We start from the raw sequence: 72,089 nt of genomic DNA on the forward strand, positions 1-72,089 counted from the left end.
ATAAGTTTTTGAAAGCACTTAGCTTTGTCAGAAGTACCCAGACCTCAATATGTGCATTTTCATGGCAAATTTAGAATACAGTATTGGAAAGCAGAATTTGAACGGGATAATGTGCGGCAAACAAGTCCAACGTTACATATTAAGAGCCAAGCATAAAAGCCGCTTGACTTTATGAAGAGTAACCTTGCATTTGCCATTGACTCTTTCTCTCCAAAACCCATACAAACTGGATATTTATTGAGAAAGTGTGGTTCGCACTCCCCCCCCCCCCCCCAAACAGTAGTAGTCGAGGTCTTGATCAACACCCTGAAATTAAAAAAAAGAAAAATGGGAGGAAAAGGGAGAAGAGAAGGGATCAAACCTCCAACTGAAAACTCTGGCTAAGGGCCTGCACCTGTAGTTAGTATATCATGTATGTAGACATCCATTTTTGGATAATATTGTTATTGTCTGTGTGTTTGTGTGTACATGGAGTATATAACCAAACGTCCAAAGTCATTTCAAGGACAAAAGCCATTTCCCCCTTATTTTACATACATGCAATGACAATAGCAAATTAGCAAATTATATAAAGTTAACAGTAAACCAAATGCTTATTTGCTTGTGTTATATACAACTATCCTATTAATTTTATCAGCAATGTTTATGTCCCCTGACATATTATACATTACCTGTGTGTGATTCCCAACTGGTTCGCCCACACTATCGCCTGCTTCCAGATCGCGCGGTGACAGATGACCGGCAGCAGTAGATCTCGCCATCGTTAGGGACTCAATTTTCCCTCAGATATGCACGAAATGCTACCACATTGCTCCACGTAATACTCTAAAGATCCTCATTTCTCTCAAATTTCTACCAAAACGTCCCGATTATATGTGTCCCACGGCCGAAACTTGTCCAAAGAAAGTGACGCCTATATCTTCCAATAGCGTATCATCGCTGTGTTATTATGTACCTACATTGACGGCGGTCTCTCACAGTGCACTTCCATGTACCGCTATTATGCATTGCATTCTCGCGTACACTTCACTTGCAGCAAAACAGTATGGCTGCTGGAGTACGATACCACTTTCTAACGGGGGTGTCGCAAGTGGCGTCTTTCTCCCTTATTGCATTGGTAGCTATGCTTTTTTTTTTGGAATGCGCCTATACACAACGTGCATTCCCGATCCCCGTGGCGTCAACGTTCAAAAGTAAATCGCTTCGAAGTGATTGGGATATTACGCGTAATTCATCTGATGGACGGAATTACAGCACTCTGAATTAAACAACAAATTTATGTAGTAGTATTTTGAACTCGGATTTAAACTTGTAATTTGTAAAGGCTTTAATGATTGTCAAAATATATTTTCCGAAACATGACGGTCACAATAAGAAGATCCTTAGACGGATTAAGATGTGGGTGGGGCGTGGGGAGAAGCCTTGCGGGGGCGTACGCTTTCCCCGAATTTCTGGAGAATGTGTAGGACAGAAGCTAGATGCTATTTATAGATATGTGTAATTTTTGACAGAATTATTATTAGATATTGCAGATAAAATGATTGTGACCTAACTTGCTTTGCAATCAGCCTGTGCAATGGCCCGCTTGTCGGTCATCAGATCAGCATTGTGCAAATGGCAAGGCTAGACACGCTGGATTTATGCAAATCAGAGGCGGATCCAGCATTTCATTAGTTAAATTAGGGGTACAAAAAGTTGGTCGATTTATTCACAAGGAAAAGGTGTTCTCACCGTCTCACGCCATAAAAGGGCATAACTGCCCACACCCCACCAGAAAAATACATAAATAACGAGGTAGATTGATGGGTAGATAGATAAATAGAAAGATAGATAGATAGATAGATAGAATAAAAAACAAGTAAATAGAATAAAAAATAAGTAAATAAATCAACATGTTAATAAATATGTAAATCAGTCAATAAATAAATAAATAAGTAAAGTGATAGTCGGACACCCGAAAGAAAATACTTTTGTTTAATTTTTTTCTGTGTCTCAGTCAAGTCATGCTTAGTTATACCACTAACTTGTCAACTCTCTCAGTATAATAAGTGGGGTAATCATTGCAATGGTGCAGAAAAGGCCAAATATTATAAAGTCACTTTGAAAAGAATTAACACTTATTTGCTTTTACTGTGATATAGCCTCTCAGACTGCAAGCTGATCTTCCCCCTTTTTAAGCATAACATAATCTGCGTTAATCTATACTCTGCTTGCTTGACAAGCATGCAGAATGTCCTATCAACCAACAAAAGGGACTTTGTTTATTAGGAATCTCATCATAACCAAGCCATCAATGTCACATACCCGGTGAAATTGTGTTTCCATAAAACAAAAATAATGACAAACGACCAAGTGTATTCAACCAGTACCTAATTCAGAAAAATCTTTCAGAAAAAAAATCACAAAAATTGATCCCCATGTATATACTATAGATCTAGGCTTACTTTGGTAACTGGTTGGCATATTTTATCAAAACTATATCATCATAATCACTATAAAGACTAGTAAAAGTTTTTTTTTTAAGAAAACGTATGGTGTCTATCCTCCTGATTGCCTAATTATGATCACCTTCAACAAATTGAACAAATTGTATTGAATTGAATTGAATTATTAGAGATATCCTGCGTTTAAAATCTATCCCCCTTCATCTTGCATAACAATAAAAATAATGTATAGTTATAAATTAAAATGTTTTGTTATCATGGTAGGTTATACAATATGTAATGAAATGACCATGATTCGACTTGTTGAATGTCTGCACGATTGCATTTTCACTTTGCAAAGTGGGAATCCCATGTCTTCGTTGTTGTTGAATTTCTTCGCCTATATTGATCTGTGCACCTAAGCTTAGGTTTGTGCTTAAAGGGAAAGTTCACCCTGATATTACGTTTATTATAGAAATAGGAGAAAAAAATGATAAAAATTATAGATGAAGGTTTGAAGAAAATCCATAAAAGATTTAAACAGTTATTAGAATTTTTGTGACGTCATATGCGAGCAGCTTCCCATGTATCGTGAATGTAAAAAAAAATCAATAAGATATCGTTTTATAAAGAAATTTAAAATGCATATCAACAAATTATCTCACACCCGCTCCTGAAAGAAGACATTTTTAATTCATCACGAACAATTAAGAAATGGAAATTTATGCATTTTACATAACATATTGGGCAGCTGCTCGTTTACATGACGTCACAAATAAAAAAAAATTCTTATAACTTTCTTAATCTTTAATGGATTTTCCTCAAACTTTCTTCAAATTTTCTTTTATGCTATTTTTTACAACAAACTTTTCGTCAGGGTGAAATTCCCCTTTAAAAACATTTCAGATACACCTTTAAAAAATCAATTTGTGTAGTCAACGTCAGTAACAAACAAGCATATACATTACACATGTCACTTATTACCCTTTTCACAAGCCATATTTGGGCTAAGTGGAGGGAAGGGGGGGGCAGGGGCGTACACGATCAGGAAATACATTTGCCGAAATCCATCATTGATTACATATAAGCCAATTTCAAAAGTCAGTTGTAATGGTGGAAGTCCTTAATTAAGAATAAAAATTTGCCAAGATAGAAAATTCTGTCGGGGCTACATCTCCTTATTCCTAAAATTCAAATACACAAAAGGTTTTATATTCCGAATGTTCGTTAATCCAAAGGTTCCTTTATTCGAAAACAAAATCACTTTTTTTATTCCAAAGTTTCGTTAATCCGAAGACAATATAAGATTTGCTTTTCCATACGGCATGTATGGTTGATAGTGAGAAAATTAAGTAAAGTTCGTATAGAAGTAATTCATAAACCATTTTTTTTTGGGGGGGTGGGGTGGGGTAATCAAAACCATTTTCGGCAAATCAAAGGTGATGATGATGATGATTATGATGAACATCATTTGTATAGCGCCATTTATCTGTAAAAAACATCGAAGGCGCCGGTTACCAAATATGTCATATATCATTCACAAAGTAAAGTGGGCATGCTTATATTTTATATCACCATACTACAGTTGTTTAAAACTTTCGAGGTACCATTTTCTGAATATCATTTTATTCTAAGAATAAATATTGATATTTACGAAGGAGACATGTCCTCTAGGTAACAGAACGGGTCAATCGAATCAATGACGTAATGATAAAAAGAAAAAACAGAACATGGGGTATGAAGCAAAATTTCTTAAATGTCCCGAGCTAGCAAAGCGAGCGAACGAAACATCTAATATTTTTTAATTGAAAAATTAATTTTGTGATAGATTTCGACATAAAATTCAGAAAACATATCACATGCCACTCTTTTTCTGTCTTTTCTTCCCTTTTCTATTTTTTTCTAGGTCGTGGTACCTTTTTGATGTCCTTAAGCCCCAATTATAATCAGTAAATAGAATCCGTTCACCCGGTATATCATAGGAAACTTAATGTTGAAGAAAAATATTTTATTTCATTGTATTGTATTAATTACCTCTACGATATACAGCAAAACCCTGAATAATAATCTGATAAAAAAAACCGATGATAAATTAAACTGTTAAATTGGGATGCACGTGGTAGCAACATAATATAATTGAGAATTCGCAGGGGAGTAGATAATAGTTCTACATCTTTGTAAGATAATAATTCCACTATTACGCTCATGCCTGTTAATACTATACCCCTACATTTGAATGGACTCTTCTCGCTTTGAAAACCCTCTCATTTGCGTCATTACACACTAGAGACACATGCAGGCAAGTCATTTGGTATTCGGCTCGGTGTGGTAGGATGTCTGTTTTAGGCGCCTCGTCGGAGTAAGGATTATACCGCTTAAATCTATAAAACGTATTTTTAAACAATATCAGAACTAATAACAACTGTCTTTTTCCAAGAATGAACATTTAACATGATGTGCACCGATTGAACATATTGAAATATTTCAATCGACGTTTGTTGAAACTTAGAGAGTGAATATGCTTAAATTACCGTGCTGTTCTCTAATTGAATATTGCACCTGCTCTCCTTTTATCGAGAAAACCTTATCCAGCACTGAAGAGATTTATTTATGAAGAAAGTTAATTTTAAACTGAATTAGGATGCACTGTGTACCAAATCTTGTGCGTAAGTACAGAGAGAAAACAACAATCAGTTGTGCGTGGATACAAAGGAGGCATAATTCATAGCATATTAATGGAATACATTTTTTACTAGTCTTCAGGTCGACAGAAAGGAAACATACACAAATCACTTGTTCATAAAAATGATTCAATTAAAGTTTTACTTATTTGCTTTCCATACTCGAGAATAAAAGGTGATAATCAAAATACGTGTTTATAGATATTGTGATTTTCCTTGTAAAAGGACAAAGGGATAGATTTTTCTTTTTTTCAAGACAGGTTGTGTGTGTGTGTGTGTGTGTGTGAGGGTGTGTGTGTAATCGAGTTTATTCAGACGTGTATTAATCAGTTATGATTATTTACGTCTGGACCGACCATCCAAGTGACGTGACCAGGGCTCGACTATCTCCCCACATAGCTTGGATTACAGGCTCACTCCATAACGCCCAGTGTGTTATTTTGTGTGATGAAGAACCGAGATGGGGGCAAGCAATCTCGAGCATGGTATATCCAAAAAGTTGATAAGCTGAAAGTGTCCGCCACAATATATAGAGTAGTCTAGTCTACTACCCGCTGAATTATGATTTTTCGCACTGCGACGCAGAACGGACTCAAAAATCTAGAAAACGTGTTGTCAAAATGCCCTTCAAGTTCATGACAAAGAGCAACCAAGAAGTCTTTGTCGCAAACTGGTTAATCAGAAGAGCAGTTCCATCCTGGACTCTGGACAAACGATAAATTTAAATTTTTCGTCAGCTCTGAAAATGAGGACGAAACTGCTTTTCCGGTTCATCAATTTTTGACAAAGATCAGCCAGCTGTACAACAAATGAAGACGGGGCGGATTGAGGTCAGCCTATCTTGATGGCGAAGCACGGGGGGGGGGGGTTAAAATACATGTTTATCATACCGGGTGTTTGTTTGCTGAATCCTTTTATAAACAGGATTAAGGCCCAATTTACCGATATAGAAGAATGTCGCCAATAATCTTTATCTAGGTTAGTCTGGAAAGGAGAGGTTATACATGAAATATATCAAAGGGATTTTTTTTTCATGAGTTGTATTGGCGGATAAACGATTCATCCAGATGACCCTAATAATGCCTAATCTGTTGATAGAACGCTCTTTGTTGCATCTAAATAGTTGGTTATTTTCTCTTCATCTAATCTCTTGCAGTTCATGTATTTATATCATATACATGTTTATACTATTTTTGACATTTTATTTCGTCTTGTTCTTTTATAATTTTCTCTTTATATTCCATGAATGCTTTGAGAAAATGCATGTCCGCATTGCAAAAACACCGGTGTTGATTTAACACCAGCCCGAAATCTATTATGTCCACACCAGAGAAGTGTTAAACAACACCAGCTTAGTTTTGGTCTAACACCAGATAGGTGTTTATACAACACCATTTTTTTATTAAAACAGCATTGGTTTGATTCCAAACTGGTACTGTTTCAATACTTCTCTGGTGTGGACATATATAGATTCCGGGCTGGTGTTAAATTAACACCTGAGTTTTTGCAGTGCGGTTCTCCATTTTATTTTAATACCCTAGTGTATAGTAATTATTTTATGTTTTTTTTTACAATATAGTCCTAACTATATTGTAAAAAAAAAACGAAATGAGAATGCCCCCCCCCCTAAAAAACCCACAAAAAACCAACAATGAGAGTTGCAAATGTCAGAGATCATCATAGATCATCATATATACACTTGTTATAAAATCAGGACATTTGTGGAAAAATCAGTTGGCTGGACAAGAGAAATATGTATGGAAGTAAAAAAAGACGAGAGTGCATCAGAGAGAGAGAGAAAGGGGGGGGGGGAGATAAAGGGTGGGTGAGGAAGAGGTGGATGAGAACGAGAAGGAGGAGAGGATGGGGTAGGCCTCCTAGTTAAAAGATGGCCTGATAGTAGAAAGGGGGAGAGGAAGAGTGAGAGAGGGGGTAGGCCTGCAGCTAGCCGAAAGATGGCCTGATTGGAGAGAGAGAGAAAAATAAGAGGGGGGGGGGGGGAGAAAGGTTGTGCAGAGATTCGTCGCATGAAAGTCTGTTCGGAGGGAGTAATATGGGGAGAGGCAGAGGGTATAAAGAAAATAGAGTAAGGTTAGTGTGTGGGTAAGAAGAGAGACACAGATATTGAGAGGGTGAAATAGAAAGAGAAGAAAGAAAGAAAAAGAGAGAGAGAGAGAGTGAGAAATACATGGACACGTATCAAAAAGCAGATTCTGACGTCACAAATTTGCATAACTGACGCAAGCGGTGAACCCGGTGCGAGCTATCTTTAGAAACAAACGTCTGACAGCCACATAATGAAACATTTCTCTACCAGGTATAGATTTATATGTATACACATACAAAATGCGTGAAAAATCCTTTTGTGTCCTAGGCTTGCTGAATCATTATTACTGTATATAGGCCTACGTGTAGATTCGGGAAGTATAAATTCCTCTATATCCAGGAAGATAATTAAAATGACAAAGTAGAAAATAACCATAAAGTAAACAGCTTGTTGGATCTTTTTTCCCTTCCACAAAAGCAAATACATGTACGTTTGTATACTTGTACAAATTCATAAATGTGCAGGCCCGCCAAAACCCATGAACAGTATTACTAAACACCAGTGTAATGAGTTGACCTAGATGTGTCTTTCCCGGGCATTATGGGTGGAGCGGCGTTAATGCAGTGATGCAGGAAATTCTAAAATTTTGTCATTTTATCATTAATTAATTACTTGTATAGAATTCCCAAATATTAATCACTAATAATAATTTAGCATGTGTTTAGAACAGAATAATCGCTACATTTGTTGTGAACAAATAGAATGTTGAATTCTTTGGTTGTGAATTGGGCCATCTCATGAGATTCAAGGTTCGGTGGAACGTTGGGAGGGGTGGAAGAAGATGTAAGATGGGTAGTAGTCGAGGTACGTAGTTGCAATAACGGTATGTAGTGGCACACGAAAGAGGAGCAGGAGTATAGTCCAGGATAGAAGGGGTCGAACCTTGTTTTTTTATATATACAATGTTTTTTTATGGTTTCTTGTCAATTCGAGGGTGCTGATTCCGAATCTGAATGATGCCACTCGTGTAACCTTGAGCATTTTCTGCAAATTGGCAAAATCCAATATGGCCGCCAAAATATTCAAATTACCCATGAAAATCATAAAATTGTCCACACATTGGCTTTAAAGTACATGCAATTGTGCTGCCGGAGTGAAATAATATCTGAAAAAATGATTTTTGTCAAAATATTTATTTTCTTGATATCAAAATGGCCGCCATCATAGACCCCTGTACAATATGAATGGGGAAAATTAATTTTTACAAAATTGAGCACTGAAATGCAAGTAATTATGATCTATGAGTGAAGCAATGTCTGTAAACATGATTGCTAACGATATATATCATTTGTTATGTCAGTTATGTGATAAATCCTGTATTTTGATATTCAAAATGGCCTTCGAAAGCCCTAACACTATTATGTACAATGTGAATGGTGACACAAAAAAATCACAAGAGTGAGCACTAAAATGCATTTTGTTGAGATAAACGAGTGGAATACTGACTAAAAACATTTTTGTTAACGAAATCTATTATTTAACATGCCATGTATGTGATAAACCCTGTATTTTGATATTTAATATGACCGCCAAAGGCCCTAAAATTATGATCTACGATGTGAGAGAGGACAAAAACAATCACAAGGTGAGCACTAAAACGTATTTTTTGTGGTAAATTAGTGGAATACTGTCTTCAAATATAATTTGCAACGAAATATATTATTCGGGTTTCATATTTGTGTTAAATATTGTATTTTGACTTTCAAAATGGCCGCCAAAAGACATTGACTGTATTATGTACAATCGATCTGGGAAACCAATTTTCACATGAGTCAGCACCATAACATGCATATAATTGTGATTTAAGAGTAAAATATTGTCTGAAAACATAATTCCTAACAAGATATATCATTCATTCTGCCAGGTAGGTGATAAATAATGTATTTTGAAAGTCAAAATGGCCGCTACAGGCCCTAACAGTAGGCCTATTATGTACTTTGTGAATGGGAACATATAATTTTAACAGAATTTGGCTTTGCTTGACTAAATGGTGTTGCATGTATGAGTGAAATATCGTCTGAAAATATGATTTTGTAACCAAATAGATCATTTCTTATGTTATTTAGGTGATAAATGCTATATTTAAATTTCAAAATGGCTGCAATATGTTTCTTTGTGGAAATTATCTTTCCCCATTAAAATTTTGCATATTAAGATAAGGGACTATGGCGGCCATTTTTCATTTTTACTAAAGGCTGCATTCATCACCTTTATGACACAAGCTATGATATATTTCGTTAGAAATCATTGGGTTTAGACAATACTTAACACTTACATCAAAATTAAGCCATTTTCATAGTAAAAATTTTGTCAAAATTATCTGTCCCCAGTTACAATGTACATACTACTTTGGGCTATGGCAGCAATTTTGAATTTCAAAGTAAGGCCTTTATTTCCTTCTCAACCATTATGTGATGTATTTAGTCAGAAATCATGTTCAAGACCAAATTTTACCTATACATCACATAGTTACGTGCGTTTTTGGTTCTCATTCTGGTGATGATTAGTTTCCCTATACGCATGTTACAGAATTTGTAGGGGCTTGTGCGGCCGTTTTGAAAGTCAAAATACAGTATTTATCACCTATGGGAGAGGAAATGTTATATTTCATTAAAAAAATCACGTTTTCAAACAATATTTTCCTTATACAACAGAATTATATGGATTTCATAGTCAGGCAAATCCTAATTCTTTCAAAAGTATTTGTCCCCATTTACATTGTAGATAATACTGTAAGGGCCCATAGGGGCCATTTTGAATTTTACAATACAGCATTTATCTCATGCATGAAAAATGAAATGATATGTTTCGCCAGAAATCATGTGTTTAGACAATATTTCACTCGTATAAATTACAATTACATTCATTTTATTGTTTTTACTCTTGTGAAAATTAGTTTCTTCATTCGCTTTGTTCATAATACAGTTGGGCCTATGGCAGCCATTTTGAATGTCAACATGCAGCATAATTACCGAAATTGCAAGGGAAATGATATGTTTCGTTAGAAATCCTTGTTGTCAGACAGTGTTACACCAATATTTCGCAGTTATTGGCATTTTAAAGTCAAACAAATTCAAAGGTTGTGAAAATTATTTGTCCCCTTTTATATATTGTACACAGTATAAGGGGTCTATGACAGCCATTTTGAATATCATAATACAGCATTTATCACATTAGATAGTATACAAATGATATAGTTTTGTTAATAGTCATGTTTTCAGACAGTAGTCCACTCGCAGGTCACAATCACATGCAATAATAGTGCTCTTGTTTGAAAAAATATTTTCCCCATTCATATTCTACATAATAAAGTATACAGGGGTTATGGCGGCCATTTTGAATATCAATAAAATAAATATTTTGTCAAATATCGCTTTTCCAATTGGTATTTCACTTCTGCACAACAACTACATGCATTTTATAGCTAATGTGTTGGCAAATTTATGATTTTCATGGGTAATTTGCATATTTTGGCGGCCATATTGGATTTTGCCAATTTGCGGAAAATGCTCAAGGTTACAAGAGTGGCATCATTCAGATTCGGAATCAGCACCCTCGAATTGACAAGAAACCATCAAAAAACATTGTATATCTAAAAAAACAAGGTTCGACCTCTTGTCTATGGGGCCTATCCTGGACTAGTAGGCCTAGGTGGAAAAGGAGCACAAGAAGGAGGAGGAGGACGGGAGGGGGAGGAGAAGGACGGGGAAGGGGAGGAGGGGGAAGTGATGGGACAGGATGTTGAGAGGAGAAGGAGGAGGCCGACAAGAAGGAGGAGATAGGGGTGTGAAGGAGAAGGGAAAATGGCAGAGGGAGGGGAAGGGACAACAGGAGGAGGAGGAGGTGTACAGGGGGCATTTGCCCGTCGCCTGACTAAGTTTTCAGATCCAGAGGGGTAATCTAGTGGCAATATGCTTCCTCGAATGGGTGACTAAGCGAAAAGAAAAACGGAGAGAGGTGCAGTTACAAGGGGCGGTAGCATACATCAACGCACAGTGACCGGTGGCTTTACCTACGGACTGGTTGCGGGTTTTTTGTGAGGTGGGGTGGAGGGGGCTGGGCCCCACAAAAAAAAACCTCACACTGTGTCTTTATCAAATTGAATCATCGTATCATGTGCACCTTTCAACGCGTCCCATGATTAAAATAGCATTTCCTTTGATATAATTGTCTGATTACACTATTTTGATATGACTGAATTAAATGATCTATTTAATTTGCTCACAAATCATATGGGGGGGGGGGGGAGGGCGGGTGGGGGTCACTCTCCACCGTCCTGCCACATAAGTCATCTAGATCCGATAACCTCAGAAATGTTCACTGAACGATGTAATCTACATTTTCAACTACTTTCAACGTCTTAATTTCAAACACGTTATTAGACAATATCCACAACCTGAACAGGCCCTACATGGTGTAATGATTGAGAAAATACGACGTTGAAGGTGATTATCGAAAATGGTGCTAAAAAGGCAACCCTTTTTCCCAAAGACGCCGATGTTCATGACGCCTTTGCAGCAGTCATGTGATACTAGTACTTCTATGAATATCAGTTGATGGTTATGCCTCAGTCACATTTCCCAAACGGCGGCCGTACGTCGAGTCGAAAACAGCCGTTTTATCCGATTTTATTCAAACCACCATCAAGTAGCTGCATGCATGGTACAAAAAAATGTTGAAAACGGCTGTTTTCGACTCGCTGTGCGGCGGCTGGAGGGGAAATGTGACTGCAGCATAAGCCTACTTTTTCCGTTTCATCACTGATGTAACTACTACTTTTCTGTCAGTTCCTCCTTTGCGTAACATGTATGAAATGTCTGTCCCTCAAGTTGACTCACCCACGCCCACTGATGCAGATCATTGCCCCCCCCCCCCCGAAAAAAAAATCGATCAAGATTATATCCTCGTAGGTGTAGATGGCGCTAGACATCTCTCAAATTGTCATGCATTGGTTACTCTCACCGTGGACCAAGTGTTCTCACAAACAGCTGCCGAGAATAACCCGTTTGTTACAATAAGCTTCGCAGGAAAATACATATAGACTATAGTACATGGTCCAATTCTCAGTAACTTTTACGTCTAATACCATCACCACTTGCTCTACTATCGAGTTGGTCCAATCGCCAAGTTGGTACTCACTTGAGCTTACTGCAATTTACTCACTTAAAGAATTCTTTACTCGCGTAAAGAATTTTGTCTCATATCCAGATGGTCAAATTTTCACCTTGAGTACTTACATTTTCGCACCTTTTTATGTCAAATGAAAAAAAGTGGTCCATAAACATTTTGATAACACAGACGTATAGATGGGGAGGTGCTTTGGGTATAGACCCCCCAGAAAAAATCCCAACCATATATAAACAAGAGAAAGGAAAAGAAAAGGAAAGGGAAACTTATTCAACATTATACTATCTTATGAATATTATTTCAAAATCTATCATAGATGAAAGCTAACAAATTTTGTTTGCTCGCTTCGCTTCTTATAGCTTTTGATAAATTTCTGCCCCATATGCCACGTTTGATCTCCAATTGAGAGGTTCATTGCGTCACTGTTTAATAGTATAGTGGTCTTGAATATTAATGGGCACATACAATTTTGTACAGAAAATATGCTAAGAGAGTAAGAGGCAATAATAAAAATCAAATGCTTAGTAAATGAACTATTTGTAGAGTGAGGTGAGACCAATGAAAAGTGGGTGTATACAAGTGGCAATTTACACATTTCACATCTCTATTTATCTGTTTCCCCTATCTGCCCTACCATCCCTAATATTTGGGGTAAGGGAAGGTGTGGCATTGGGGTGGACTCCTCGACTCCATTAACTTGGCTGGTGGAGGGGGGAGGGGCGTCTCCGCATGCATGCACCCTTGGAAGACCAGTCAGTCTATACAATTAAGACCCCCCTTTTTGGGGCTGTCAGATTAAAAATGCCCCCCATTCCTACAATATAGCTACCTAGGCATCAATCTATATACTTGATCATTCTTTTTTTATGGGCCTCGATCCTTTGGCCCTGTAGGCCTTTATTAATAAAATCTGGATCTGCCGCTGTTGGGGTGAAGCAATAGGATTGTTATATTCCCGCAGTAAATAACTACCAATTGTTTTTGACACCACCACCAGCACCACCCGTGTACCACCACTGGGGTCATCAATCTCCCAAAGCTCTGATCCACCACCACCACCACCACCACCTGTCCGTGCTTCACCGTGCACCCCCGTTAACCCAATATAAATTTTGTGAGCCCCTCTCGATCGATCGCTCGGCGTAGCTCGTCCCATACTTTCAACATGGCAGCATATCGGTTCGTGTATACATGGCAACGTAATGGTCGTCGTTTCTAGGGAGGTGAGTTTTCTCAGGCTGGCACCTTATTTTACGGTCCATATTCCATTTTCACATTTCCTCATACAAATTTCCTTTTTTTAATTCGAGCAAGAATCTATTTCATTGGTTTATACCCTTGAAAGTTTTCCAGAAATTGATTGAGATGAGTGTAATTTCTGAATTTGCAGTGTCGTGATTCAGTGATTGTGGCTTTGCTTTGTGCACGCCACTACTCATAGATTTCGGCGCAGCGGATTCTCCCCTCTAGTCTATCGACGAGAGTGTGCTGGCGATGGCGCTGGCTTCGGCCTGCGCCTAGCCTCTTGTCGAGGCCCTGTCGGCTGCTTTCCGAGCAAACATGGCTAGGCTAAGGCTAAGCAGAGCGGCGCGAGACAGGGCCTCTTGACATCTGTGCCGAATTTCACCGAATTTCTTTTGTTTTTTATTGTTTTTACCAATATTCCGACCAAGAACTGGTCGGTGAAAATCAACCAATAGACCTTATCGCAAATAGCGTCTGTCGCGTGAGGGCGTCTGTCATCGCAGAGGATGACGGGATGCGAAAGGGGGCAAACGCGGAATCGGCTTTCGGGAAGCCATACAACGCCATATGTTTTGTGTAGTGTCACTCAAAATCCAGGTTTTTTTTAAGTCTGATTTCTTCGTATTTAAATTATTTTGGATACTTGAATGTAGATTTATAGAACAATCTTTGTATCATGATTGCCCAGTGAAAGTATGAACTCAATACTCACCGTATTTTCGAAGTTTTCTGGGGCTAAACTTGGGAAGATTTTGTGGGAAAAGTGAGACGGTGATTGCGGGTCATTGCCGATCGTCTTTAGAAAAGAGCACGTCGATCGGTGATCCAAATTAGATAGCATATTTTTCCATTAAAGAATATTCATGAGAAATATAATGTAGACCATATATCTCCATATAAATTTAGCTAGCCAAGTTTTTTGTTATTTTGGGGGAAATATAGTCCTTTTTTTGCAAGTCGGGCTGTTTAGTTTGATCATACAATTTCTATATAGGGGGTACGTGCATGAGACAAATCTAAAGCCAAAAATAAGCTAGTATATATATATATATATATATATATATATATATATATATATTTATATATATATAATAATAGGCCTATGACATGCAGAATACTATAAATCTGAATTTATTTAAATTTAAAACATTTTAAGTTTTAATAAAATTAAAAACATTTTATGATCCCGTATAGGCCCTATCCCTCAAACCTCTGTAATTTTATTTTGTCTGAAACTGGATATTTAATTCATATAAATGATATATATTCCATTCTTTTGAAATAAATCTTATTTCAACATTTACATATTCAATTAATTTCATCGCATTCAGTCACTTCTCTTTCAGATCACCTTCCTCATTAAATTCTTTTTTCTTTTTTTTTTTGCTTATTTTTCTATCAATATACTTTCATCTATTCTCATTTTTTGTTATATTTCATTCATTATTTTGTCTATGCATGCCACTTATAAAACTTCAGAATGCCCGACCACGATCCTGAATAATTTGCAATAATATTATGTAGCCTATCTGTGGAGAGAAAAAGAAAACACAGCTCGGTTTATAGGCCTACTCTGAATAAAATCATGATTGAGATAATTATTTATGAAACATGTATTCTTGACTATCGATTGATATTACAAAAATATAACACTAGAATAAAGTAATCAAATCTACTGCAGAGTTTGTTTTATTGATCATCATTTTATTATTGCTTGGAATTCTGGGACCAGTTTCCTCCACTGCCTCGCCGACGTACCCCTGGGCCGAGAGTGCATGCCCGCTGTCCGTGCATACAATTCAAAGCACGCAGCAGCTGCACAGCTCAAAATACGCACAGACAGTGCGCGAAAATGAAAGAAAATTGCACTTGTCTTCATAAAATCTGTGGTAATTCTTGCAGCTATAGACGGCACATATATCTCTGCCACCTATGATTAAGAAGAAAAGTAATGTTAGACTCTGGAACAAATATGACGAGGCGTTTACTGGAAGTTAGCAAAATGTTGGCTGCGGGCGTCGATCGTATTTTGATACACTGTGGAAATCGTACACTTTATTGTCGGCTGCTTGCGCTCGCATGGTCGCATCCGGACAACAGCGGCGCTATTGCCCCCTTTGCGATCCCATGATCCTTTGCGTGAATCTATTTGCGATAAGGTCTATGAGAGCGCGCGCGCGGGCCGCTATGACGTCATATTTATTGAATATTCATGAGACATGAGCTCATCTTGAATGGCGACCCGTGGATTCTTGGCGAAGAGTGCCGACAAAATATCAAAGAGCATTGAATATGCCTCTAAAATGCTGATTGATGTTGACCAATTTAAGGATTTGCAAGTCGATGAAATTAAATCTGCAATGAGGAAGATACTTTTTGTAAATCTACCCACATATCCTGTGGCACAGGATATGGAAAAAATGTAATACATGTATTTCATGTGATTCCACTTTGCGTCGATCTCCGCTGTGCAGTGAGGGAATGCTGGAGTGGAGTTGCTTCCCCTTGACTCGAGTCTGACCAGTATCTCCCGGCAAGTTTCGGGGCGGTGATGGGTCTGTTACGGCCAGTACAAGTAGTAGTAGTAGCATTTTGCTGGTACTGCCTACTGGTTATATCCCCTTTAGTGTCCCGCAATTAAATGAATCCCCTGCAGAATAGTGAACTACTATTCCGAACCCGGACGAAACAGCTTTGACATTTCATTGGTTTACTATAGGTGACCGGTAATATCATGACTCATGTACATGTATATTCATTAGGAAGACGTTCCTCATAAATATATAATTCAGCTAAGATGTCAAGAGGCCCTGGCTAGCGCCAGGCGTAATTAGGAAATCCCTCGCTTTGCTCGGGCAGCAGCCGCCAGGGCCTCGACAAGAGGCTAGCCTGCGCCTTGTATTGTCGTGGCTAGCTGGGCCTTGGGCTGGGGCCCGTAACACAAAGCTTAGCAATGATTGTAGAAATTTTTTCTACGATTGATTCCATCTACTACAATGTACAATCAATCGTGAAAATCAATCGCTAACCTTTGTGTTACGGGACCCCAGCCCAGGTCAGGTTAAGCCCTTTGCAGTAAATGTCAATGTATGCAGTGAATGTAAAATGTATTCAATAATTCTAGTCTCTGCATGTATAGCCTGCATGTACATGTACATGTATGATGGGGTGACCATAATTTGCGCACATTTTCATTATCGAGTCACAGACACGGTTCATACTGTTGTGTTGTGGTTGGATCTAATGCTCTTTAACTTTCAACCAGACTTAAATGAGACGAATGGATGCAGGATATACAGTTCATACATTTATTAATTAAAGATGATTACATGATAATGACAAATACATGAGTAAGTCTGATGGTGACTCTACTCTGAAGATGAAGATAATATAAATGCTGCAAACTGATGTAGTATACTTTTCTGTAGCTCTAAACTCCAATCTCTGAAACTATCTGTATGCTGGAACAATCTCTAAAGTAATCTCCTTTGGGTTCAGAAGTGGACCCCTTTTACATTGGTCTGTTCAAGACTCTTTACAACCAAACAGGTGTTGATCAACCTTGGACGCTTGACCAAAACAATCTGTACGCCATAACTTTACTCTGAATTGGGGGAGTTGACCTTTAAGGGAGAACATGAAATGTAGTGAATAAGAAACCCATAAAATGTGTATGGTCAGAAGTTTAGCTGGAAGAATAATGAGTAATACGGTACTTTCTTAAGAAAGTTGGAGTTGGTAAATATAGGATTTCCTATGATACTTCCTGTAGAAGTATTGATTAAGTATTGATTATGTATTGATATATTATTGAATATGTGAGATATGTCTTATAATCACATAACAATACATAAGAGGTTCTAACCTTTAGACCTAACGATAAATTAAGATCATAAATACCAGACAGAAGGCAAGGTGCCAGAGTCAAAATTACAGGATTAGGTCTATAAGGATGGAAGGAAGGATGGTTGAGAGGAAGGATCAAAAGAGAGGAAGAGAAAATGAAAGGAAGAACCCCCCAAAAGAAAAAGGAAGAAAAAGAAAAGAGAGAGGATAGAAAAAGAAAAAAAAATGAAAGGAAGAAATAAAGGAAAATAAGAAAGAATGAAAGAAAAAAAATAAGGAAAGAATGAAAAGGGGGAAAAGAAAGAAAGAAAAACAAAAAAACAAAAGAAAGAAAGAAAAGGGGGAAAAGAAAGAAAGAAAAACAAAAAAACAAAAGAAAGAAAGAAAAAAGGTCTTTAAGGAAAGAAAGAAGGGCCTATGAGAAAAGAATGAAAAAAAGAAAAATCCTACAATTTAGGAAGAAAAAAAAATCAAGCTAAAATTCCACTGATATTTGTTGTCGATTGACTATTCTGAAAATCTATTTTATGATAGAAAACTAAAATATTTTGGAAATAATGTAATAAATTTTTGAAGTGAAACATCAAACTTGGTGAATTGTGTCATAGACACACCTTTCTTCCCAGCAGCATTCACATCAAGACTCAAAACAATGGCTATTACAACTAGTTTTGAAAGCTCAATAACTTGCTCCTCCGATCCCATCACCCAATCGATAATTCAAAAATCCATAAAATGATTACAATTTTGTGATTATTTTGATGGAAGATTTTTCACACAAGATTATTCACTCCCGATTAATTGAGTAGGTGAAGCAGCATTGTGCAATTGAAAACCAATGTGTGTGTGTGTATTTGAGTTTTGTCAGACGTGTATCAATCAAATATGATTATTTACGTCTGGGACCGACCTTTAACGTAGCGTCACCATCCGAAAGACGTGACCAGGGCTCGAACCTCGAACCTCTGCATCAATTTGTTACTTCCCCACAATCGATCAGCTCCAGCTAGCCTGCCACTAGGCAAAAAAAAAAAATCATTTTTGGTGGGTGTTTCCACACCTTACTGCCGAATTCTGCAAGATTTGATAAACTTTAAAATAGCAATGAATTTGGATTTTCTAGGGCTCCTTTCTTTGATTTGAGGGATCTTTTGAGCAATTCGGGGGCAAAATCGCCCCAAGCCCCCATTTGACTCTTTCCCTGCCTGCCATGCCGGCAGGCCCGACCAGCTACATGTATGTATGCTGACTTTGTGTGTGTGTGAGTGTGTATCTCATTAACATAATCATGGTATAATTAAATTTTTTTTTTTTTCATTTCAGATATATAATCATAGACTTCAAAACCACATGTCACAGATTGAAGGAATGGAACAGTATTAAACTCAAGCCATCAAAATGTGACAATTACCTTGGCACGCCAGCTCCTACATGTATTCAACTACATGTAGATCTCATTAAGATTTGGATTGAAATATTTTTCAGGAAATTTGCTGACAAATTAAAAGATGAACAAGGGGATCATGTAACCAGAATCTGCAGAAAATAACCAATGTGGTCAAGTTGTTGGAAAATGGTAATACTGCTGAATGATCAAAATGACACATCAGTTTCATGATTAGCTTTATTTTTAGCTTATCTGTTGATTCCCTGCTGAACGAAAAGACCTTAACAGAGGACAGACATGAACTGTACATTCAACTTCATATCTTGCCATACCATGTTTGAAAACATAGTACTGTAGACTCCTATCATGAGCAACTTCAATACACCAGTGCCCAACGCCTCCCGCTCCGCGATCTCCTTGGGTGGAGAATGGCGCAATCGGGATCAGATGGAGGCCAACAAATACAAGATGAGTGGATTGACGGTCCTGAATAAAAAGAAAGCTGGGAAGGCTGCAGCAAAGGAAAAGTCCAGACCAAGGTATATATCATAATCAAGACTGTCGTTTTAACATAGATCTATACTTGCTTTCCTTAAGCAAGAACTTATCCTGTGCTGCACTCACCGCAGATGAAATTAATTAGAACCTCGCAAGAATATTCATTAAAAACGCAGAGTACTCTGCTTAAGCTAGGGTGATTATGCTGCATTAAAGTAGATTGTTAGGCAGTGTTTACTATTTAAGCAGTATGTAAGCAGTTTAATTAGATCTAGAAATTCAATAATATTCTATAACCAGCAATAGACAAATTTTGAAAATACAGATTGATTCAAACCCGAATAACAACCTACATGTACATGTAGTTCCCATTCCGATAGTGATACCCGATTACTTTCTGCCCAGAGCGGCATAATATCTAGCAAAAAGTCTAATCTTGACTTTTTCAAATTCTGTACATGTACGCCTGCTTTATAATGTCCAAAATTATCTTAACACTGCACATGATCATTCACCAGTGTATTGTGTACATTTACCCATTTGCATGCATACACAAATACAATAAAGCCAAGATCTTCTATTCAAGTGTTGGGCAAGTCTGCTAGTGCCTCTTATGCAGGACTACAATAGGTTGCCAACAAAAGAAAAGGATTCTTCACTGAAGGCCGCTCTTGTTAGTCAACCCTTTTGTTTAATAGGACACTATTGAATTCTGAAGAGCATGTGTTTATTATGTTGTTGAGGATACCCTGTTTAAGCTGGTGTATTAGAATACAAGTTAGTGGGAAAGCTATCAACATGCATTATTGACCCATTGGCTTTCCCCTGAGTGAAGTAAGGGAGAGCTTAATTTTAAATGATACACTCTTATTAAAGTATCTAGAGCTTCTATTGCACAACATTTTCATTAGGGAATTTCATTTGTCATAAGAATGCAAATGTTATAGCATATCATGCCAGTCCCTGTAAATATGGAATGACCGCTTTTTGCTCAAATGGATGAGTTCTACCTGCAAAATATATACCTTACGTGTTCTTCAGCCAATCAATAATTATTGACAAAGTCCTATGTTACATCCACTGTACATGCCTGCAATGCAGTAGGCCAGATAAAGTAGATGTGTGCTGGTTTTCTACAGGCACCTTCTTCCAAGCCTATATTAATTTTGGTAAATTCTCAAAGTGTATGTCACTGTTCCAATTCATTCCTATTATGTGAATAACCTGTATGCCCCATAACAGCTTCATATATGACATGGAATAAAGAATGTGTTTAATCAGATAAATTTGCAGATTGATTCATTTATATGATACTTCTCAAGTACATGATGGGTGGGATGACAAACCTAATCTTTGTCTGTAGCTTTTATATCGAATAAGTAAATGATCATTGTACTATTGTTTAATAAAAATAGAAACATTTAGAGAGAGGGTGCTAGAAGCTAAATTTATAAATTTGAATTCTAACATCTGAATTAAAAAAGGTGTTTGATGACTACTGAACGTTTTGTAATCTCTGGATGATAGATGATACACTGACTTGTAATTCACATTCAATTCAATTCAATCTTTATTTCGCAAATAGGATAAAAATACAAAGAAACATCAAATAATGTGATTAGATTATAATAAAATAAATTGTGTGGCTTTCCATGAAGGTTATAAGATACCTGTAAGGCTTGATCGCCAAATAAGGCTGGATTGCCAATACCTGATCTTTCACCAAAGCTTTAAGATTGCCAGTCGAAGTTTATATACGTGTAATACTTGTACAAACTGCTTTTTACTGTAAACTCTGTTTCCTGAATGCATCACTGCCACTACTTTTAATTTAATTTTCTTTCTTTTTAATAATTATTTTTCTGTTTACATGCAGATCCACCCCCACAGCTGAAATACAGGAATGCGAGGAAGGAGAAGTGCCCAAAAGTGCGCCCCCTGGAGGCAGACAGAGATGCGGGAGAGTCAATGAAGTGGAGTCCCCTGAACCTACAGCACGCAAAACACTAGAAAATCACTTGCCATTGAAGAAGTTTGGGAGCGCTGGGAAACCAGATGAAGTAAGATTGGTCAAACTCAAATTACTTGAGCATCGACTGGACAGACTGTTCATATTTTGTCTATCTTGTTCCTGAAATCCCACTCATTTTATTCTTATTTTTATGAATTTTCACTATGTCTCTGTCGCCTCCCAAAAGAAAACTAAAATCATTTATGTGCGTCCTTGTTTTTTCTTCAACAGGATAAGGGCATTGTTTTGAGACGGCAAAGGCCAAAAGTTGGCTTGGGACTGGGGTACGCAGCTAGAATCTTCGTACACTGTAGAATGAAGAAAAATATAGCATGGAGAACAATTGGAGGAAGAAAGAAGTACTTCTGGAAGTAGTTGAACGTCTTGATCAATGGACCTCTTCTTTCTTTCTTTTTTTTTTTTTTTGGGGGGGGGCTTTGCCTATGACATAAAATTTCAGCTTGGAAGAATAATTTGAATTCTACCATAGTTTTGTATGTGTATATGCATATGGAAACTGAAACATGCTATTTCCTTTATAGAGCGGGAAACAGTTTGACCTTGGGCCTGGAATGACAATGACGAAGTCAAGAAGTAAAGTAGCTGTCACAATCAACACAGGGGGAGGAGATACACCGCCTCCAATCATTAGGAGATATGCAGAACCGTAAGTCACCATCAGTCCATATCCAGCAATCATTAATCTTTGTGCTATAGGGCCCGGGGACAATTTCATAAAGCTTTTTGTTAGATATGAATAACTTAACGTACAATTTTAGTGACCTGTTATTGTATACAGGGTGTATCCCAATTAAGTTGACTTAGCGCCTATAAAGAAAATGTTCTAGCTCCTGTAAAGAACATGTTCTAGCTCCTGTAAAGAACATGTTCTAGTTGTGTGTATTGGATAACTTACAAACATATTTATGAAACAATGACCCTGGAGGCCTTTTCAAAGAACCTGTTGTCAATTTCAATCTTTGATGGAATGGTATCTTATTGTCTGAAAAGTAATTCCTCTTGGTGTAAAGTCAGTAATGAAGTCTTTGTCGCTGATTGCCACTTTCCTTGAATAGGATCTGGGGCCTGTTACACATAGCTTAGCAATACATTTTTTTAAAGATTGATTGCATTGACCATAATGTACAATTAATCTTGAAAATCAAGCATACTGTTTATTTTTTAACCTTTGTGTTATAGGACCCTGATTATGAAACAAATATTTGATAGCTGTTAATATTTTAATTAAAAGTGCAGCCTGTAGTATTGAAATGAATGTATCCTTTGAATGAATGTGAAGAACATTATATCCTCATAGAGTAATTTTAATACTGAAATTCTCATACATGTAGTTTGTTAAATTGACCAAGAAATCAATTTTCACTTCAGATGTATGGAAACTTGATTTTATGATTATTTTATGAATGCAGTCCATGATACATGTCGATATGGCACATCATTCTTTAGGAGTATATTTAGTTACACTTATAATCTATGAATAGTATAGTGTTGCAATTCTAATGGATTTTTTTCCTCTGTTTTCAAAGTTAAAAAATATTTCACTTGATTGTATTATGTAAAGATTGTCATAACTTTTCATTATTTTTCTTGATTTATGTATTTTTTAGAACACAGTCTGTTGGCGACCCGGCAAAGTGAGTATATTTTTCTTGCATGTATTTTTTAAAATGAATGATATGAGTTAGATTGGTTTGGGAAAAATGAATAATTGGAGTATCATAGTATGATTTTTCTTTTCAGGCCTGATATTAAAAAATAAAAAGAATTCTATAGAGTGCTGACTTATAGTGATTTTACTCATATCAAACGCAGGACGAGGAAAGGTTATGCAGGATTCAGAAATGTGCTTTATGTACATTTCCTCTTTTGGATGTACCAGTACTTTGAAAGACATCTAAATCAGGGTTTGATCATATTCCCTACCTTGGGGGTGTTTCACAAAGATTAAAAATATGTTGATGCATAATCTAATTGATGGATATGCGGTAGTGTGCGTCCTGTGCATATGATCTGACCGATATGGTGATGCATTATATACCTCATGCAATGAAGAGTCGAATTGCAATTTTTCAGTCAGACTTGAATCTTTGTGAAACACCCTCAGATTTGCTAAAAGTGTTCAAACTTTTAGTTTGCAACTTTACAGTGTCTTTTCATTTAGCTGCATTGCACTGATTGACAATTCTCATTTATGTTGCATGATATCAAATATTAATTTAGATACAATGTATGCAAAATTATGTCAATTGATTACAAACCCATACAAGCTTGCATAGCGAGAATTAATCTGATGGCTTGATTAATATTTGATGTGCTAAGAAATTTTGGTCTTCAAATCCTTGTAGAACACTCATGAGCATAAATTTTTAAATTTATTCTTTATCAGAAAGCAATAAGAAAAAGAGAGAATTGATTTGTAAATTTACCACTGGAATTCCAGAGGTAAATAGTTTTAAGAATAAACAGTGGAAGTAACCCTTTTTTTTTAAATAATTTTTGTTCTGTGCCAAATGTTTTTAGAAGTAGTATTAACTTGCATGCTGACATTTAACCCTGATATTCTTTTGCATGGATGTTCACACTTCTGTTTTTGTTCTACTTTATTTTGTTTTATCTTCCCCTTTGTTTTTTTCCTGTGTTGATTGTTCACAGCAAACCAAAGACATAACCCCCCAATCACAAACCTAAGAATAGGGAATGGGAACATGTGTGTTGGTTGATATCTAGATAACTGTAGATAGTGTGCTTAGTTGTAAGAGTAGTTAATTATTTAATAGATTGTAATAGTGATATAATGCTAAAACCCTGTGATTATAGTAATTAACTGATAATGTAGAATTTCAAATAGATTATTAATAGACAGTAGGGATAGAAAGTCCAGGGAAAGAATTATCATTAAAAGGCTCTGTGGCTAGTAATTGGTATTTATATATGAATGTACTGTATTCTCACAAACTTTTCAGCTATCCCAGACAGGTGTGAAATTACAGAGTATAAATGTTATCCCTTTTACATCATTTGTGGGTCTTAAACAGTAATGGTATTCAAATTTTAATAGTTACATCTGAATGCTAGTCAGAAATCGAAAAATAAATGGAACTTCTATCCTTATCCAAAGATTTATCCCACATTGATTTCAGTATTTGCATATAATATCATGGCAGAATTGATATTCAAAATACTCAAGAGTACAATATAAGATACATTGTATCATACTAAGAAACAATTTAGTGATTGAATTTGGTCTTGCGTTTTGTAACTCATTATATAGCTTAGATAGAATCATATTTAACCCATTGAAAGAATTTTAGAAAGTGAAGAGGAGAAAGGGAGGCTTTTGTGAAACAAGCTTTAATAGAAGAAAGCTTTGATATTTACAAATATGAATTGTATAAGAAAAAAAAATTATTCAGGAATTTAAAAAAACTGAGAAATTTTTAATCCTAAAAACCTTTCTTCAAATTCCAACCCCACCCAATACCTCCACTTAGATTTCAAAGGGTTTACATTTAATATTCCTTGAGAATGTGTTTTGTAGGTAGGAATGTTATAATAGATGTCTACGCAAAGTTTCACTGGCATCTCAGTTTATATCAAGATTCTGTAAATAGCATAGGTACATTGTATTTGGTGTTGGGATGGTGTATAATTAAAAGGTGATTAATATGTTTTCAAATTAAGTTTATTCCTGATGTTGGTATTTGAGGTTATTGATTTCTTTTAATATAAGAACTACTCTTGAACATTGCTGAAGCATCTCATTTTAAGGGCTGTTTCATTGCTATTTTAGCTTTAATAACATGGTTAAATCGGTGCAACTTTATATAAAATATTTTTTCTTAAACTAAGTTATGTATTACAAAATTTTGCAACATCTCATTTTGTGATTAACTCTTAAAAGTGATTCCCAAACTCAAAGATATTTAATGTAGATATCAGGGGGTAAAATGTAGATTTTGAAGGCTTCCCTGTAGCATTTTTAGCATATAGAAGGAGTGGCGTTTTCATCGCATCGCGTGGAACTGACCCCAAGTTATTATCAAGGTAGTTACCTGTGTGGCATGGCCCGCCTTGTAGAGTCACTAGAACTGGTTTGCTGTCCTGGGCCCTGTTTCACAAATTAGTGATTCATAATTAATTCCCAATTGCATTGTATCTATCACTAAAAATATTCACTTTCTATATTTTGATTGGATAGGCACAATTATTAAGTCACTGCTTCCTGAACAAGTTGCCAGAATAATGTTGATTAATGTTGATTTATCATCAAAATTGTACAAATTTTGCAATTTTTTGTAGCAGTGTTTTATGAAACAGGGCCCCTGCACCTAGATTTCTCAGCATGTATCAAGTGTGTCTCCCTTCCCCATCCTTTCCACAATACCACATACACCTTTTTTCACCCCTCCCCTTGTTCCGTCTAACAGCATCCCTTAAAAAAAATTATAAAAATGAAGAAAAAAATGTAGGGTTGTCAAGTATGCTAACTTTTCTGTCTTCCCCTTTTCACTTTATCCACTTGCACTAATTTTATCATTTGTTTGTTCAACATAACCTAATGAGTTAAGTCCGTTCCACCTCTAGATAACTGATTTCTTGGGTTTGTGATTTGTGGGAATGTCATGGTTATATACTATTAAAGGCATGATTGTCTGCATGCCCCTTGATCCCTCTGCTCTGCATATTAAAAAAAAATCATAATCATTAGTGAAGTAATGAACATGTGTTTGACATTTGGACAATATTTTGATTTGTAACACTTTGATTTTCCCAGGAACATGTACTGATATTCCAAGTTGATAATATCCTCTTAAATGCTGTGAATTTTCATTTTTATGTTCCTCTCTGGACAAGGTTTAATAAATGGATTTGTGTCCTGTGTTGTACCTGTGGGTACATGTAAATACATGAATTGTATCTTGTCTTCTCCTGGGTTAAGGATTTTTTTTTAAATACTGTTAGTCCAAGCTTGAAATTTAAGTGTGATTATTTATCTGTACTGTATTTTACAAAACATGTACATGTATTGCTAATGGTGCTGTCCAAAGATTGCATGTTGGTCTAAGAAAACAAGGTTTATTGATAGCTGTTGCGAATAGAATGAGAGGAAATTAACACCAACAAGATGAAACAAAAACTTTTGCTTAAGTGTATCGGCAACAGAATATGAAACTTAAAAAGCTCAGGTGTGACAGCATTTTCAAAAGCTCCAAAGACTTACATGTATACGTTTGATAAACAGATTCCAATGAGATTATTGGTATTAATGTAACTGAAATCCTAGTTCTAGCACCTGTTTTATTTCAAGTTTGGTGCTGTGGCTGGCGTAAAAAAAATCAGCCCAAGATCAATACCAGTTAACACCAAACTTGAAATCATCTGTTTTAGTTTACTTGATGATAACGCTGAACATTGATTCCAGGATGAGCTTGTCATTAAGAAGGGCACTCAGTGGGTTCCTTGCCAGCTTTCTAACTGTGTCACTTGTTGGCCAGGATGATCTTGCAGATGACCTACTACCTCTATTGTTTGAGGTGGATTAAAGTAGCAGATGACAAGATTATCTGCATGTACATCTATTATTGAATGATGTTTTAAAAAATAGTGCTGAGCATCTGAATAGACCAATGGAAAAAATAACGGATCTTATTTGGACATACACGTACCAGAATAATTAAATTATTGATATAATCCTGTCATCCTGATGTTATGAACAACACTTATCCATAAAGTCTTGATTTCACTGTTAATTTCAGATATCGGTAGGTGTCCCTTATTTCAATTATCATAGTATTGCTAATAAATGTAGTTTATATCTGTGAATTGGTATCTACATGTATGATGAAAGCTTTAAGATTTTTTCTTTAATTATTTCTCTCATTTTCTCTCCTTCCTGTAACCTAACCCTTCATCGTATTTCCGTAATCAAATTAATATCTCTCTACTTTCTATGCTTTATGATTGCATTATAACTTTGTCAATATCCTCTGCAAAATTTGAAGGCCTCAATTATTGGCCAATTTAAGAGGTCCCATAAACAGTGGGCACAGTAAACATTGGTCAGACAGGAGTTCCTCAGGGTTCGGCTCAAACTCCCTTTTGGGTAGCAGTAGTCTGCTCCCTCCCCATACCACTTCCCCACACACTTCCCCTACCCTTGACAGAAAGCTTGAGACTATCCCTGCAGGGGTGACCTTCATGGCAAGGTCCTCCAGCCCCTCCATTGCAATGTCAGCTCAGTAAGTATGATATGTTCTTCGATGTACATGTATGTGGGCATGAGCTGTCATGAATATTCATCAGCATGAATTTTGATCAGGGGACTGTTTCATAAGTATTGTGCGATCATGGTAACTTTGCCATCATGCATGGTCCCGTAACACCAAGGTTAGCAATTAATCGTATGCTTGATTTTTATGATTGATTTGCATTGTAGTCAGTGCAATAAATTGTTTTTTATATTATTAATCGCTTAATACCTGTTTTGTTACGGGACCATGGTATAATAGGCTCAGCACCCAGTCATGATAAAACTTTCTGGGGTACATGTTTTTGTGGTACATGTGTACATGTAGTGATGATGTTACCATGATGGAAGATCTTTATGAAACAGGTCCCAGATTGTTGCATACATGTATAAATGCTTTATTAGTGCAAAACTAGTTTTAATCATGGAGGAAAAACTGCTTTGATATATATTGGCTGCATAAATGTGTACTGATATACTTTGAACTTTGAATAAAAAGTGGATGGGTCTTGACACTTTCTTCATTTCAGAACATGCCATTTTATTTACTTTTGCATGAGCTTAATATTCATGAGAAAGCATGTGTTTCCTATGTATAGAGTAGCTTCATGTTTTTAATTTCATTTTGCATGATCATCTTCATTTTGATTGTCTATCCCTTTTGATACATGTATCCGGCTCTTCATTAAGAAAAAAAGAAAACCCTGTAAAACTTAATTCACTCAAAAAATCATACAGAGCAATGAGAGAAAGGAGATGCTATGACACTAGGGATAAGAAATAAATTTACAAATAAGTTGTGATATTATAATCTGGAAATGATTTTTATTTGACACAGTTCTTCATAATGACTTGATAAAACAGAAAAATTTGTGAAACATACTGTATTTAGTGAATAAAAGGGTTATATTTTTTTCTAAATTCATAAAAGTAATGTTACATGACATTCATGTGTAGAGGAACTTTGCCCACGTCAAGTCACAAAATATATGAAAACTTTCAGAACATTCGTATTTCTTTCATTCTTATTTGCTAACTTTAAAAGTAAAATCATCTTTTTATGATTAATTTCTCCCTCTATTTAAGAACTTATTAAATCATATTACACACTTACTTGTACCACCATATTCTTTTATCAATGATTCAGATTAATATTTAAAAAGTTTATCATTTTTTATTCATGACTTGCCAAAAGTGCTGTTTGACACACTTCCATTTCTTCATATGATAACCAAAATTTCATATTTTGCAAACTTCATAGAACTTCATGTACAGCTACATCTAAATTTAACTTAGCAAATATATACACATGGCATACTGGGTACATATTATTAATTGCATCGCATCTGTTTATTTTCATGTATTTAGCACTGGCCTGAATATTCATTGTGAAACTTTCAGTTTATCACTACATCTTAATTATATAATTTTATGAACATAGATGTTGCTGATTCATTGGTGTACAGTGTATATTTGTATGTTTAGACTTGTATCAATGTGAGTCAGCATGCTAGTATACTGCCCCTGATATGAGTCCTACATGTACCTGAAAAGCTTTATGGAGGGCATATAAAGGCCACCGCACACCGATTTTGGAACAAATCGCATTTTGCTCATTTTCTGAAAATGTGAATGGAACATATCATTTTATTTGAGGTTGAAATTGAAAGAATACTAATATAAACTTTTTGAAAGATTGCAAGCCTTTATTTTGGAGTAAAGGCCAAATTAGTTTCAAATCGTAGCCAATCGTACGACTGCTAATACCTTGGTCACATTTGTTCTACGGCGGCCGTACAGCGAGTCGAAAACAGCCGTTTTATCAATTTTGATTCAAACCACCTATATATGTAGTTGGACAAAAAATGTTAAAACGGCTGTTTTCGACTCGCCGTAGAACAAATGTGACCGTGGCATAAGACATCATTATGACTTTTATTAAATTAGCTTTTATCAGATTTGAACATAGGTATTCGTACGATGATTTAGAACATTACACAGTAAGATATTCCAAGTCTCAATATTAGCATCACATTCTACTACATTTTATTCTGAAATCAGGTCGCAGACCAATCGTAAGGTGTGCAGTCGCCTTAACAATTCATCTGATTTCCATCAATACAAGTGTTTTATTTTGGCATTGGGTAGATTGGGAAAAGGTGCTACATATACTCTCTCTTTCATCTTTTCCTTAATATTCATTTACAATTGAAGTTTTCCTGCAAAAAATCAAAAGAATATTTAGATTTTCGAATGGAAATATATCTTATTTACCTATATGTACACGTATGAGCAATGCAATATTAAAAAAAGAGTTTACACCCTTTATGATGAATCATCACACTACATGGGTCTTCATATTACTGTAATATCGATTTTGGAATATTAATGCATGTTCCATTGCAAATCTTTGGATTTCTTAATTACATGTATACGTTGATTTGTTTATACATCAAAGTCAATAATTGAAAGCTACCAACTACTTCTTTATCCCATCGATGTACAGGTGAATATTGGGATAAGGGTTAGGAGTTAAAACTGTTTTGATGGGTTGGGATTTGCTCTGTTTGTACATGAAGATTCACCAGCTTTGATCAGTGAATTTTATAGTCCTTAAGTTGTACCATGTTAACATTATCATGTGAATTGCCCATATTTCATAATATATTTACAACATGCTTATAATACCCTGTTCATACTGAATATCATGTGTGCCTGGAATATTGAAATAATGTGTAATGTACATGTGTATACTATTTGTGAAGACCATATTCCAAATACCACTCTTCTGTTATGGAGCAGTTATCACCTTTTCACAATGTTTGTTTCAATGTTGTGATTATCTGTGCTTTTGGTGTTTGTTTTAAATCCTTTTTATTTTGAAGACCATTGATTCATTTAATAATAATAAAAAATTAGTCTCTTGCTTAATTGAAAAACAACTGCTTATCAATAATTTCACTATTAAAGAAGTGCAAATTTTTAAAGAAAAAAAATCCTTTTCCAAATATAAACTAACACTACATGTATTTGTTTGCATGTGCAGTAAATGTTACCATATTACTTTTTCCTCATAACGTTTGACCCTTGTTCCAGATTTACTGGTCCTTATGGTCTGTGACCCTCAGTGTATACATTATGATTGGCATTTGTCAATCATCTTCAGTTTTATGGGTAATGAACCCAATAATGGATTTTATGAATAATGGTCCTTATCATTGATATCCTCAGGGTGAATTATGAATAGCCACTCTCGTCTTTCATGTGGACCTATGAATAATTGCATGTATGACCTTATAAGTATGGATTCCCTTTCCATTTTATGACCAGTATAGGAACTTGAAGAGAAATTCCAGTAGTTGCAGTAAACACTGATTTCATGAGAAAGTCTGTAAAACAAGGCTTAATTGTCAGTATATCTTCGAGGATCTAGATTTAGTACAGTTACATAAACTGAACTTCGTGAAATCTTGAAATCTACGCTGAAAAATGTTCAGACTGAAGATCCCAAACACAGATAAGCGCACGTGGGACAGTGTATAATTGTTGCTTTGAATGTCGTGCCCGACGCTCTACCCGAATCCTGTGCTTATTTGCTGATTTCTCAGCAATTACACAATTTCTTCCAGAATCCTTTGGCACATACGTTTTATTTATACAAACAGACACTTTGGTGGTCATTTCATTGGATTCTGTACGAACTCATTTTGATATCGTTACCAAAACTAGCATTTACCTTTAAACATCAGAATGAGCGGACTTGATTCATTGTATTTTAACACCAACAATAATGTTTAATACCAGACAAATTGAATTATCAGAAATTTTTATTTTTTTCATTTGTTGTAGAGATGCACTTATAGCCCAACTACAACAACAAGTCTCTGATCTCACCCTCTATCTGGAAGAAGAAAGGCTGAACCACAAGACTAGCAAAGAAAAGGTGAGATAGTTTTTAATGTTACTTTCATTTTTTCATCTTCTATTTTAGGCCTTTGACCAAGTTCATGTAAATGTTTGCAATGAATACCAAGGAATTGTATTGAGAAAAAGTCTTAATTTATCAAAAAGTATCACAGGAGCACTTTATAGGCTTGTCACATTGCACCTTTCCCCTTATCTCGCAATCAAATAGTGTATGCATACTGAGGATAATTAGAATTTCAGAGAATTATATCAACAGGTATCCATATATATGTGAATAAAAGTATACATACATGCACATGTTCATCATTGGAAAGCATTGAGAAATGTTCAATATTTCTTGATGAAAATTGAAAGGTAATGTGGGTTAAAAATAATAAATATAAAAGTTTGCTTTGTAAAATAATCACAAGAGATAGATATTATATGAGGATATTGTTCAACTTGTCAGAACAAAACAAAAAACATATAATTTTCATAATGTTCAAACTCTAAAACTCACCTCTTGACCAGAAGTAAAATTATATTAATAAAAATAATTATATTCTGCTGTATTAGAACTGTAACGGTATTAATTAATTCCCATCTAAAAAAGTATAACTCTTAGGATGTTAAACTCAGAAACTCACTGCTTGAACAGAGAAGTAAAATAAAATAAATAAAAATTATATTGGTCTACTGTTTTTTAATTATAACAATATTAATTCCCGTTTGTATCTATTATGAATAATATTATATGAGATGCTTTATTGTTCTTGGCATAATCATGTTTTTGTTAGGCCAAAAGGAAGATGGCTCAGCTATTAGTTTTTACTTTTAATACTTCTACTATTCAAATTAGTTTTAACTAATTAAAGAAGTAGGTCATCTGCAAACTTCAAGGTATCCTGATAGAGATAGGTTGTATATTACACAGGAAATGCTTGTATGTAATATACACAGGCACCTGTGTAATGTACTCTGACAGGTAATGGATACCTTGTAGATTACAGGAGGTGGGAAATCTACTAGAAATAACTAAGATGTTGATTTTAATCTGGAAGCAGTAAACAAGGAGGAATGTAATTTACAATAAGCCAATGACCCCAGTCACTCAACTGACAGTTCTTAAAACTGATGAAGTAAAAACGTAAACGTCAAAATCTGTCTTTTTTTTGGTGATATCTCTACATAAAAATTGCACATTCTCACATTAACTAATAGGCAAATCCAAAACTGGCCAAGTATGCATATTAGGGTTTTGCTGTGCTGATTGAAATATGAAATTAACTCAAAAATTATGAAGTTAAAAGTATGTTATGTATCAAAGCAGGCAATTACGTTGACTTATAATTTGACAGTCAAAAATTCATTAGATTTAAATGTTGAAATGTCATTTCAGTGACAATTTTAGATACAAATTCCTGTTGTTGTTTTTCCAGGCTGGAAACCTACTGAGGGAGAAGCTAAAGGAGCTTGATAGAAAACACACGGAGAAGTTCCAGAAATATAAACAGGATCAAGAAGAACAGGTTGCTATGTTAAAAGAGGTCCAAACTAAGGAGATTAATCACATCAAGTCTGGCAGTGAGAAAGCTTTGGGTGAGTGTTAATTTGAATCAAGAAAGTTTAGTTATTGTACCATTAATATTCAGAGTTTAATCTGCAACATATTATTTTGAGGACTGGATCGAGTTGTTATATTCAATTATATGATTTTTTAAGATGAACACACAATGTGATTAAGATACTGATAATCATTATGACAATAATAATAGTAATAGTAATGCTGATGTTGATGGTGATGATGATGATGATGACGATTGTAATGATGACAATTGTTATGATAACAATGATAATAATAATAAAAATGATAATGTTTGAAACTTTTGTACCACCATTTAGAGAAGACTAAATGCTGAGGGCAATTTTTGAAAGAAGAAATGGGAAAAGAATGAATGAGATTATAATATCTGTCATTCAAATGCACACTGCATTACTGTAACATGCACAAATCTTTACCTTTAGCACTTCACTTGTTTCTTTATTGATTTTTTTTTGTTTCTCTGTAAAAATAGCAAGGATGAAAGGAGAGTTGGAATTCCTTCAGGGAGCATTCGAGGCCTACAAGAGAACCTTGACACAAGACATGGTGGAGAAATGGACCAAGAAAGAGAGTGATATGAAGATGAAATTCCATGAAGATATGGAGAAAGAACTCTCAGAACAAAGTAAGATGTATTAAAAGCCTTCCTCGCCCCTACACCCATTGGGACTAGCCGGCCTCACACCATTATATGGTAGTGGTTCTTCTTCAGATGTTTTTTTGAAAAACAGCTCTGATTTCAGATAATAAATTGTGGCCCTCTTGATTAATGACCCCCCTCCATCCCTTCCCAATTTTAAATTATGAATAGGGACTTCAATATTACGTTATGGATTTTTAGTAATGGTTCTCATTATTTTTTAATAGTGACCCTCTTTTTATTTTATCACTGGAGTACTTTCTGTTACTACAATGAATATTATACATGTAGATCCCTTTATTTCCCCAATTGTGTTTATTCAATAATGATCTATGATTATCTACATATTTGTTTGTGGTAATAGATTTATTCAAATCATTGAAACAGGCGCGTAGCCAGGGGGGGCGGTGGGGGCGGTCGCCCCCCCCAAAAACGTCCCCAAAAAGAAAAAAAAAAGAAGGGAAAAAAGAGAGGAGAAAAGGAATAGGGAAGGGAGGAAAGGGAAGAAAGGTAGCTTTGTGGTTTTTTTTTTTCTTTCTATTCCACCTCAGCGATATGTGTTTCTTGCCAGTTACTTAAAGTTCAAATGTATACATTAGGGCATAGAATTAGAGTAAGGTTAGGCCGAAGTATATGAAGTTATCTTTTTTTTTTAATTGATTGCGCAACTTCTGGACGGGTCGGCCCTGGGCGGGTAAAATCATTATATCAATTTCTGCCGTCACCTCCATAAAGTCAACTTCTCCTGCTTTTCAGCTCATCACTAAACAACCATAATTTTGGGGCAAACAGGTTCCTAATTTAAAAAGAGGAAGGTATAAAATTCGTGTCGTATTAGATAGAAAAGAACAATACTTATTATCAAATTCTATTAAACTTCATGTCATTTCCCTGCACATTCATCACCTGTCCTGTTTTGCGCACTCAGTTTGAAATTTTGAATGACACTTAGGGTTCTTTATAATTCAAAATGAAGCGCTTCAGGATAAGTCAAAGAAATTAGGCATCCTTTTTTATATAATTTCAATGAATCACAGAAGTTTCAACTTTTTGCGCACTATTTCCCTTGTAATGAAGTTCAATAATCTTAGAAAATCAATTGAATTAGACCCGATGGGGTATTAGAGATATCTGCATTTGATGAAACGTCCGCCCTTTGAAACTTCAGAGTTTCATTGCTCTGTGCGGGGAGGAATATCTTCCTCCCGGCATATACACTTCTTCTCCTCTGTTTTGCGAGTTATGCACTGTCGCTAAATTGTTTGTAATCAAATCTGATCTTTCCAAGGGAAGTATTCAATATATCTTTGAGAATACCCTTTTATCGGGACCCTTTTCATGGCAGAAAAAATTGAAAAAACGCTTTAGCCTCCGCGCTTCGCGCGTGGTTATTATTTTAATTTCCTCCATTGTATTCCTTTTTTATGCGTTCGCTCACAATCACTTTTGAAAACAAGGTTCGTGAAAAAAAGGTTCAAAATCACAATATTGTCAACTGAATTGGAGCTGATATAGATACTAGAGACAAGAGAGACGGCTCCTTTTCATTTTAATTTATGAAACACCAAAAGCTTCGCGAGGGAGGGGGAAACTCCCCCTCCCTGCACCCACCCCCTAGGGAGCGCGCTTTGCGCGCTCTGTAAGTGTTGGCACGCTTTGCGTGCGATTACCGCCCCCTCCAAAATGAAATCCTGGCTACGCGGTTGCATTGAAACCTGGGTCATCTCTTCTTGTTTGTAGGGGCAGAGCTGCTGGAGGAGAAGAACATAGAACGGAATGCACTGAACCGGGAGTTCCAGAAACAGATGCACATCCTTTCACAAGAACATAAGGGAGAGATAGAGGTAATGAAATTAAAGAACAGTGACCTGATAGCAGCAACAAATATAATTTAAACAAAGGAAAATTTGCCCCCCCTGTAAAAAAAAAAAAGTTTTGGCATTGTACAAGATGCCCTGTATTTTTTTGATAGAGGTAATGAAATCTTAATCTTACTGGGAGCCAAATGCATACATGGCAAAGGGCATTGTTACTTGGGTATGCAATTTAAGATTTAGGAAGAACAGAATTTCAAACAAGAAAGAAAATTGTTAGAGATTATGCGATTAAAGGACAAGTCCACCCCAACAAGAAGTTGGTTTTAATCAAAAGAGAAAAATCAAACGAGCATAACACTAAAGTTTTCATCAAAATCGGATGTAAAATGAAAAAGTTATGACAGTTTAAAATTTAGCTTAATTTCACAAAACAGCTATATGTACATTCTGGTCAGGATGCAAACGAGGGGACTGATGACATCACCAACGCACTATTTCTTTTGTATTTTATTATATGAAATATGAAATATTTTAATTTTCTCCTCATTTTCCTGTAAATGTAGTTTATTCTTCCTTGAACATGTGGAATTACCAATTGTATTGTTTTATAGTAAACATGTAATTGTTTTGCGATAAATAAGCGAAATTTTGAAAATGTCATAGCTTTCTAATTTTAAATCCAATTTTGATGAAATTTTCAGCGTAATGCTTGTTTGATTTTTTTCTATAATGATTCAAATCAACATTTTTCTGGGTTGGACTTGACCTTTGAGCTTTCGAAGCATAAGGGGTTCAGATTAAGCTATGTTTTGTTGTCATTTTGTTGATTTCATATGGATAGACAAAAAAAACCTAATAGATTGTTACAATACAAACTGAGATAACATAAAGTAAAGTTACTTTGTCTTTAGTAAGAAGTGGTAGTAAGAAGAGAAGTGATAGATATGAAGATGACAAACAGACAATGAAGAGAATAAGTGATAATGATTCTTGTAATAGCAAAAGCCAGCTTCAACTATATACATGTAGTAGATGGATTGCCCAAACATGGAAAGGTGGTTCTTTATTGACTATCTATATTTTAATGTTAGATTAAAAAAACTTTCAAAAGCTTTTTAGTGTTATCATGTCATTCATGGCCCAAACATGTTAATAGTGTGTATTAAATCAATATTCCTGTGTTAGTTGTTAAAGATAATGAAATATATCAATTGTGTTTTGCAGAAACTGATGAAGCGATTTGCTGGTGCTGCAATGGATGTTGAAAACCTTAGGAAAGCACTTGAACAGATCAAGAGTCTACGGGCAGAACTGAACAATGCCCTTGAAGCTTTAGAGATCAGCAAAGAAGAAGCTGCATCCTTCAAAGGTCGATTAACGGAAGCTGTAAGTTTCTTTGATGCTATATTTTGGGGTATTCTTGCAAATTATACTTTTTCAGGGCTTGAATTAATTTCCTTAGATAACCTCCAGTGAAAGCTCTAATTGACTGTTGATTGCATTGGTCAGAATACTTCTGTGGAATCTTCCTTACAGGTGCCATTAATATGTAAAGAAATGACAATTTTACATATATGCCTCTTAGATTTTGCCATGCAAAGGCTCATATTCAACTTTGTTGAGTCTCCTTGCGACTCAAGTTGATTCCAATTGATACCACTTGTTCCAAAGTACAAAGCTAATACTTCTCTTTAGAAGTATTTCAGTGTTATTGTTAATATGATAGCATAATGATCATCCAGTGGGGAGGGGGGAGTTGACTGTAAAATTCCAGCTTTTTACCAAGTAACATACCATGAACTTAAGCGACTAATGTTTCAAGACTTCTGGGGAGCGTTTCATGAAAGAACTTGTTGGATGTTTTATCCCATAAGTCCCAGTTTATCCGACAGTTATCATAGTAAAAGTGCTTCTCAGCCAATCAAAATCAAGGAAAGTTGTCAGATCTGACATTTTGTTGTACAAAAATATTGATGAAATACTCCCTAGAAGTGTCTGCCCTTATTATTTCTTGGTGATTTCTGTTTTTACCTGTTTGTTCTTTGGATTTCTTTGCTTGGTGCCTTTGCAGAAAATGATGCTGATTGATTACCAGGAGAATTTCAGCGGGAAAGTGGATGAAGTAGACGGGAAATACAAAGAGAAGATTCACCTCCTTATGACTGAGAATGCAGAACTTAGGTATGTCAATCTAACCATAGTGACCACCAACCTGCCTAAATGGGCACTTTTGGTCTGTCTAGGAATATGTAGTAAAATTTTGCTGGATTGCTCTCTAGGGAGCCGAGAGAGAGCATACATTGTGTGCGGGCAAGCCAGAATTAAAAAATTCGGGTAATAATATACCCGTAGATCCCATGTGTCAAGCCCTATATGCAAGCAGAATATTATTGTTACTACACTAGCCTCAAAGAGAGAGAACTTTGATAAGGAAGGCTCATGATAGATTATAGCAATGTGTTGCTGTCTTACGCAAGCTGTATCGCTAATTCAGCTGGTACATCATGTTAAATTGATTAATGTACACCCTGCTTTGATGGCACTGGTTTGTTAAACTGTCATCTTGTAAAATTGCTGCTTCCGATATTAAAAAGAATTTAATTTTGTCTATGTGTTACATGTATGTCAGGCAAGAAAATATCAGACATTAAACAAAAAATTTATTAGACTGGTGTGATGATGTAGTATTCTTGAGCTGTATAAGCTGTTTTTCTACAAAACCAAATTACCTCACCAAGTATAATGTTGCGACAATATTTTCATCACAAAGATATAAGCAAAGTTTGGATGAGCCAAGATTCCCAAGGTAAGAGATGGTATGATCTTAAAAAGGCCTATTGGCAAATGAGTAATTGGGAAAAGGCTTTTGTATGCACTGGTATGTGACAATAATATTGGGTGTGGGTGTGTGCATGTGCATGTGAGAAAAAAGACATTTTGGAAAGACATCTTGATACACACTGTTAATAATCATACTGTATATGTGGTAGTGGGTGTGGGTGTGTGTGAGTGCGTGATTAGGTGATGGGAAATTAGAACACTCGTCCATTGTGATACATGTTCAAACCTTCTTTTACTATAGAAAGATAACTCTCTCTCTAAAGACACTAGTTTAGTTTCCCTTGAGTTCTGGTGCATTACACTGAGGTTTTCTGGTGATGTGATTTCTCAAAAACACCCTTTACTTCAGGTTGAATTTCACATATTACTTTGGGAATATGAGAACTGCTTTAAATACCTTCCATCTTTTAATAACTACATCCTATCATCTTTCAGTATCCAGATTTAACTGAGATTCATGTACTTTGGAAATGATTGTTATACCATAATTATGTTCTTTTACTGAAAATTATCATTTCTTTCATGATGCAACTTGACTTTAATTTATGATTGGGCCTGGATGAGCAACCCTATTATGCCATTGATAGGAACCATGAAACTGGAACCTAGGAGCACATCTTTGGGCCGACGTCAAAGCTTGTAGTTCAGAAATTATTCAGAAAAATGAAAAAAAATATACAGTTGCCTAATGCTGAGTCTAATGGGATATTCCCCTATGATTTAGTATAGTTACTATGTTTTTTTTTTTATAGATAAGACTGGATTTGAAGAGGACATCATTAGCTAGATTACATTACCTTGTCATTTGAAAAAAAAAGTGATTGCCTGAAAATTAGAGATCACGACTTGTCACCCAAGCGACAACTTTCTAGTAAATTATTCATCAGTTTACCCTTTGATACTTAATGGTCAAGTCCTTTTTTATTGTCTTTTTTTTTACCTGCAGGAAACGTTACATGCAGAAATGCAATGAACTCTTCAATGAGAAATCTAAGACAGAGTACAACAGAGTAGAAAAGGTCATGAATACAAAAGAAATGATGAAGGTATGTTGTAAATTTTCTCTAATGTGAGCCCTTTAACATAAATCTTGGCGATTGATTCGGGTCCGATTTCTAAGATTGATTGTGTGTATGATCAATGGTCCAAATCAGCAACATGATCAATGGCTACATGCTTTATGTTATTGGGCCCTGGAAACATGTAGAACTTCTTTGAAATATATACAAAATGTGATATGTCGTTACTGGTCAGACATATACATGTAGGATATCAGCCAGTTAGATAATACTTATGTCTTAACAAGACTTCTTGATCATTAACAAGTCTTCATATGCTGTTGATTCACTGTGAATAAATTGCATTTTATTTGAAATATAAGATTTATGCAACATGCCCCTGAATTGCTAAGTATCTCCATTTTAATAGTGACTTTTTGGATATTAAAATGTCATGCAATTTCTCTCAGAACTTCTCCTTCACTGATATTGGGAAGGATCTCCTTTAAATAAAAGAATACGAAAGTTGGCATCTCTGGTAGTAGTTTTTGATGAAAACATATATCAAATTTTTTTTTTTTTTACACAATGACCAGTACATGTATATGGTCTCTAGAGATAGAGTTCTATCCACAAATATATTGAAATATATTCTCTCTTTTTTCTTTCCCCTCAGATGTTAGTACATGTCCGAAATCGCTCCAATGTGAGTCTGGCTTGCTCCGACCCCGCAGCAGATGCCAAACCTCGTCTTCTGGTGACCCGCCCCGTGAGTGCACCCAGCACACGCAAAGAGGCCCACAAGGCCCACCGTATGGCTGGAGAAACGGATCATCTCTCCAGCCCTACTCCTCAAAGACCTCATACCACAATGTTAGCGACAAGGCCTGCACCGCCTAGAGAAAACCTTGGACTAATTAATGCATTTGGAAGTGCGCACTCGTTGCAATCTTTATGAGGTTGTTTATTATATTACAATCCGTGAATTCTACGTTTACTTGACTGTACTCCACCGCTGCATTTGCCGACTACAGAATTATCTAAAATTCATTCTAAATGAAATGAAAATGATGTTCTCTAACAGATTAAATTATTCCTCCTCCCCTCTCACTGGTCAATAATGCTACCTCAACATCATGTACTAATATTATTGGCACAGTGTTAAGTAGACCCTTTACACAATACGTTTTAGTCAATAACTTGTAAGCAGTTGATTCTTGTTTTACCTGCATAGATCTAATCTAATCAAATTCGCGTATTAAAAGAAAAGTAGAAAATTATAAAATTCCTTTTAAAGGCTCATAATTTGTAGATTTGCATGTGAAAATAGGAATTAAACGGTTCTTTATCTTTGAATAAAGATACTGATGCATGAAAAAAACGTACTCAATATGTGTCAAATTTCTTTCTTTGTTTTTCTGATGCAATTTTGCATGATATCAAGGGATCTTTACTAAAACTTTTTGAGCCAAACTTCAAAATGTTCTTATTGGTCTTATTTGTGTTAAAGAAAGTACCAAAGTCACATATATTACAGTGCCTTTTGCCATGTGCTTCACTGATTATTCTACTCCTGGTTCTAAATCTTCCCCATTCCATTCAAATTTTATTTTATATGATATTTTTCAAGAAAGTGAATATTAGATTTATATTACGATTGATGCCATAATACTCATCTTATTTTAGCAGGAGCAGCATGATCGTATCCAAGGTGATTAATTTTAGGGTTTTATGTCTTTGTGGTAGATGAATATTATGTGAAGGAATGGAAATTAAGAGGAGTAATTTCTCAAAAAATTAACTACAAGCATTAACCCTTTGAACCCTGAATTAATTGGGACGGTCATGACCCCCAACCTGAATTATTTGGACATTATTGGCAAATGAAAGAACATATGACATTTGAAATGAACGATCTCCTATTCTCATGATTCGATCCCAGCCATGTCAGCGGCACCTCACTCTGCTGGTACCAGGACTGGCCAAGCTGATGTTATTTAGCTTCCTGTACTAACGATAATCTCACATTTTGTCTCAAAATCATTGCTTTGATGGAAGTAAAATCCAACAATAGCTTACGCATGGTCCTTGTCCTGTATTATCGCACGGGCCTCCTTGGTAGGATAGTATATTTTGGTCATTTTTTTATGCTAAAACCTTATAAATGAAAGCCCATCGTCAACGAAATTATAAACTGAAGTTATCGACTGAATATCTCTAAAACGACATAATTCTTAAAGATCACCTGATATCTTAAACCCTTGCTTTTTGAATCACATGACTTGAAGCCAGGTTCAAAGGGGTAACAAAATGTAGTATTGATGTTTTTGTTAAACTTTGTAATATTTGTTATTATCCGTCCAAAGTGGATTAGTCACTAAAAAAATACCTTGAAATATTGATCTTGATTTTTTTTTTAAATTCTTGTTTAAATCAATTGTTACCAGTTGGTGTGCTTTCCTTATTCAAAAGCACCAATTGATATGAAGTATTCCTTCATATCCTTATTGTTGGTTTCTTGCTGTTTGTTTTTTGTTTTGTCAGTGCAATGTTTGAAGTTTTATTGTTGTATAGCACTATATTGAAGTATATCATATGTACATACATGTATCACTGATATTGAACAGTGTCAGTATTAAGTTTAGTTTTATATGAATGTTGAGAAACAATAGGTTTTACTTCCTCTCCCGTATTCTCAAGTTCACAAATAAATATCTGTGAAAGGCAAGGAGTGCCTAGCTACCAATTATTCCAATCCATTTTTAATCCCTAAAAGCATCATTGTTGATGCTTTTCAAGGAGCAGTCACACATTGCCAAATTAAAATGCTTTTCATGGCGGTCGTTAAACTGCAGTGGACCATGTATTACCACTCCAGATTTTTATGGTAGTTACAGAGATCTTCACGCAAGGCAGCATACCAGCCCCAGAGGTCTGAGGCAACCCTCTCCTGACCTAAACTCCACATAAATCACAGTGCCACAGTGTAGCTACCTTGTTTATATGGAGAAATAGAATCTGACTATCGGATTGGTTATGGTGGTACAGGAACGCGATTTGCTGTCAAGTCTGCGACGGCTTACTCCGTTGTCATTAGTACGGATCATGCAGTGCAAATGAGGAGCTTGCCCACTAACCTAGCTGTACTTTTGTCTGGATATTGTCTATTTCAAACTGTTAAACTGCCATTGGAAATGAAGCATTTAATGTTTGATGATTGATCAATGAGTAGGTAGGTTCTTACTTTGAGCCAAACTACCGTATAGTTTGGTGAGGTATTGCCCCTGAATGGCATCTATGCTAAATCCAGTATCAATTTTTTTTTCTGTTGGTGCAATGAGCATCTTCCCTAATAGATTATTCAAAATAAATGTGTCTATTATAATTATTGTTAATATTACTTTTATCATATGTTTTATTGCTATTATTATTATTACTATTATATGATTATTTTTGTATTTTCATGCCGAATGGTGTATTTCATGATTATACTGCCAGTATGAAGTAACAAATTTGAAACGCTGTAAAGTTGTTTTTTGTTATTCCATACAATGAAAAGAAATCTTGAAATTACTGGTATGCAAAATATGCAATTAATACACCCATGTCTTTCAAAATATACATATGTTATCTCATGGTAATTATTTGTACTGTTTTGCTGTTTATTTTATTGTAGTGTGTATAAAATGTTGGTTGTTCACTGTTAAACATATTTCCATACACATTAACCTTGATAAATTCAATGTACACATACATTATATGGAAGTATTTAGCAAGTTATATTATTACACATTCAGCGTAATGTTTTAAGTTTTCTGCAGAATATTCCCATGGGTAGGGGATGGTCATCTGGGCCCCGTTGTATAAAAGTTACTATTATGGTAACTTTGCCATCCAATAGTAACTGCCATGTTAACGATCATCAGCCAATCAGAATCAAGGATTCCATGCAAGATACCATTGGATGGCAAAGATACCATAATGGTAACTTATGCAATGGGGCCCTGATATGGTATTTGTACCTAGCATTGGGTGGGCAAGCCTATGTCTACTCCTGTTGACTTTCTTATACCAATTGATCAATCAGATTCCCCTGTGATGCTGCCCTCTTGTGATCGATCACTGGAGCAAAGATTGATGACAAAAGAACACCCACAGTCTCTAGTCAGTACTGGTTAATCCCATACATCAAAATAGGCTCTTCAACTTTCTTTGTCAGAGTTTGCTTTCAAAGTCAATTATGAGAGCATCATCCCATACAATATTTTGTCTTGTTGTTGAGGGTGTGTTCACTTAGAACAGAATGGGATCTGCTGTTCTTTTATCTAATGCTCATTGAGAGCTCTACCCGCTTTTCCCAATATCATTGTTCCAATCTGTGAAAGTAGTAAATACAATACCCAACCTTCAGGAGCTTGTCTGGATTTATTCCCCAAAAACCTCAAATTTTCAGGCTATTAGGATTTACATTGTTCAGCGCATACGGGCTTTAACATGTTCTAGCTTTTTTTTTTTTAGTTTCAGTGAGTTTTCTAGCTTGCATCTCTGAACCTTTTTCCTACATAAAAGTCCATCAATTGGATGGACTTGCCTACAACTTTAGTGTGTTAGGATTCCTGAAAGCAATGCTGGTATCCTCTTGGAATGCTCACTTGAGTTTTGAATATTGTGATATACGGTTCACAAAAAGGAAGGACCATATTGTGGACTTTTTTTTTATCTCCTTTCCTTTTTGAGGTTTTCATTCTTATTCTGATCTTTGCTCTATGTCTCATGGGTATGTTGGATATCCACATGATGTAAGTATCTTGTTGATGTGACTAAAGTCGTTTTGTAGTGCATGTCAAAGATTACTCGCACTATTGCAAAGTTAGTAATGATATACCAACTTCCCACAACCATTATGTTATACCCAGGGATTTAGCTTCTGTGTAATTCATATGGCTGTATCTCAGATACGTGATATCCCAATTGGATATGTATGTATAAGAATTGCATGTGCTGATAATGGTAATGTGGTACAAAATTACGCTTCAACTTTAGGCTCTCGGATAGCAATGAGCAAGCAAATCCCGCCCAAAATTCTGGGGTTATTTTTACAGACCACCGTCTGGTGTATTATCTCATCAAGATACCCAGGTTTGTGACTGTGACATCAACTAGCACATAATCAGATATACCCCAATTTGCATACAAAACTACCTTTTTAAATTTCTATCAAATAAAATTCATATTCTATGAATGTGCAGCTGGAACGCATTTTGATAAAAGTATCTTGGATGTGCTGCAGGGCGATTGTATATTTTATTTATATATTTTTATTTTTTGGCAATTCTGTTACCAGTAAATTTAGCTGTCAACACTTTCCTCTCTGTGTCACAAAAATTATATATGGACAATATTTTATTCCAATGAACCTTTTTTCTGTATTATTTATTACAGATAATGATGAATGCACAATGTGTTCTCCCAGTAATTCTTCATTTGTGTATACAAATTGTTGCTCAAATATATGACTTACAAAAGTCATAAAAGGTTTCAAGAATGTATAGACATCTGTAGGGCTGGAGAGAACTCACAAATAATGATGATAAGAATCATTATACTTATTCAGATCTGATTTAAGTTGTAGTATTTGTGAAATTGATTTCTCACACAGGTTTGATCATCTCGCCGGGGGGATGGTCATGGGGAAAGTTTCTGAACTTCATTACATTTGAGGCAGAAACCAAATCAGTCGATATGAATATAAGTAATCCGATGCTCTGAAAAACAAGAATCAACCATACCACCTTTAAAGATGCTGACCAATGTCACTCAAGGAGCACCAATAGGGGCCTACAGGTGCAAAAGTACAGAAGTGTAACTTTGTACATTTACATCTGTGTGCAACCTTGCACCAGATATGAAGTCACAAATTTCAAAGTGCTCCTATAGTGTGACATTTCATCTGTAAAGGAGTGAAGTTGAAGATTTATTTCTCAGAGTGTTTACCGCGACAGTTGAGTTCAAATCTTCTTTAATTTAAAATTCATATCACCTTGTAAATGCTACCTTGAATTTTGAACTGTACATTGGCAGATAATAAAGACGTATATTGGTATAATGTCTACCATGAATTCTTATTATAATGATTTGTGATCGTTTTATGTCGTATGCATTGGAACGTGGTGCTGTTTTCTGAGTGTTATAAATTATTCATTGTAAAAGTATTTTAAGAAGAGTATACTCTGGGGGGAAAAGGAATTCTCCACACAATGTGTGGTGGGGGTTAACTTTTATCACTTAAGTGAAGTGAGAAAACCGCATTCTGTTTTAATTTATTGAAGTATCTGTTTTGTCTCTGGTTTAAGTTGCTTTGGTAACAGTTAGGTGGTCATAATTGTCCCCAATATATCAACAGATTGAGATATGTATATTGTAGGGAAATATGAGAGTTGAAATTGGTTAGATTTATTACACCGAATATTTTAAGAATTGTATCAGATAATAATCATCGGGGAAGTAGTCGAATCAATGTAATAGATTCACACCCGATTACTAATGAATGAGAGAATGAAATACAAAAATAATGACTTGTCGGATTACACATGCAAGCGATGTCGCCATTTGATTGAGTTGTACAATTTTGCATTTAATTCTATCTTTGGATGAAGCAGTGCGCGCCATGAATGAAATTAGATTGATGGATGGGATGAGTAAAAGCTGTGATTAATAAATGAGTAAAAGATGGAAAGGTTGATTGAAATAATCTAGTGGAGGTTGCGAGCCCTTCTTCTGGGAGTTAACAGTATGTATTTATTGTCGTGTGTGCAGGTGGTGAGGGTGTGTGCGTGTGTGTTTTACACCGGCTTCTATTAAAGGGATTGTTTAACTTTGTGAGCAGCCGATTTAAAAAATTCTTAAACCAAGATGAAACATGTGTACAAGTGCATGTATTAGAACTAATAAACCCTGAAAACAACCATTATTGAGAATGAAAAGATAAAACTACAAGGCAAACCCCGATTTTGTAAATAGGCGTCTAATAGACACCTAAATAATACACATAAGTGTATGGGATGAAATTAAGGTGGTGTTTCCGGTCACTTTATATTTCAATTTTTGAAGCACTTGATAATTATTTTCGAATGCAATTTTTTCTGGGCTTCATTTTTGTAACATATCACAGACACAGGTGACAAGTGTGACCTTCTAGCTCAGATTTTTTTAAGTCAAACCAATGTTAAACAATCACTTTAATGTGATATAAGTATTTACGTGTGGTGGCTGACCTTTTACAGATTAATGTAAAAGTAGTGACCTAAGACGCGGCTATGACTGCAATGACGCCAGGAATTTTCAACAAGGGGAGGGGGGACGCAAGTAAGCGAAGCAACCATTCAGGGAACGGGTGTAGAATGGAGTGACCATATAAATCCCATTCCATCCCATTTTCTTTTAAATTAAAACAATTGTGCATGAAACTCAGATTTTCTGCATTTAGAAATATAAAGTTTGTGTTTTGAAGACCACGCAGGAAAATTGACTATTCTTAACATGTGAAACTTAGAAGTCAAGTTTTACTCTATACCGCATGTGCGCTAGAAGGCATTGGTCCTCTCAGAATTAATTTCCCTACTTCCTTTATCATCAAAACACACAGGCAAAATAATCATACCAAAAACTCAATCTTGGTTATTGTATTTATTCTATTCTTGTAGCAAAATTTCAAAGTAATACATGCCTTTTTAATACATCACGATCTATATCATGTTTATCCATAAATATTCATGATTTTATCACCAGTATAAAAATTATATACAAAGTCGTAGGTATAAATATTCTGTTTATATACAATGGTTATATGATATCTAATCCTCTAATTCATTACTAACCTAGAACATGTGAAACAAACACTCCCTGTGCAATCGATCGACCATACAAATGATGAAGATGTTGTCTGAAGTAATCATTGAAAAAGATACAATGATAAAACACAAGCCGTTTTTGTCTCACCTGCATAGCAGAGTGAGACTATAGGCGCCGCTTTTCCGACGGCGGCGGCGGCGGCGGCGGCGACGGCGACGGCGGCGGCGACGGCGACGGCGGCGGCGACGGCGGCGGCGGCGTCAACACCAAATCTTAACCTGAGGTTAAGTTTTTGAAATGACAGCATAACTTAGAAAGTATATGGACCTAGTTCATGAAACTTGGCCATAAGGTTAATCAAGTATTACTGAACATCCTGCCTGAGTTTCATGTCACATGACCAAGGTCAAAGGTCATTTAGGGTCAATGAACTTAGACCATGTTGGGGGAATCAACATCAAAATCTTAACCTAAGGTTAAGTTTTTGAAATGTCATCATAACTTAGAAAATATATGGACCTAGTTCATGAAACTTATACATAAGGTTAATCAAGTATCACTGAACATCCTGCATGAGTTTCACGTCACATGACCAAGGTCAAAGGTCATTTAGGGTCAATGAACTTTGGCCGAATTGGGGGTATCTGTTGAATTACCATCATAACTTTGAAAGTTTATGGATCTGATTCATGAAACTTGGACATAATAGTAATCAAGTATTACTGAACATCCTGTGCAAGTTTCAGGTCACATGATCAAGGTCAAAGGTCATTTAGGGTCAATGAACTTTGGCCAAATTGGGGTATTTGTTGAATTACAGCCATAAATTTGAAAGTGTGTTGGTCTAGTTCATAAAACTTGGACATAATAGTAATCAAGTATCACTGAACATCCTGTGCGAGTTTCAGGTCACATGATCAAGGTCAAAGGTCATGTAAGGTCAAAGAACTTTGGCCATGTTGGGGGTATTTGTTGAATTGCCATCATATCTCTATAAGTGTATTGGTCTAGTTCATAAAACGTGGAAATAAGAGTAACCAAGTATCACTGAACATCTTGTGCGAGTTATAGTAGTTTTCAAAATCAGCACTGCTGCTATATTGAATCGCGTGATGCAGGTGAGACGGCCAGAGGCATTCCACTTGTTTATAAAAACTTACTGCTTAATAAATTTACATTTGCAAATCCACAGAGTCCCGGGCATATCTTATTGTACTAGTTTGATTATATTCTGTTTTATTCCCTTGTCTATAATTGAAATTTATACAAAACGTATTATTGCTCTGTTCTCCGTTGTCATTTCATATATAAAAACTGATACTGCTTAGGGCGAAATGTTTTCACATAATGCCGCGATAACGAGAAAATAGGGTTGGCGTAAAAATTTATAAGCATATAGAAATAGCACAGTGATTTTAATTATCGGTAGGTAACAGCAATTTTTGACCAATATACATATATGAATATATCATACACCTATACATCATCCCAGATTAAAATGGGGTTATTTTTCTTTACTGCGTTTCAATTAACACTAAACATCGTACAAATTATTATTGTTTTACATTAAACCATTTTCATCACTGCGTTAATACAGAGGATAGCATTTAATTCATAGGAAGTCGAACATATTCTTCAAACAACACTTTCTTATTTGCATATTTATTTATACTATAAATTTCTATCTAATTCAGCCATACAACGTAAAGACTGGCAGCATAATATTTTCCCTACTATACACTTCTGCGATGTCACGGTCATCGCCAAACATCTAAAAAAAATCTTTCTTACTCTATTAATATCATCAAGATCACCGTCATCATCGGCATAATCTTCATCATCTTCATCATCATCATCATCATCATCACCACCATCATCATCGTCATCATCACTATTACCAGCGAAATTATCATCACCACCATCAACATCACCACCTCCAACACTATCACCTTTACCACAACCGCCAAAATCATCATCATCATCATCATCATAGTCATCCTCGTCATCATCATATTGTCTTCACCACCATCACCGTCATAATCATCAAGTCAACTGCATCATCATATTTGTCGATACCTTACCCTCCTTTTATCAGCACGAATACACTCGAAAAAAAACCCAGTGTTTATACTGCACAGTACTTGCTATAAAATCAATAATTAACAAATTAAGAGTCAAGCTGCATTCAACGACGAAAAAGGCCTGGTCACACCACCAGAACTTTGCTGGAGCGTTCCTGGAGCGGTGAAAAAAAAATCATTACCACCGTTTAACAGAAGTTCGCCCGCGTTAATAATTAAGGCAACGCCGTATACGCTCCGCCACTGCTGAGGGTCGCTCCGAAAGTTTTGAGCTGCACGAAACATTGCGAGCGGTAAGGAGCGGGCAGTTTTCCGCTCTGGCAAAGTTCACCACCGCTCCAACAACGCCCAGTCAAAGTTTGGCGCCGCTAGACGCAAGTTCGTGGACGCTTGGGTTCGCTAGACCAACGCACAAATCTTGAACGCTGGACCACCGCTGCTTTGCCCGGGCGGTAATTAAACGATGCACAAACTTTGGTGGAGCGGTTGTAAGCGTTTTACGAGCGGACACGGGATTGCTAGAATGGTGTCGGTCGTTCAAGCAGCGATCCATTGCGGTGATGAACTATGGTTTGCCCGCTTCAGTGGTGCACCTGCTCAGGCAACGCCCGTGTTTTCGATTTTTCCCACATTTTCTGCGCGGTGACGAGCGTTGTTGAAATTCGGCCCCTCTCCCTACCGTTCAAGGAACGCTCCAACAAAATTCGGGCGGTGTGACCGAGCCTTTAGTTCCACGCGTTTGCGACAGATGCACTCCGTCTTAAGAATCAAGAAGGATATATATCTGGGCACACCTACAGTTCCGAATGTATATTTCACGAATATTCCCTTAAGATCTATCATATTCATAGATTTATACATTTTTAAAAACAATATTTGTCAAGTAGGCCTGCATCCTGGCTCCTCCAAAGAATGATATTTGATATGCGAGTTAAAGCTAAATTTGACGAATTCCAAAAGATCACCAAAACCTGTATTTGACAAACTTTTTCTCTTCCATTCAGTTTGTCAACGGCGTAACAATGCTTGGAGCAAGTCCTTTGATGAAGAATAAAAAAGAGACTGCTATATCGATATGAAACATCAGTTATAAGAAAGCGTTGAAAATATCGGTGGTTCCGCATGAGTTTTGTCATTAAATATTACAAGTACGTCACAATGGTGTCATGATATAAAGAGCCATCTGACCAATGAGCAGGCGAGAATGAGTAAAGGTATCGCTGATTGGCTAGTTGACGTAGAGCCTGAGCATTTTCCGTCAGTACAGCATGTAACGCAGAATCCAGTATCATCTTCGTTATTGTTCGTACAAGCATTGTCACTACTTGTTAGTGTGTATGGTACATCGTTGGTGGCGGGCTCTCCGCATACGGCCAGTACATTGACGACCGTGCTCTCTTCTGAAGAAGAGAGAAAAAGACATAAAGAATAAAACGACATAAAGAAATGAAGAAGGAAAGAACACAAAAGAGAAAAATAACGAGAGAAAGAATGACAGATAGACAAACAGACAAAGAGGAAGAAAGATGGAAAGAAAGAGAGATTGATGGGGAGAGAGAATTACCGACAGACGGAAAATTTAAAAGAACAGAAAGAAAAACAAAAGAAAGACGATAAGATATAAAAAAAAAAGTATAAATGAGATCAGAAGGAGATGTACAGTATTGTGATAACTAGTACCTTAATAAATTATCTTCAAATTGTTAATGCAAACAGTAAAAAATCACCCTTGCTATCTGTGAGTGCACCTGGAGATCAGAAAAATAAATCCCAGTGATTTTGTGAACACAAAACTATGTACACTTTAGGGCCTACAATGTGATACCCAAGTCAATGTGATACCCAAAAGCATCACTTCTTCATTTCAATTTTATAATTCATCCTCTTTATCTTTCTTTACTTTAATTTAATAACATATCATTGTATATTAATGTTAGTATTATTATTATTTGGGGGGGGGGGGAGCTGTTGCCGGATACGCCAGGTTTTAGTCATTCCGGTAGGTAGGTCCTAATTAGTGAAACTTAATTCCTTCAAACATGACGAATACAACTATCCCTTTAAGAAAAAGAAAATACCAATGAGAGCAATTCCCACCTGTCCACGACATAGACGTCGCGCACGTGGGCGACTCGCCCTCGGGGGTGCACACGTTTTCCGCTAATCGTTTCACCAATGGCGTGGGTACGGGTGGGTATGGTGGCGGTCGAAGTATCTTTCCTTCTCCACCATTGTTGCAGAAGTCCGCATCTTGACAGCACATTGTACAGGTAAGTGTGTCCTCTGTTTGGTTGCAGCTAGGTGTCCTGTCTGTGGATGTCCGTGGGCATTCCGAAGCGTAGCCGCAGTAACGATACATCGCCATTTCTCTGTATAAATCACCTAAAGAGACAGAGAAGATTGGTCACTGAATCTCAAATGTTGTTTTTTCCGGAAGCCATTAGGCCCTATCATTTTTAATGATAATATTACCAATAGGAAATTGGAAAAGTGACAACATTAATGAAAGTGGCGTACATGGAAGGCCTCGTTAGAAGGGGCACCCTCCAAAAAAGTCAAAAGAGACCATCCACTCCCCCCTCCAAAACAGTAGGAAATACATCTCCCCATACATCCCTGATTGGTGCACTAACCTAAATGTTACTTAAGAAAGGCATGTTTAGATTTATTATATACTGTAAGTTAAAGGTTTTAGTAACCATATTAAATAGGTGCAATTGCAGGTTTTGAGAATGAGTGATTATGACCACTTCCCATAGTCGGATATAATGTCTGAATGACACCATGTGTAGAAATCTGTGGAACAGAAAGAATTTAAATAACTAGGTTAAATGAAAACGAGGGAGCGGAGCGACAGCGCAAATAACTTTTGCATAACCTCATAATAAGGGAAAAGTGGGAAATATTCACTACTTTCAAGATCATACTGATATGAATGTGAATAATTCCTTTCCTCAAAAGTGCGTGAGGATTGTGTGTGTATGTGAGTAAGGGTGTCGGTGTGGAGTGTATTGGGGTAGGAGTGTACAAGCAATCACAAAAGAGCGTGAGGATTTGTGTGGGTATGTGAGTGAGGGTGTCGTTGTGGAGTGTATAGGGGTGGGAGTGTACTAGCAGTCCCAAAAGTGCGTGACTGTGTGGGTATGTGAGTGAGGGTGTCGGTATGGAGTGTACATGGGGGTGGGGGAGTACTAGCAATCACAAAAGAGCGTGAGGATTTGTGTGGGTACCTGAGTGAGGGTGTCAGTGTGGAATGTATGGGGGTGGGGGTGTACTAGCAATCACAAAAGAGCGTGAGGATTTGTGTGGGTATGTGAGTGAGGGTGTCAGTGTGGAGTGTGTGGGGATGAGTGTACTAGCAATCCCAAAAGTGCGTGAGGGTTTGTGTGGGTATGTGAGTGAGGGTGTCGGTGTGGAGTGTGTGTGTGGGGGTGGGAGTGTATTAGCAATCCCAAAAGTGCGTGAGGATTTGTGTTGGTATGTGAGTGAGGGTGTCGGTGTGGAGTGTGTGTGTGGGGGTGGGAGTGTATTAGCAATCCCAAAAGTGCGTGAGGATTTGTGTTGGTATGTGAGTGAGGGTGTTGGTGTGGAGTGTGTGTGTGGGGGTGGGAGTGTATTAGCAATCCCAAAAGTGCGTGAGGATTTGTGTTGGTATGTGAGTGAGGGTGTCGGTGTGGAGTGTGTGTGTGTGTGGGGGTGGGGTGTATTAGCAATCCCAAAAGTGCGTGAGGATTTGTGTTGGTATGTGAGTGAGGGTGTCGGTGTGGAGTGTGTGTGTGGGGGTGGGAGTGTATTAGCAATCCCAAAAGTGCGTGAGGATTTGTGTTGGTATGTGAGTGAGGGTGTCGGTGTGGAGTGTGTGTGTGGGGGTGGGAGTGTATTAGCAATCCCAAAAGTGCGTGAGGATTTGTGTTGGTATGTGAGTGAGGGTGTCGGTGTGGAGTGTGTGCGTGGGGTGGGAGTGTATTAGCAATCCCAAAAGTGCGTGAGGATTTGTGTGGGTATGTGAGTGAGGGTGTCGGTGTGGAGTGTGTGTGTGGGGGTGGGAGTGTATTAGCAATCCCAAAAGTGCGTGAGGATTTGTGTTGGTATGTGAGTGAGGGTGTCGGTGTGGAGTGTGTGCGTGGGGTGGGAGTGTATTAGCAATCCCAAAAGTGCGTGAGGATTTGTGTGGGTATGTGAGTGAGGGTGTCGGTGTGCATGGAGTGTGTGTTGGGGGGGGGGTCATAATCTCTACCCGCGTGATTTAGGGAATCGGTGATAAAATAATGCTCAAAAATCGAAAAGATAAAACTGCTAGATCATTAATATAATTTTAGTAATATTTAAAAAAATCCACCTGAAGTGTGCAATAAATCGTTCAGTTTCCATTCTTTTCAGTGAGAAGTTTAATAAATTCTTGAATTCTCCCTGTACATCTTTATGGAACAATACGTATGCATGTACATCAAATTTTGTACTCAGGGACGTGGCTATTGACTATTTTCTTGCAAAAGATCCAAATCATTCTCATCCATTTACCACCGTATATAATTCATTCCAGAGTGCCTACATCATGCACATGTACTTTGAATATGGCAAACTAGTTTACCTTTCCATGTTGTCTTTAGTACACATGCGTCAAAGTCATCGTCACACGTCTTCTGCTCAGGTGATTGACATGAAGATTCGGTATCACATTTGTAACATCTTAATGCACCTGAAGAGGAAGAATAGAGAAACGGAAGACAAAACCGTAAGATGTGAAACGTATAATGCGGTAAAATAAAATGTTAGGAACGACTAGAAATGGTTAAATGAATGTATTGTACACATTAAGTGCACAGCTTTTATCTCCCTACGCCGTATTCGGTTATCAATTATATTTTCAAGCGTAAAAATATCAATGTTAGTACAGCGGTTTTTGCATCTATATCGGGTAACCATTTTACTCCTGGATTGTGGCAAACGTGGTCCTGCCAAAGGACATTTTGTGGGACAGGATTCGAACGCCGATCCACATAATAATAGTACATGCATTGACTGAACCGCTACTCCATGGTGATGCAAGAGGCTGCCCTCTAAAACAGTAAACCACGAGAAGCCTAATACACAAATTGAGTCGACTGATATCTAAGATCTGTAAATAAAAATTAACCCCGAGATATGATATAACCAATGCAGTAACCGTCCGTGGACGACAAACTAATATCATGTTGAAATGCGAAAATACAACAACAACCCAAGATATGTTGTTTTGATTTAGTCACGGCCAAGGACTTCGAGTGGCTATGAACTGTTACCTAGATTTTTGTAAGAGATTTCAGGCTTGATTATGCGCCTTACTATTAAAATAAACTAATTCAACCTTGCTTGCATATCAATACAACCACTTAAAAATAATAACCCTATAATTATGTGACTTGATTTTAGTATCATTGATCACCAAGAGAACTGCGCTCTGATCTCGTCACTCCACACAGAACAGTATCCGACCAAACGTGTTTGTCAAAATTTACCAATTTATTGGTTGAAATGTACCAGGTTATTTTTGTATATTGACATCTTTTGGGGTCGGAAACATAATTGTGAGAAAAAAAGTCATCACCACCCCAAAAATATAAAAACGGAAAGCACAATGCGTAAATGTGAGATAAAAAAGAAAGAATAGCTTTAAATGACTTTAGGTGTGGAGTTGTGAATGCTTGTGTGTTTGGGAAGGTTGGTGCATGAGGGTGGGTTGAGGGTGTGTGTGTGAGATTGTGCTGATGAGTGGGTGTGGGGTGCATGAGAGTATGTAGATGAGTGAGGGGGGCTGCTGAGTGTGTATTGGTATGTATGCGTGAGAGAGGGTGGATGAGTGAGTGTGTGTTTATATATGTTTGTATGTGGGGGTAAGAGTGTTGAGTGTGTGTTTGTGCGGTGTAATTGTAAATGTGAGACAGAGGTTGACGAGAACATATAATATAAAATCAAATAGACCACCAAAAAGGTAAAAAACGCAAAAATCAGACATGCTAATCATATGAAAAAAAGAAAAGAAAAGAATCCTCCCCATACACACACAAAAAAAAACACCAATGAATAATTATGTTGCAGCTATAGAAAGATTGGCAGATAAATGAATAACAGTCAACACTTGAGAGCATATATTTTACCGTGAAGAATTATATTTTATAATCCTGGTCAGATTGAAGTTGAATTTGCTTGCTCAAATTCAATGGCTGATTATGACACCACAGTCATCACCCAAGCCTCGAATCAAATTGATTTGGCGCGCGTAATGAAATTTGACGGGTTTTGTTCAATACGCCACCTCGATAATTTCGAACTTGTTACAAGCATAAATAATTCAATAGCTACATCATATACGCTCTGGAAGATAGTAATTGAAATGTGGCCGCGAACAGACATATTTGACTTGCACATTAAAAGGCCATCACATAGGTCCGGTGGCATCAATGAAAGTGCGCCTTAAAGATTATCATGATTATTTTACCCGTCAAAGTCGCAGGATGTTTCATTTCTCTTGCATTTACAATGGTGAACGAAGTCTATTAGCATTCTCCTTTTTGTCAAGCGTAGGACACGAAAAGGTTTGAAAATGGAAAGTAAATTCTTCTTTCACGAGAATGTATCCGATATATAAAAAAATTATTTATGCAGGTGTAACATTTCTGTTATGGAATTCCAGAAATGGTCACGGGGCTAGTATGTCCTATACATGATTCTTGATTCAAAATAATGTTCTCATATGATTAGGGTTACGGTTAGGTTTAAAAGTTGGCTTGATGTATATCAGATTTTCCAACGGAGCAGTTTCCGCAGAGGAATGCTATAAAATGCATTAGAGAAACTACAAGGGCAATAGTTATCACTTCAAATGAACGATCCCTATAATCCACCCTTGACTTGCAACTAAAATTGCTTCATATCTACCTTAGAAGTGTATGTTGTCCTCTGACATGTTTGAAGAAATGTCCTATTACGTTAAATAAACATGATTTGCTTTTCTTAAAAGCAGCAGGCCTCTATTTTTTTTTTGGTATTTCATCATTAATTTCGATAAAAAAATTATCTGACAGCACATTGCCTGAAGGGTGTGGGGAGGCAGGGCCCCCTTAACAAAATATCGATAAACATGTAAAATTTTTCTTCTTTCTTGGCTTGTTAGAGAGTTTGAGACGGGAAATTGCCTCCGGAAATGGCGAAGACTTCTTTTTGTCTTAACTTATTTTGTGTTTTTTCTGCTCCTCCTGACTTGGTGAGCCAAGTACACGACTGTTGCACTGCAACGTTATTAATAGGTAGAAGGGGTAATTGCGGACATCCATATTCACAAACAAGAATGGCCGTTTTTGGACGCAGGGTATGGGGGAAGGGCCATTGTCATTGCTCATGCATATTGCAATGGTACAAACGGTTCAGTAAACAGCAGATTGAGCTTAAAATGCTGTTAGGTTCATATAGACGAAGTTCAGAAACACCGTTCCACGTTTCAACACAAAGGAGGAAACTAAAACATATGAGGAAAATACTGACTATATACGTCGATGACGATATAGTGGATAATAGACTTTGGGGGAGATCACTACAATATTTTATACTAATGTGTTTTAAGCTATAACTGTCTTATTTCTCATCTGCTGTTGACATTTTTTTTACTGAAATAAAACTAGTGTTGGGTCGACTTGACCCCTAAAATTATTCTGCTTTCATCATATTTACATGGTTTTATCCATTTCTTTTTTTATTTCAAAATGGTCATTTGGAAATAATTATGAAGCATTATTGGTATAAAAAAATCGAAATGGACGCGAGCCAACGTAAATTAGAATGCCTTGTATATTTCAGCTCGAAAACGTTGTGGAAATCATACTAATTGGCATAATAATAATCACCCCCACACTATTAGTGTGATGATGGTGACTCCAAATCATTAATCTGGCTAATTACGAATTACGTAACTGCAATTTAGGTTTGTAAACATGTCATATCTATTGATAAGCGACATTGAATCGAAAAGTCTCGTATTTTGGTATGTGTATATCTTTGTAAGTGTATTACATGCAATATCGGTGTAATGTTAAATGAATTTCCCTCAATGAAATACACGTACTTTTTCACCACCAAACTCATTATGTCAAACAAATTGATTTTGTGCTGTCACATGGGTAAAGTAAGATCTGATTGTGACGTCATACACACCATGTGGGTAAGCTGTTCAAGTTCTTCCTCAGCAGCCGTAATGCATTTAAAGGTAATAATCAACATAATTGAGAAATGATAGTTTTACACCACGATTCCAGTCAAAGCAATATGTAGGTTTATCAACGTGATTAATTCTTTTCATTTGAAAGTGATGCTTTCCTAAAAAAATAACGAATCGTGAAGCAGTTTGAGGGGGTGTTGCAAGAAAATATTTGCGATCAATTGCAGATATTCTGTTGCAATTTTACAACTGATAGATCAACGTTAGCTGTAGTAAATCTGATTAAACTTCTTGTTTCAAGGAGCAGATTAGCAATCAATCAATCACTAATTTGCAATTACCCGCAAGACATAATGATTTATTAAGGGACCAAAAATAGACTTGCGATTGATCGCAAGTTTCTGGCAACACCCCATAAAAGTTTGAAGAAACATGCATTTAAAAAGAAATTATGGACCTTTATGTTCCCTTTTTTCGAGTTATCGCATATCATATTTTTTGTGTTGTGTGACGGTATGTGGGTGCATGTGCGTGTGATCATTTATCTTTTTACCTGTTATGATATCTGTGTATTTGTAGGGCTCGGCTATTAGCAGTTTTGATTGTACACTGCAAAAACTCAGGTGTTGATTTAATACCAGCCCGGAATCTATATATGTCCACACTAGAGAAGTAATGAAACAACACCAGTTTGGAATCAAACCGATGCTGTTTTAATACTAATTGTTGTATACACCTATCTGGTGTTAGACCGAAACCAAACTGGTGTAGGTTAACACCTCTCTGGTGTGGACATATTATATAGATTCCGGGCTGGTGTTAAATCAACACCGGAGTTTTTGCAGTGTAGGGGTCATGACCGTTATGTAACTTGTTACATTTTGTATTATTTTGTGTGTTATGTAATTTCTGTATAGTTATTTTGATATTTTAATGGTCAATAATTAAATAGGAGATATTTCTAGGCCGATATATGCCCTCGGTTTTCATGTTCATATTCATCATTTCTAGCTGTTCAGAGACATGTGTCAGAATGTCCTATAGACACGACCCCGAAAGGCTCCAAAACAATATAGTCAACTTTGAATAAATACGGAGAACACAAGAGCTATAGTCTTGTCAAAATGAGTATGATCTATGCATTTTAACATAATTATCTTCTTGACAAGAAACTCATGGAAATTCAACTTAAGTGCTCCCCTGATTATATTTAAATATTAATAGATTTCTTCGATTACAGTGTAGTGGTTTCTATTCCAAAGTTGACATGTGAAGACCAGGGACGAAAATCTAGCAAGAATAACTGCCGACCCTCAAATCTCTTCCTTTTGCAAAAACTCGATTATTATCGAGTATTATCTATAATTATTCATTTCCTTATTTCATTGTATGATTTATGTCTAACGGTTTGTTATTCACTACCGAGGGTTCACCGTGACCATAATTACAGCCACCACCCCTCCTTTACTTCCTTAATTTATGTTACATCAGCGAATCTCTCAGCTACATCTCTTTTAAATGTTGCAGGTAACCTCATACATAGTCTATCCTCTATTTTCATCTCCCCTTTTCTACTTAACTCTTCGTCATTAATAGCTCACAGTTTAGGTTAACTTGTCCCTATGCTATACCAATATCTTTTCAAACAGTCTAGCCAGCCGAGATTTGTCTGTTATCATATACACACACCAGACCCCGGTCTCTCCTCTCGAAGAGTCCAACGACCGCCCGAGGTTGGCACGAGAGACTCGCTTCAAAATGCGCTCGAGTGGCGATACTTGAGCTTGCTGCTCGCACTCAAGCGAATCTATCATTGCACCCCGTAGCTACTGGGGAGCGAGGCCTGTGGGATTCCGCTATAACGTAGCCACACTCACCTCACACTCTCACACACAGGGGTATAATATAGATCGTGTATACACAATGCTATATGTCACTGTGTCAACATCTTAAGCAGACGACGCTTCGAGTGTCGGTAGTCGAGTCTGGAGGGTGATGTGGGTTTTTCCTTCTTCTACTCTCTCTATCTTCAAAGAAGTCTTTGAATAAACAAGAAATATGTTGTGGTATGCAGGGATGTCGTCTAAAAATGTGTAGGCCTGCCGTGGTTTAGTATATGTCTTTCGGCAAAGTTTCAATCATAATCATGATAATAGTAATATTTATCATACTTCAGGATTCAACTCATGTGAAAGAAATTTATTATGAAAGAAATAACAGGTGAATTTGAGATGAAGTTCCAGAGGAGTAATGAGGTGATCAGAGTTCAGAAGAGAAAGAAAGAGAAAGAGAGAGAGGGATAATTGGAGCAAGGGTGAAGTGCATAAGAAGTAGCAAAAAGTTCAGAAAATCGTTAACCTGAAAGCATTAGTAAGATGATGAAAGCTATTGATGTAAATGGAGAAAGGTGGTTTGTAGCTCTAAGGATGGGGAAAGTTTTTTTTAATTGCTTTCAACCAGTCTACATGTCTTTTTATAAAAGCCAATCGGCCTAAATTCGGTGATGTAAATAGCCGGGGTGCCTAAACGAATATTAGGCCTACAATTTAAAACCAAGTCTTGACACCCACATATTATGGAAGGGAAATTTTTCGAGAAGGGCGAAAAGGGCAAATCCATGTTTACCTTGACCACACTCTCTGGTGTAGTATCGACGTTCCACTTAACCTACTTTTTATCAAAGACCTACAATTTGTGAGAGAACAAATATTGAGTGATAGCGACACCAACGACAATCCTGAGGCATTCCAACCCTTCCGCGCCAAGGGCGATAGGCTGTTGTGACGATGACGGAAAAAGGTTGGTTTGCACTCATCGATGTACCAACTTCCATTATAGCAAAGAGGAGCGATCACGCTTACCCCTTCGTGAAATAAAGTTTTGAAAGAAAGAAAGGAAGTGATTAGTTATATTAATTTGAATAAATACGTTCACAGAAAAAAAAACCTAGACCTACATTCGTTTCTCCAGTGGATTTTACTTCTGCCATATCGTAGATCAAAGAAAGTCTTTGGCGCCTACCAAATCATAGATTTTATGAAACCAATTAGCTTGCTGATGTTAGTATAGTTTAGTCAGCCAATTTCTTTTCTCTTTTAGGTTCAAGTGCTATTTGAAAGTTAACCCATGAACGCTCAATGTCTGACCAATTGGATACTGTACAAAACCCATTGTTTGGTGATATTTGTCTAGCATTACCTCAGAGACAAACTTTGACAGTTCTCAGTCAGATATTAGTGCGCCTTCTCGACGCTCCATAATGGCCCAAAATCACCAAAGGCAACTTCTCAGAGACTATACAGTCGCGGAGACGTTTCCAATATAAAAGTTTCTTTGATCTAACCAAGGAGACGTCTCTGTGACATATTCAGACAATGAGACCAGGGGCCCGTCTTACAAAGAGTTATGATTGATCCAATCATTCGCAAAGCTATGGAAATCCATCCATACCATATTTTCTACAGGAAATTTGCACGATCTCCTCAGTAAAACAAAAAGAATCACACTGAATCTTCAAAAGAATCATGATGAATGTATGAATATACATCATAATCTAGAAAATATTTTGAACAAATTTACATTTTAGATGCTGAGGATGCTGGCCATCCATAGTTGCGATTGATCCGATCAATAGCAACTCTTTGTAAGATGGGCCCCTTAACTATGTCCGACAGTTGCAGGGATGTTCCTACAAAGTCTCCAAGTAATCGCTCCTAGTGTGGCAGTGACGTCTCATGGTTTCAGTTGAGGCCATATCTCACAACAGGAGACGTCTCAGAGAACACAGCCGTGGAGTCGTCTCTAACATAAAAGGTTCTTCTGTTTCACCAGTGAGACGTATCTGCGATAGCCCGATTTACACGAGCCGTCAAACTAAGAAATCCTGGATCTGCCGCTGGTATGAAGTAAAGCTACAGATAATTTATTCTTATCTTAGTATATCAAGGCTGTTATTATTACTTCTCTACCTCTGTTTCGATAAACTATCAGACGCACTTTAACCATTGACATTTCAGTAAGGAAAATATCACTAGTTCACAAATGCCATGAGCCATTCTGACTCGCATCTGGTATCTATTCTCTTTCCCAAATCCGGTTTTACCAGTTATTCATGTCGGAAGCAGATCAATTGATGACATTTGTATACATTTCTCGCAGAGAAGACGGTTCTTGATTTTTCAAAGTTGACTATTTGGCAAATATTTAAAAATTACTTTCTTTCGGCCGCGTATATCACATTAACGACAATGGTATATCATGAACTAAAAGGGGGGGGGGGGGGGTTACCCCGTGTGATCCACTAAAATTTTCACATTATTTTTAGTTTAACTGTATCTCCGACAGTGGTAAACAACTATGATGAATTCAATGTGAACATCACACAATTTGTCATTTATTTCCTGCATTTCTGCATTACTACCACATGTTGTAGAAATTGGCCCCTGTCTCCATTATGTTGATGCGGTGTCCGCCAGTATCTCTATCAATTCGATTATGTATCAGCCTATAACTTTGGATTATCCGGGGATAGAGGTAAGAATTTTGGAACATGAACGAGATAAATAATATCCAGCTTCACTTTAAAGGACAAGTCCACCCCAACATAAAGTTGATTTGAATAAAAAGAGAAAAATCCAACAAGCATAACACTAAAAATTTCATCAAAATCGGATGTAAAATAAAGTTATGCATTTTAAAGTTTTGCTTAATTTCACAAATCAGTTATATACATCCTGGTCGGTATGCAAATGAGGAAACTGATGACGTCATCCACTCACTATTTCTTTTGTATTTTATTATATGAAATATTCTTATTTTCTATACATTGCCAAATGAAAAAAAAATTCTCCCTGAACGTGTGGAATTAGCATTGTTTAATACTATATGGTTCAGTCAAGTTGGTCCTTATTGTCAAATCTGTAAAAAATGAAATATTGTATAATTCAAACGATACAAAACAAAAGAAATAGTGAGTGAGTGACATCATCGACTGTTTAATTTGCATGTCGCATATCACTGTTTTGTGAAAAATAAGCAAAACTTTAAAATGTCATAACTTTCTTATTTTACATCCGATTTTGATGAAATTTTCAGCGTTATGCTAGTTTGATTTTTCTCTATTTATTCAAATCAACATTTTTCTGGGGTGGACTTGACCTTTAAGCAATAAGATGAGACCCAAAGTTAATTTGATTTGTTTCTTACAAACCAAAAATGTTCATGACACAATATTAAAAAAAAAATCTCATGCACTCTTTCTATTGCTCTTCTTTCTTCATTATGCTCATTCTCTCCTCTTTTAATTTTTTTCTTCATTTTTTTTCTGTTGAAAACATCTTAATGAAGCTTACCCTTTCCTTCATGTGCCGCTGCACCGGGATAAACCAAGATGTAATAGTCGACGTCAAGATAGGTTAATGCTGAGAGACATTTCTTGGTCAAATCATGCATTAATCATAATACAAAAATACAAACAAAAGTATTTGGACGGGGAAAAAAATCTTTCTCATTTCATTAAAGATAAATCTGACAACTGTGATGGAAAAAAGTGATCAAATTTTGCAATTTTACGATCAGTCGTCTGCTATAAACAGATCTTCAATCGCTGCAAATAAAGGTTCTTAATGCATGGGCTGGCGCTTTAAAGCGAACCAAAATTACGATTCCTTGATGACAATTGATGATTACCAAATAGCCGTTCATCAAAAGATAAAGTATCGAGAGATGTTGAAGATCGTAAGGATGTGCAGAAGAGTTTGCAGAAATATGGAAAAGCATGACTTTTCAGATTGGTTACAAAAGTTTGAGAAGTACGTGCAAGGCGCAATGTAATTACAATACAACCAGACCATTCACGTCCGCAGACTAAGGAATGGAAAATAAACTGAAACGTAATACTTCACCATGTAACTACGTCATACTACTTTAATGGCGTCATTTGGTGTGTTACGAACTAAACTACATCAAAGTCACACGACGCCTATGTTGGTTCGTACACGTCGGTGCCGAGAAGGTTAAGCAAAATCTCGTTCAACATTTCACTCACGCATCAATCTTTCGTTCTAGAAATGATAGACTCACACATTTATGTTTATTATGAGTACTTTGGACGCACAAGCCCTCCGAACTGGCTTGTTTATGTTGGGATCTCGGCGTCTTGTGAGAGATAGACGACGTGCGTGTGTGCGTGGACTGGTGTGCGTGACCTATACAAGTGAGTGTGCGTGAAGTTGTGTGTGCTTGTCCTGAGGAGCGAGAAGGTCATGGGCGGATCTCATTTAGCCGAGTGCTAGGATTATGGCTGAGGTAAACGCACACGTGAAGAAATATGTGTTTTGAAGTAAGAGTAGAACGAACGTGATATGAAAAACGTTCATCTCTTTTCTTCATCCTCGACATGAGTTTTCCCTTTCCACCCCTTTCTTGTTGCGTTTGAGAGTACTTCAAAATAAACAACTGACAATTCTCGTAAAAGGACATTCTAAATAAACAATCCTTAGTGACAGATATATGAAATCTTCTCCGATTATTTATTTAGATCAGATTAAGAATTAAAATTTTCTATATAGAAATCAGCTATACAAAATACATGTATGCGAAACGTGCTCGCTCTGAAAAAATGTTTGTCGTGTGACATGTTCTCGAAATACTTAGAAAAATTAACCATCTTACAGTCGTCTGTGCCACAGTGTGTTTACAGTGTGGAACACAATATGACTTCACCTTCACATTGTTAAATTTGAGCTTTTCAACAGTGTGAATCACAAATTCACGTAGTCTACCATACAAACACACTGTAAACATCCACACCATGAAGGTATATAGCCACAGTGTGAAATTCCTTTTACACTGTTAAATTTGAACATTTGAAGAGTGTGGATCATTATTTCACATAGTCCACTGTGTGAACACACTGATAACTTTGTGTGACTCTGCGCTCTTTCCAGCAAGGATAGCATGATTCCTGATGACTATATATTTTCTATTTGTTGGACCCCCCCTCCCCAGTGTCAGATAGGGAGATGGGCGTGGATTGCATATAAACAGGTTCAAAGTGGGGTTATTGAAGGCAACGACCAAAATAATCAGTGACAAGTTGCACGAAATTGGATATAACGGATATCACAGAAAGGTTGTCAATTCTGCCACTTCACCTGTTTTTGCTACCATGAATCGATAAAAGGGATAACAGGGAGACAGTGTAAATCTTTGTTTATATCTCACGGACACAACTAACATACGATGGTATTTCCTCATAAATTGCGATTATTCTTATACAATGAGGCAAATGCTTGAGAAAAATATACAGACAAAATGTTGGATATACCAGCACCCCGGCAAACATACTCACTAGCAGAATAGACACCCATTACAGAACTATTTGTCTTCACATAAAACTAGAAAGAGTTACAAGTGAGTTAAGAAGAGATAAAGAGAAAAAACAAAGAGAGAGAGAAGGGGGGAGGGGAGGGAGAAGAGAGAGAAAGAGATTGAATTGGCAATCGTACTCAGGGAGGAAAGAAATGTCTGTTCAAAATATGAACGTCACCTCATAAAAATATCGCCCACTTTGGCCGTTATCGCGGTCGAATGCATTGCCCATTCGTCATCCAGATATCAAAAAATATTATCTGGATTATGCTGGAATAGCAACAATATATCTATTTAATGTCAGCGGGATGACCATATTCAAGGCTCCAAGATTTCGGGAGAGCTTTTGCAAACCCTGAACACATTGCTCATAATAATCCTATTCATATTAAGCACATCGTTCCTTAACTACATATACAGTATGGAGTGTGGTTTACCTCGAAACATTTCGGAGGTGAAGTATTTTAGAGAGGCAGCTTATACGTAACTGGCTTGGAAAATATTGTATTGGATGATTTAAGTATTTAAGTATTTCTTTGCAAATTACTGAGAGGAGTCATGTAAAATATGTTATGAAAAGGTACAAATAGTATTTTGTTAGTTCTTCATTTCACCTTGTTCTTTATATATCTCTAGTACCTAATTATTGCGAAAAGTGGGCTTAACATAATTTATATAGATTATGTTAGGCAGACGTCGAGCTACTTGCTTAATATCATCATGGACTTTATTATGATTGCGTCATAAACAAGTAAAAATTCAACGTTCTTTTAAAACTTTTAACTTACATGCCATTTACAAAATTGTCCTACTCAACACTTGTTTAATACTTATACCAAGACTTAGACGATCCAATTCTTACGAGCAGCGTCAAAAACATTATAAACTGACGCATGCATCGGCGTCATTCTGTTTTCTGTATTATTTGCGGGGAAGGGATACCAATCTCCCATCAAATTGATGCCATCATACGAGCGAGCTAAACGAATGAAGAAATATAATTACTCTTGGTGGTAAAAATATTATATTTCACCCTGAAAATAGCTATATCCATACAATTACAGAAGTGTTATTCAAATTATATCGTATAAATAAATCTATGAATCAGCATGCATGTAACTATTAACCTGAATTCAGATTTTATGAGCGAACGAAATCAGCGAAAAATAAGCTATAAATTTCGAAATAATTATTATCGTGATCTATTTTGCAAGGTCCAGCCCATTCTACGAAATTGACAGCTTTGTCAGAGCTTTATATACCATTATTTAGATCAGCTATCTGTGAGCAAGCATGACCTGTTTTACACATCAGTTCACACATCACATCCTGAGTGGAATTCCTTTGAAAGTAGTATGTTCAAGTTGATCAGGTTTAGAAATGTCACAACGCACATGCAGAACATATCACGCGCGCGAACATTTATCATTTGAACTCGTCAGGAATGACGTCTGTGATAAATATGAATTGCATTCGAGATCTCGAACTCTATTCTCTGTGACTGAGCGTGACTCTGTGCTCATTTTATTCTGAATGTTATAGAGTTTAAAGTGTTTTGCTGGTGGTCGACGAACAGTTACAGATTGCATTGAACAGCAGTTAATTCAAATGATCCTTAATAAGTAGAAATATTACACAATTGCACTACACACTACTACACAGCACGCTTTCGTGAATTTCATTGCACTCTTAAAAATGTTGGGCAACATAATATCCACACACAATTGGTTAAAACTTTATCCAATTCTATAGTTTTAAACCAATAATGTGTGCTTTGGGTGAAAACTACCAAGAGTTGAATACATTTTTAAACCAATTGTTGTGTGGACAGTATGTTCCCCAACATTTTAAGAGTGTGGCAATAATTTGTGAATCTCTTTCTTTTCTTTCGAGTACCCCCTTTAATATTCATCGTAACCCCCTATCACATTCATTAAATAAAAACAGGTACGAAGGCAAGCAGCTGTCGTGACATTCATCATGTATGCAACCATCAGCATGAATAACATCCATCGGAATTAATGATCCACTCAATGAAGCCTGAGTGGTCATGTCGATGATCATGATAACCATTTTAACCACCATGGTGTTAGATATTACAACCACATAAAAAAGAAGACATTTTAATTTCAGTTGCGTTCAGTTATTTCAAATATGATATTACCATATTCATAATAATGCTTTCGAGGCTCATATTGATACGATGTTATCTAATTTCCGATGTAAATAGAAACAACTGAAATCAAGAAAAGTACAAGAGTTCCATTTACGCATAATTGGGTATACACAGTGGTCATCACTAGGACCTCTTTTATTTAAACAATGATGTCATTAGTGGAATGGATTTAAAACATAGTTTTACATAACATTCAACCAAAGTTACGGATAGAATCCTTGAAAGTTTTGTTGAAATAATTCAGCGAGTAGGTTATAGAATTTGCTAAGCTATGAGATAAAAAGCTTACTATACAATCAGCAAAATCGGGGGAAAAAACAATGGTAGGTCAGATGGATTTAGAACATCGGAGAATTCTATTGGAAGAATATTTGATTATAAATATGAATGTTTGTACTTTTACTATTATTCCTACTACTACTACTACTACTACTACTACTACTACTACTACTACTACTACTACTACTACTACTATATACTACTACTACTACTACTACTACTACTACTACTACTACTACTACTACTACTACTTCTACTACTACCACTATTACTACTACTACTACTTCTACTACTACTACTACTACTACTACTACTACTACTACTACTACTACTTCTACTATTACTACTACTACTTCTACTACTACTACTACGAATACTACTACGAATACTTTTATGTTACTACTACTTTCAAAGATCCACAATGAGAAGCATGTATTAGTTTCAGAAATATTAAGACATAATGTTGATATATTTTGCAACCAACGTTCCTCTCTTATCATGACCCTATATATTTTGTCACTTAATAATTTACCTATACATGAACTCTTGTCGTACTCAGAAGGCAATAACGGAATTTAATGACTTTGTAAACAGGAGACACAACCATTAGTGAGATTATACTAGAGCACCTTTATTGGATCAACACAAACGCAAAATGGCATTGTTGTAATATTGATCAAATCGACAGGCTTTTAAGAGTAGATAAGACAAGACATGTACCAAGAGGAATATCGATCCAGTAAGCTTGTAAATGTACGATTAAAGTACGGCCATCTAAGAGATAAATTTAAGGGGCTTAGCAAAACCGATCGATTGAAAATGGAGAATGGAGAATACGAAATCTTGCATCAAGATAAGAGCTGACAATATTAGCTAACGTACCTTTTACTCTATATGAGTATTTTTTTCTCAAGTGGCACTTTTGATCTGGCAAGGAATGTAATAAAAGACCTGACAATAAAATCTTAATGTATAAATTATTGAATTTCCATAAGAAACAGATCATGATTTGTTTAGAATATTCTTTCCACTATGACTACTATAACTTCCACTTCTATTAGGTGATGACGACAAAGCCGACGATTGGTACATTTATCTCTATTAGCACTTCTTCCACCACCAATTATACAATACTTCTTCTATTAGTACTTATACTGCAGATGATTACCACCACTTTTTATACTACCTGTATATACTGCTATTGCTACTATTACTACTGCTACTACTACTTCTACCTTCTAAAAATATTACTACTACTACTACTACTACTACTACTACTACTACTACTACTACTACTACTGCAGATGTTTACCACCACTATACACCAGGGGCGTCGATCCATTTTTCAGATTGGGGGGGCAAAATCATTAACGTTCCAAAGGTGCTCGATCGTACAAAACACCCACACACACACACACACACATATATATATATATATATATATATATATATATGTGTGTGTATATATATATATATATATATATATATGACTCATGAGACACAGACACGTATCTCACTACACAGATAGTACGAGTGCCGAGAATGAGCTCAAATTTCTTTATATTCTGAGCTGAAACTTTATATTCTAAGCATTTTTGGTACCAATGATTAAGATTTGTATCTAAAAGAAGAATAGATGCGAACGCGAAGCGCGAGCTGAAAATGTTGATATTTCGATCTGAAAAAATGACAGTTTACTGGACGTTTTTGATAAAGAACAAGCTCTATATCCAAGAAAAGATTATTGCAAATTGAAGCAGTTCTTTTGAGGCTTAGAACTGAAAACGGGACATTTACATTCACCAATTTAATCATGAAAAGTATGGGTTTTTTGCTACAGAAATGATGCGAGCGCGAAGCGCGAGCTGAAAATTTTTATATTCCAATCTGAAAAGCGGACATTTTGAGCACGATTTTAAATAAAGAACGAGTTGTGTATCTCAATCTCGCTTGCTGAACATTACAATCTTGTTTTTTTTAATGCATATCCAGAATTATTGGGGGGGCAAAATGATATGTTTGTCCCCCCAATATTTTCATTGGTGGGGCGATCGCCCCCCCTGCCCCCCCAGGATCGACGCCTCTGCTATACACACACACACACACACACACACACTATTCTAGGTTACATACGTTGAATCATGATAGTGTCGTAGCTAAAACCGGTGTTTTATTCCCAATATAATGTGAATAGGACTGTATTCCCTTTATTTTGTCCATTGGATCGACCTGACTTTGAATGACCTGAAACCTCTCTTCAGTCAACCAACTAAATAGAGTTCGTGGCTAGCGGGGAAATGCATGTCAACGCTCCCCGTAATGAGACCTTAAACTAAATACCACCAGGAAACTCATCGATAAGTTGGCAATCAATCGAACGGCCTTAATTAAAACCAAACTACACTACACCAAGCTACATTTGCATAAATTGGACGAGGGACATTTTCTGTATAGGCTAGAAGAGAAGCATGTATAGTATACCAATAACATTGTTTTAGACGGTTATGTAACGTCACGGCCATCACTAATTCGGGAATGATTATAAATCACATCGATCTCTTCTTAGCTTGTGTAAACATCGCTCCATAATAGGCATCGATATGAACTTATTATAACAAACACAATTAAAATGGCTACTGCCTTTTGGAGGGGAAAACAATCTGCATATGTAGACCCTTTATTTCATAAGAGAATGAATTTCTAGTAAAGTTTGAAACCAAGCAACAGTTTTCACGTTGCTAAAAGTAAAGGTTGTTATCCAGTCGTAAATGATATACATGTACATCTAGATAAACTCAAGCCTTCACAGCCAAATTCCCTTCTTTATAATAATGAAACTTGTATATTCTCTTACTAAAAGCCAGCAAATGTAAAACAGAGACTAGTCTAGACGGGTTTAACTTGGCGTACATGCTACACACAAGTCGCCCGAGGTACTAGTGGTATATTATAGACCGGTATGACGTCATACTAGTGTTTTGCAATCTACCATTGATAAGCATCGAGCATCGCTTGCACGGGTTCACAGTCCTACGAGAGTCTAGAATCCCCGCTATGTACAGAATGCTCCGTGCCACAGGGCACCCGTTCTCCAACAGATACTTTACCGCCGTTTGCTACATTTGGCGTAATTTTACTGCTTTAACACTAGGTAAAAGGGCGGATTTAAAGTGTGTTCATAAACATATGAAAATTTGCTTTTAATGTTTGCCAGGGGCAAAGTAAAGAAGAGTCACCCATATTTTGTAAACATGTCTTTCTTGATCAGATTGAACATCACTCAAATCTTCGAAAACTTATACGACAACAAAGCAATAAAAATTGAAATCAAACGCAAAAAGGGGAAAGCATGTTCATAAGATTTGCCAGAGCAAAGACTTTATAATTTTAAATCATCAAGCCAAATCAAAAAATGCTTTTCAATCTCACCTGTTATTGCAAATGCAATCTTTCCAGAAGTTGCTAATAATTTTGTCCTCGATATGAGTATTGAATTACGGGAGGCAACAAAGGCGGAAACAAATAAATAAACTCAGATTTGGAGTGCTGTGTGTGTGTGTTTGTGTGTGTGTGTGGGAGGGGGGTTGGTATTGAAGAGGGAGGCGTATCTGTGGGGGGGGGGGTGGTATTGAATAGGGCTGCGTATTTGTGCCTGGAGAGAAAGAGGAAGAAAGGGAGGGAGACAGGTGGAATAAAAGTATACATACGAATACATTGACTGAATACAAGAAGATGTTTCTGAAACAAATCATAATTTGAAGGCAGACAATTAAAGGGGAATGAAAAGATGAGGTAACAGAGAGAAACAAAGAGGGAGAAAGTGAGAAGGGGAGAGAGAAGGAGAGAGAGAGAAGCAGAGGGAGGGAAGAGAGAAGATGGAGATAGGTGGGGAGAATAACGCATCGGTCACCTATCTCCATTACACTCTATAAAGTGATACCAGCATCAATAAATAGGTTACTCGTATCACTTTTCATCAAAGTCTGTACCATCATATAACCTCCTAATTGATTGTCATTTCTGGGCCAGCAGCAGTCCTTATGTCTTACACACTACAGATTCCTCGAAGAAAGACAGTCATACAGAAGCGACAGACAGCGTAAATTGTATACATTCAATCAAATTCCGTCATCTTATTTCGCTTCATATAAACGTAAATCAATTAGTGCTCTGCCAAAGTGCGATACACATTTTGATACATTTTTTTAAAAAGTGGTTGTCGTTTTATCCTTGGTTGTCGAAAGTGGTAAAAAGATGAGAAAGTTCGTCTTTCTCTGTTTGGAGGAAGAAAGTGATGTATGAAAAGTCCAGCATGACGTTGATACAAGGTGTGTGAGATTGAAGTCTGCTAGTCCTCCAACGACAATTTGAGAGAGGGTCTTAACAAATACTTTTAACTGTCGGTTTAATCCCCAACCTTTCCGGCAAAGGGGTTACGTTTCATGATGCTTGTCATTCTTGACGCCATTATCATTAGTATATCATGGATGATAATCCCAATTACTTACTACTTTTACTCTTCAATCGTCCTATTGTTTTGTGACAGCGTTTGAATTTTTCAGGTCACAGAAATTTCAAGTAAGAAGATTAATTTTTATCTAACAAAATAAATAACTCCAAATGAATAACTTCATCGTAAATTTAAAACCATTACATTTTCTATAATGATTATAAATCATCAATATTAGTTTCATTGGCATCAAAATGTTGTTCTAGAAATCTAAGTAATAGTAAGCACGCTA

General features: G+C 36.4%; 2 protein-coding genes across 5 annotated transcripts; one reads left to right on the plus strand and one right to left on the minus strand.

Moving 5' to 3' along the window:
• Positions 1-13,454: 13,454 nt before the first annotated feature.
• Positions 13,455-43,019, plus strand: LOC129259321 (uncharacterized). Of its 4 annotated transcripts, XM_064097969.1 has the most exons (15): positions 13,472-13,561; positions 18,753-19,355; positions 21,191-21,374; positions 21,868-21,992; positions 22,954-22,980; positions 27,349-27,585; positions 31,443-31,536; positions 32,939-33,098; positions 33,575-33,727; positions 35,483-35,586; positions 36,784-36,945; positions 37,631-37,740; positions 38,330-38,365; positions 39,347-39,446; positions 40,075-43,019. In XM_064097969.1, the coding sequence occupies exons 2-15, from the start codon at positions 19,183-19,185 to the stop codon at positions 40,354-40,356; spliced, it is 1,947 nt and encodes a 648-aa protein (XP_063954039.1). In that variant the 5' UTR covers positions 13,472-13,561; positions 18,753-19,182; the 3' UTR covers positions 40,357-43,019. The 4 variants fall into 4 exon arrangements, with proteins under 4 accessions (XP_063954040.1, XP_054753603.2, XP_063954039.1 ...); XM_064097970.1 differs by lacking the exon at positions 27,349-27,585 and having other exon boundaries at positions 13,455-13,561; XM_054897622.2 differs by lacking the exon at positions 38,330-38,365.
• Positions 43,020-47,071: 4,052 nt separating this feature from the next.
• On the minus strand, positions 47,072-54,024 carry LOC129259340 (uncharacterized). The gene is made up of 3 exons (XM_054897638.2): positions 53,922-54,024; positions 51,428-51,712; positions 47,072-50,730 (listed from the first exon to the last, which is right to left on the minus strand). The coding sequence occupies exons 2-3, from the start codon at positions 51,693-51,695 to the stop codon at positions 50,495-50,497; spliced, it is 504 nt and encodes a 167-aa protein (XP_054753613.1). The 5' UTR covers positions 51,696-51,712; positions 53,922-54,024; the 3' UTR covers positions 47,072-50,494.
• Positions 54,025-72,089: the final 18,065 nt, after the last annotated feature.

This window comes from Lytechinus pictus, chromosome 1 (assembly GCF_037042905.1).
Source record: "Lytechinus pictus isolate F3 Inbred chromosome 1, Lp3.0, whole genome shotgun sequence".
Taxonomy (NCBI): domain Eukaryota; kingdom Metazoa; phylum Echinodermata; class Echinoidea; order Temnopleuroida; family Toxopneustidae; genus Lytechinus; species Lytechinus pictus.

Bases quoted from the DNA above. Each gene is read 5' to 3' on its own strand.
- LOC129259321 (XM_064097969.1), top strand. From the start codon at position 19,183: ATGAGCAACTTCAATACACCAGTGCCCAACGCCTCCCGCTCCGCGATC. The intron at 31,537-32,938 runs GTGAGATAGTTT...TTGTTTTTCCAG, and splicing joins ACAAGACTAGCAAAGAAAAG to GCTGGAAACCTACTGAGGGA. The intron at 37,741-38,329 runs GTATGTCAATCT...TTCATCACAAAG, and splicing joins ACTGAGAATGCAGAACTTAG to ATATAAGCAAAGTTTGGATG.
- LOC129259340 (XM_054897638.2), bottom strand. From the start codon at position 51,695: ATGGCGATGTATCGTTACTGCGGCTACGCTTCGGAATGCCCACGGACA. The intron at 50,731-51,427 runs GTGGGAATTGCT...TCTCTTCTTCAG, and splicing joins GACGTCTATGTCGTGGACAG to AAGAGAGCACGGTCGTCAAT.